Below are 72,089 nucleotides of genomic sequence, written 5' to 3' on the forward strand. Positions count from 1 at the left end.
GTGTAACGTCGAACAGCGTAAAACCAGAATTATTTATATTGGAATATACAATATAATAATAAGACTTTTTATCGCGGTAAGAAAGCCTTAGTCATCTTGCTTATCAACAAAATTTCATCGGTTTAAAAAAAAAATTTTTTTTCGGTAAAGCCCAATTTAAGGTTAAATTTAGCTCGATAAAAAAAATCATGAAATCATGTCTAATTTTTATTAAATTTTAATAATATATCATTACGCTGCATTCCACAGCACTATAATTTTAGTATAAAATAGATAGTGATATAGCCGAGGGACGGGACAAACATAATTTTTAACCGGGGTATATGTTCAGAGTTACCCGTTAAATGGCCATATATTCCTTTGCAAGTTTACCCCCTCTTAACTACTTATGGATATTATATTAGTTAAAAATTATTTATTTAAATTGACATACAATTTGTAATTTTTTCCTAGTCTTGAAAGTAATATTTTCCATATTCGGAGATAATAATTCATCGTCTATTGTTTCAGTACGTTCCTACTTTGATTTGTGCTATAGAAATAGAAAAAAATATGTACGTTATTCTAGTTTAATGAAAAAATATGCATTGAAAATTTCAATTTCAATACTGAAACCCTTAAAAGGATACAAACGATGACTTTGTGACACATTTTAACGAATTTCGGATGTATTATAGTTTTTGCTCAGAGGTTTGTATAAACCAACTTGGAATATGATCAATTAGGAAGGTGCCTTAGGACTTAACGAAACCGATACGCAATATTATCGAAAGAAATGTACATCTAGGTATCTCACCGCACACATACACAGTAGAAATAATCACTTACTCTAATAGAACGAAACAACCAGTGATAGTTATAGTATTTCGGAGCGAATGGCATTTTTGCAAAGCCGCTCATACACTTATTTACATTTAATAAGTGATTTTAATAAATATTGTATAACCGTGGTCGTATAGTCGTGGTGTCAATTACAATCGTAAGCAATGATATGTGACCGCAGCCGGAAAAACGTCCCTCTTTGTCGGTTGCCATAAGGACGCCATGACAGATTATTCGTATAAAGATACAAGGAAACCTTGTCCTTATGGCAAGCGACGTAGTGGGACGTTTTGCTGGCCGCGGTCACATGTTATAGACAAGTTATACGCTGTCCAAAATAGAAGCACTAATTGTGACGATTGTACATAATGTTCTGAGTCGTTGGACTTTAACTTGATGTGAAACTTGGTCAACCTTGCAGTTGGATGTTGAATTTTTCAAAGCCTTGCTGTCACTACATGACATGTTATGTTTTTTTTTAACCTTAACTCTTGTACAGTCAGCGTCAAATACTTTGTAGCAGTCAAAGTAGCCAAATAGTTCGGTACACCATACTAAATATATGGTGTACCGAACTATTTGGCTACTTTGGTTGCTACAAAGTATTTGACGCTGACTGTACCAAAAGGAAAATGAGAATTTCAAAATGTCTAAATAAATTTACAGTACATATGGTGCTACTTTACCGCACTAGTGCGCAAATTAGCATATTACGTTACGCGTTACTGTTTCAAACATTTAAATGAGTGTTTAATGCGGCGTAGTTAACACGGAGTGAACTAGATAGACTGTACTGTCAAAATTGTTTTAATAAATGTTCGATGGTCCAGATATCACTTAACGCATAGCTCCTACAGAGTCATCTATTTCATTGTCAAAATGCCTTATCATTTTAAATGCCGATTCTCTCCGAAACATAATAAGACTGGCCAACACTTAACGATACGCGTCCTAAACCTAACACGATTTTACAGGCATACAACGTTGACTATGCGATTGAGTATTGCCGATTATTGCACAAAACCTGCTCTTGACAGTTCCAACCAAATAAACATACTGTTCAGTCAACCGATTAATTGAAAATACACAAAATTGATAATATATGCGAGAGTGAGTGCCCGCTTAGGGTATTTTAAGTGCTAACAACATTTCAAATTTTATGATGAACGTGAACAGCTGTGGCGGCACCTGACGGCCAAATTAGTTATTTGACAGTTGCTAATGCTTAATTAACAGGTTGAAAAATCGGACCCTCAATAGTTCATACTTTCGCTAGGGGGGCGCTTACATCAGTTTGTTTCCCGACCACGTCTTAAGATTCATTTGGCTATTGATTACAGATCGTTATTTTAGGATTAGAAAGAACTCTGCATAAGCAGTACGAGAGGTAATTTTTGCAATATTGCTACTGGAGATTATTCTAATATTATACCACTTACAGTAAGAACACGATATAAAGTGCTCATACTTACCCCTGCAGTATAGTTCTAAACCTCAAACACGAGTGGATAATAACAATATACAAGGTGCCAACCTAAAACACGAGTAGTTAGCAGAAACAACTTCGTTTTCAGTGATGGTTTTATGAATAGAATTAAATTTTTATACAAATTAACATAATTAAAAAAAAACATAACGGTCAGGCTAAAAGTAAAAAACATTATGGTTCCTATGACCTCGTAAATTAATGGTTAAAATCCGCAACAGAGAGTTGTACAAAATATTTGTTGTTAGCACTTGCAAACCACAAACGAACACTGAAGAAAAAGCTTCGAGCTAAACCGTATAGGAAATAATTTCATAACACATCGCGAGGTGAGTTCCCGACCATCCGGCGTCTAGCTAGCATTGCAACAAATGAAATCTTAATGCTCTCATTGTTCAACGGGACCGCATCGAGCGTCAAAGCGGAAAGAATGGCTCACTTTTACAAAGTTACATTGTAGTAGCGTGCTTTATTTTGAAAAGACTAAGGCTACTTATGCCGCTCGCGTCGTACGATAATCCCAATGACAGTCTTCAAGACTCCGTTGGGTGAGGCTAATTTAACCCTTTTCCAGGCCGCAAGGTTTACCCATAAAATCCAAATATTTCTCGAAAGTCTAATTTGAACCTTAAATGCTAAAGTTGAAATTCAATTAGCGCGTACGTGGTCGATAAATCGTTCAACACCAAAGGGTTAAAAAAATCATTAAGAAAATTTGTTTTTACCGTATTTTGATTCCTTAAATATTACATTTCTAAATAACTTAAAAAAAAAATGTCAACATACATTTTACGTGCATATAAAAATGAATTGTCATAGGGGCCATCATTAGACGCGAGGTGCGTCGACACGGCATACGACGGCTCAGTGTAGCTCCCAGCGCAACACTTCTTTTACTAGTTCTCGGCGCCTGCACCCTTTGAGCCAAGTATTGCAATTATGGACCGTCTGTGCCCCGTATTTATGTAAATGTTACACTTGATTTATGATTCCGTATAACAATGTAATAGTGAGCCAGTTTATTTTGTTTTATAGAACCGTGTTTCAATAATGCCCGCATTCAAAGAGTAACTTCGATTCTTATTCTTTGGTGAAAACCGGGCCTATAAGTTAATTGATGAAATTATGTAAAACATGTGCGAAACGCTATCCAAATAAATAAAGGCTGGCGATGAGATTGGCTAACCACTTGACTATAAAAAAAATTATTTATACTAATAAATACGGTCCATGTGTAAAAGTTAATATTCTTATTACAAATAATTATTATTTATAAAATGATCAAACGCGGTTTAAAAATCTTATTATTCTGAGATTTAATTTTCATACAATTAAATAGTAATAATAAATACGTAAAATTAATTTTATGTAACACAAACATAAAATACATTATTTAAAAAGTATTTATAATACGTTCAGTTATCAGTCTCCGGGTTAACCATTTATTTAAAATACAGTTCAAAAGGGTGGTTATAACCTACTGTACCGATTCTCTTTTGAAGAGGAACGCAATGAAAATGGTCCGTGCTAACTTTGGAGGTGCTGACACACAAGGAATCATGGAATAGTGTGATCTACGTGATTGCTGCGTAATGTTTATATCTTTAGAATATCATTCAATACTAAGCATGTTGAGTTTTTCACTTTATTTATTTAAAATTTAGTTTCTAGTTTAAATTCTTTCCGTTTATCTACTTATCGAAGCAAAAGACTTTGTGAGATGCTATCCATGAAGGCAAAGCCCATTCTTCATTCATCGATAATAACTGATTAAATTAGTAGAAAAGATGAGGTCGAGCCTGTTCGTGGATGGCATATCTACAGCAGCTAAATTAATGGTTTTAAAACAAGTAAATATTAGGCCGGTACGTGATCTAAATGAAACCCGAGTTGTAGCACCTACATAACGATTTACTTTGGCTCTTTCGGAAATTGAAATACTTTGTTCAATACATAAAAATGTTTTAAAACTTATAATAATGTGGTTTGCCTCTAATAAATAAAATTTTGAGTGAATAGTCAATCACACCAGCCATATTAATAAATGTAGATAGACTGAATAACCGTGTGATGCGTATTTGTGATAACTATGCAATTTTGAAAAATATATGTAATACCTAATTTCAATATAATTAATTACACATATGACAAAATTAATGAGATTCCGTAAGAGGCACAAAGTAAAACAGTAACATTAACAAAAATATATAAGCTATGTACTATATTACGATTTACTTGTGCATCACACAATGCACAAAACTATTATAAATCTTAGAGTAACTTTAAGTTAATCATTGAGCTTTCCATTTATACAAATAAATAATTATAAAGAAGAAATATACAGACACTATAGTTAAAATTTTCTGTACAGAAATTCACGCTTGAGAAAGTGTCGCTATCACTATTTAACGCGCGTTCTTTTTTTTATATCACCTCACTTCACAGTGTTTATTGACAGTAAGCGACAGCGGCTGCGTGGCGGCCGATGTCGCGGGGGCGGGGGCGGGCGCAGGAGCGGGCGCGGGCGATGTAGCGTCGGCGGAGGTGGAAGCACCCTCCAAGTCCTTCATCACGTACCCAGAGCCCTGCGAGCTCCGCGCCAGTTTTAACCGAATAGGCGTCACTTTAGCGGTCCGTATTTTATTGCGCATACCGGAGGAAGCCTCCGAGGGTGGGTCGATCGCGAGCGGGTCGGGCGCGGTGGGATCGTACTCGAACGGGTCCACGGGCGGCTCGGGCGCCGCCGCTGCTGCCGCTGCTGCCCCGCCCGCGGCCGCTTCCTCCTCTTTAGTGCGCTTAATCTTTATTATCAACTTGGCACCACTTTCACTTTCACTGTTCACCACTTGTAACTTCTCCTTTTCCGATTTCTTATCCTTTTTGCGCTTCCTCTTCTCAGCCTTGCTGGGTTTCACCTTCTTGGTTTTCTCGTCCTCCTCGAAGTCAGCCATGACCATGCGGCGGTATTTCATGCTCTCGCGGCGCAGATCCTCGAAGCTGGGCGTGGCGGGGACGGAGGTGTGCAGTCGCTTTTTGGGCGGCCGGAACTGGAAGCCGACGGGCTCCTCCACCTGCTGGACTATGTTGGAGCCGATCTTTATTTTGATTTTAGGTGCGACCGGCGAGCTGGCGGGCCGCGGCGGTTTGGTGACGCGACCGCGCCGCTTGTGCGCCGGCGTGGAAGTCGCGGGGCCGGCCAGTGTCGATAACTTGGTGTCGTCGGAGGGATCCACGTCGTCGTTCATGCTCACTTCCAAGTGTCGCAGCTCCCTCGAGAGGCCGCTCGTGGTCTTTCGCTTCTTCTTTTCCACGGGCGCATCAGACTTGTAATCGTCCCGAGTGGGAATGCTGGTCATGGAAGCGACGGCTTTGGGAATGGTGATAACGGCGCGGGCGATGGGAGGCGGCGCGGCCGGTGGCGGGACGGCTGCCAGTGACACGCCCGCCGCCGGGTCGTCCATGTTCATGTCCTGCGTCCAGTACTGGCGAAGCAGCTCCTTCTTCCGCATGCGGCGTAGATTAGTAGAGCCGGTCATCATGGAGGACGGCCCACCGGCCGCCGCCATGCCAGCGCCGGGGTCGAGCACGGGCGGCGGCGGCTGCGGAGCCACCGGCGTAACTGAGCTGGAGTAGTTCGCGTCCAGGAACGGCCCTTTGATTTTCACTTTGAGTTGGTTCCTGGAGTCCGATAGCGACACTTTAGGCAAGTTAGGCGTATAGGTATCTTTCGCAGGCTGAGTTAGTTGAGCCGGCGCAGGAGAGCCGGGGCGCGGCTTACTGGCCATGAGTTCGGAGTGAAGCTGTTTCTCGAGGTCCTCGTCTATGTCGGGCAGCTGCTGGTCGGCGGTGCCGCTGGCGAAAGCCAACAGATGGCTGTGGTAGGCGTCTGCGACGGGCGGTGCGGCGCCCTCGAACGAGGGGTTGTAGGTGCGCATGTCGACGGGCCCGGGCAGTACAGGATGCACCTGCGAGAAGCCGGGCCCGCGCTCTGCGGACTTGAGGCCCGGCGAGCGCGGCGGGTCGGGCGGCTCGGGCGTCGGCGGTTTCGCGCCCTTATCTTCGGCGCTCGGAGTCTTCTTCACCGCCTGCGGACTCTGCACTTGTGGCGACTGCGACGCGTCCTTGTACGAAGCCTCGGACTTTCTGTCGTCTCTTACGTCGATTGATTTCCGCCTTTCTCGCAACGCTTTGAGATCTACGCCGTCATTCGCAATTTCTTCGTCGAAGTCGTACACTGTGCCGACAAGTTTGCTTTGTATAGAGTTGCCCGAGTAGTCATAACCAGGGGCACCATGGCCGCGGCTCTTTGACCGTCCTCGGCCTCTCTGACTTCGATTGCTCCTGTTGCTCGCTCGCTTATTACCTTTGGGTGCTTCACTCTGTTTAGGTGATATAGGGCTTTTTCCGGGAGACTTCCCTGAGAACTTGTTAGACCTCGGGGCTTTAGGTGGAATGGGAGACTTGGATTCTTGCGCATGCAGACTGAGCATGGTTTCGTTGCTATCGTTGGATAATTTAGTGGCAGCTTTGCTGGAGGTCTCGGTCGAGTCGGCACTAGGGCTCGTGACGACGTGTATAGTACTAGGACTCGTGGACCGCGGTTCGACGGGCTCAGCGTCGTCACGAGGCGAGTCAAGAGGTTTTGGCGTCGGTGGTGCAATCATAGCAGTAGTCAGCGCAATATTTTGCGACGAAGATGTGAACGCTGCACATAGCGTTGGGAACGCCGGTTTAGATAAAGGTTGCATGAGAGGAGTACTGGCGTAGGACAAGCCAGGAGGCGGGTAAAGACCGGGCCCAGGTGAGGGTAAAGTGAGTTGAGCAGAAGCACAAGCTCCGGCACCGAACAACGGCAAGGAACCCATGGAACTGAGGAATGGTGACGCGTCTTGTGGGTACGACGAATACTGATTCAACGGCATGGCAGGCTCTACGGGGCAACCGTACGCTGGCAAAGGCGGGTATCGCTCGAGCTCTGGCAGCATATGACTTGTGATGTGCGCATCGCAACTATTCACGTGTTTCAAGTCCTCTGGTTTCTGCGAGCAAATTGATCCTTCAGACGATGTGCTCGAAGCGGACGACCGCCGTGAGATTATTTTGTTCTCCCTCCATTTCTCTTGGCTCACATATGGCGATGAGATGGTAGCGCAGTCGGAATGAAGCTGCGAGTTGTTGTTGTCATAGTTATCATGAACGAGGGCCATAGTGTCATTGCTCGCAATAGAATGATCGACCACGGACAGTGATTGGGAATCATCGCTTTGCTTGGAAAGTGATACGTTGTCGCCCACCTCTGAAACGGATTGTATGTCGGACTGAACGGTCGCCGGCTCTTTCGAGTCTTCGTTGTACCGGTCGTATTTTCTATCGTTAGGCAGCTCGACTTCGTTGTGCTGCAAGGGCAAATTGCGCCATTTTTCATTGCTTGTCATGGGTATGGGCTGGCAGTCTTTGTTGTCATGTATGCTATTTCTGCGCGATAGCTCATCCGGGTGGGGCTCGTGGTTGACCGGTTGTAGGTCATTTGACGGCAGCTTGGGTTCGTGAATATCGATGGCCGCGTTTTTGTTAGGTGGCGGAGTTTCGGGACCTTTACGGGGGCTCCTGATATCGTCATCTCTGATTTCTTTGTCATCGTGAAGTGGCTGTTCGTCTTGAGTCTCAGCCTTCTTGCTGCTCAGTTGCATTCGCAGTCTATCGACCAGGTTCCGAGTTTCCTGAACGCCTTGCTCCTTCTCCTCCTTGAATATAAACTCTGGGTAAGTAAAAGGTTTGATCATCTCATCGTTGTTGAAGCCGTCGTCGATGGCCAACATTTCAAATTCGAACCGGTCGAGCTCGTTGTCTTTGCCTTGCGGAGAGAACATGGAACGGCAGGGGTTGACCGACGGTATCTTTGCACTCTTGGAAATCTCGACGCCCTGCACGTGGCTGGCATCTTGGGCTATAAACTTCTTTTCCTCCAGCGTGGATCGCTTCCTCATGTTCCGCGGTATCGGGTTATCCACATCTATTATAGGTTCTATGTTAAATGTTCGGGCGTCCATGGGTGTCTTTGGTGACTTGATCATCATGTTTTCGTTCAAGTTAGCTTGTATTTTTGCGATCATTTTTATGCTGTTTTTGTCAGCCGCATCAGAGTCGAGCAGCTTATCTTCAGTCATGTACTTGTCATGGCTGCCCAATTTCTCTACAGGCGGCGGGAGGGGGCTGGCAGGTTTATCTAACCAGTGTTTTTCATTCTCTGCGTACCTGTCATTGGCATGGAACTCATTTTCTGCCCTTGGGCTCTTTTTGTCAGCCGTTTTGACCTTTTCGGTAATTTCTGGTTTCTTGAGTGGGGAGTGACTACTAGCGGTGTGCGCTTCGGTTTCGGTTTCGTCGTCATGCCTGTTGAGTATCTTCTTTTTGGCCGACTCGCGCGGCGGTTCATGTACCGTTACATCTTTCGACACCTCTTTAACACTCATACGTCTGTTAGGAATACTCTTATGTTTCAACTCGGCGCTCTTCCTAGGACTGGGTTTGGATGAGATCGGGTCCGCAACTGGCGACTTGATCTTGTCTTTATCGTCGACGGAGACGCGAGTCCTGGGCTTGGGCGGAGAGCCCCTGATGGGTTTCGCTTCGACGACTGGTTCTTCTTTGATTTCGGGCTTCACCTCCTCGTCCGTTTTCCGCTCCGGAGTTGGAAGCTCACGGGGCTGGCTGCCCTCTTTGGGAGTTTTATTGGAGCCAGAGGCATATCCGTTGTCGTCTTTAGATGGTTTTCTCTGTCGGGCATCAGGCTTATTAGGCATATTTCCGCTTGAAGTAATGCTTCTGGTCCGAGCACGTGTGGCGGCCCGCGCGTTGCCGGCTCGGCTCGATTCCTCTCCTTGAGGAGCCGGTGATGGTACCCTGCACTCGGACCCCCGTTCGGAAGTTTTAAGCTTCTTGTCAGGGGCCTTGCGAGGGGACGCATCGGTGGAGAGGCTTTTTCCCTTTCGTCGTCGGCGGGGTCGCTTGGGAGAGGGGCTGCCGGAACCGGAGAATCGCGACCCTTGAGAGCTTTCAGAATCACTCGAGGCACTAGTTGAAGACAATGGTCTTGACACCTTGTCGAGAAAGGGCAAGTCCACGGTCGGTCTAGTACCCGGCGGTGAGAACATGGATGGCTGCCGGATGGCGGGTTTGATTTCTCGCGCTTTGGCCGTCGGTTTGAGACCAGGCTTCTCGGGTTCCTCTTCGGAGCTGGATGATGAAGAATAGCTACTGCTGCTCGAGTTTGATGAAGAACTGGAGCTTTCCTTTTGGGGAGTCTTCGAGCTTTTACCCTCTTCTTTCTTAGGAGTGAGCTTCGTGGAGTCAGACTTTTCGACCTCTTTTTTCTTATCAGTGTCGGATGTTTCGGCAACAGGCGCCTTCGTGCCCAGACCCTTGATATGCGCGGCTGCTTTCTTGGCAGCTTGCCTTTGAGGAACGTACGCTATAGTTTCTTTTTCAACGTCCTTCAAAGACTTCTTGCGCCCAACCTTGGCAGGAATATCTTTAGGTGGTTCTTTGCCCTTGGACTTGATGGGTATTTTTGGTTTAGGCGGTTTAGTATCGTCACCGCTGCTTGGTTTTTCAACAACTCCCTCTTCCTTTTTGCCACCGGTGGTGGAGCGCATATTCTCAGAAGCTTTCTTGGCAGCCTGTCTTTGTGGAACAATAAGATCAGAAGGATCCTTGCTTGCTTGTTTTGAGAATTTGATATTTTCCTTATTCTTAGCTTCATCATCAGAATCATTACTTTTGATTGGAGTAGTCTTCTTTTCCCCTTTGTTAGATGGCTTTCTGCCTCTTTTCTTTGGAGCTGGTTTCTCGGCGATTTTAGTAGGGCTCTTCTTTTCAGGTTGGCTTGGAATGAATTCTTTCATGGCCGCCTTCGTTCTAGGCAGGGGTTGTTGAGAGTCGTTGTCTGGTGACTTGTCTGGTTTGGACTTGTCAGCTTTGGCCTTATCGGATTTGAGATCTGTTTTGCTGGAGGATTCCTCACTGCTGTCAGAGTAAATGTTATCAGGAAACTTGCTGTTGTGTTGCCTGGTGGCCCGGATGGGCATGAGCTCGTCGCTGTCGGTGGCCGAAGCTCCCGACTTCACTGCCTCTGCCATTTCCTTTTCAAGGTGTTGGAGCGTTTTGCTACGTGACCGGTCTTTCTTTATCCTCGATTGAAGCGCTTCATCTTCGCTGCTGCTCTCAACCAGCGCTTTGGACTGTGGTACCTTTTTCTTCTTCCTTTCGATCTTCTTGGGTGATCTTTTACCCTTACCCTTGCCGGGCGACACCTTTTTCTTTGGTGATCCAGAGGCTTTTTTGTCGTCGTCCGTGCTCGAGCCGATCGCCCGTCCGCGGAATCGCGTTGAACGTGAGATTTCGGGAGCACTCTCTTCACTAGATAACCCGCTGTACATGCTGCCGCTTCGCCGTGACCCATTTACGTAATGTTTCTTGTACGGGTTGGATGATTTCGCGCCTTTAACCATGCCGTTGCGATCCTTCTTCTTTTCATCGCCGGACTCGGGTGGAGCGATACGAGCTAACATTTCTTCGAAATCGTTCTTGTGGTCGGGAGCATTGGGATGGGAATACAACCTATCGTAAATAGAGGGGCCGTGGTTGGCCTCGATAATAGCGGCTAAGTCAGGCCCGCTAATGGTCGGGTCCGCAGATAGAACCGCAACTTGTTTGTGGAAAGTCTGTTCGCGCATGCGGAAGAATGAGCGCGACAATTTCTCACGGCGGCTGACCATGTAGCAAAGGTTCCGCACGCGCTCGAGGTCCTGCCTGAGCTGCACGAACATCTTCATCTTGTCAAGGTCCGCCTGCTCCTGGCGATGCGTGAGGAGCTCGCTGTCGTCGGACTTGGGCGGCAGTAGCGGCCGGTTGCGGCCGGCGCGGCGCTTCATCTTCCAATAGTTATATATGTAGTTGATGGCGTCCTGGTCGACGTCGAGCAGATGCGTACTCACGTCCTTGACGCTGACGTGCTTGTCAAACTCGCCTTCTATCTCCTGTAGCCTCGCGGCACGCGCCTGATTTTTCTCCTCCGACGTCATATCCTTTCGCCGCTTGCGTTTCACCTCCTCCTCGTCTGACCCGGAGCCCGGACACTTCTCCTTCTTCGAATTAACACTATGCTTCTGACAGTATGAGCGCAGCTTCACACCGTCATCTGCGTTTTCGTCTTCTATTATTGCACGCATTTCTAGTCCATGTTTAAATGCACAAGTAACGTGATAAGCAGTCTTACAAGTCTTTACAGAGCACTGTATACACGCACCTTTCCGTTCGCGACATAGTACACACACGAGAGACCAGCGCGACGCCGGTATTGAGGAGATTTTTGTGATAGGTTCCATTTTTTCAGCACAACCTATAGACACTTCGGGGATCCAGAGGACGCAGCTGACGTGGGCCCACTTATGGCCGGTGGGCGTACACTTCATGGCGCCACCGAGGTTGGGGCAGAGCACGCACGTGGGTCGAACGCCGTCGCCACACGGCCGGCACAGCCACTGACCTGAAAATTCAGCATTTGGTTTGAATAAACGCGCCTCAATAACTAAGACGGCGGAATAAGCGGAACTTGACCGGATAGTTACCGTCGGGTATGACAGTGATGCCGTAGCAGGCCTGGTGGACGCAGATGTTGCAGGAGTCACAGAAGACCATCTCGTTGCCATCCTCGGAGTCAGGCGAGCGGCACACGTCGCAGATTACGTTCTCGTCGTACTCTATGCCTAGGCCCTCCTCTGACTTCATGATGGCTTGAATTTTATCCCACGTCCGCACCTGAGGAGAAAAAAATACATTAGTCATGAAAACTAGACCTCTATGTGATGATGCTGTTGTACATAAATAAAAAATAAAATAAAAATATAATTTAAAAACCAACTATTTACATCAAACATCATTTCGAAATCTTATACCAGTCTAACAACTCTACGAATATATATATATATATATATATATATATATATATATATATTTACAGCAACACTAACAGGGTGATTTAAGAAAGAACAACGACGAGACGGCTGCCCTAATACCGTTCCAAGCGGGCGTCCCTACACTACTACACACAAGGCACGCAGCGGCAGCGCATGAGAACTAAAGCCAGTAAAGTGCTAATAATCATAATCATTTATTTGTAAAGCTAATTTACATGTCACTAATAATAAAAAAAGTAAATACTTTCAATTGAGAGTAATCAAAGTAAATAGCACAATTATTAATTAGTCATTATGAACTCGTCATAATTGTAGAACGGGCGCTCAATAAGCCAACTTCTTAGGCGATGTTTAAAGCTGCTTACGCTTGGGGCCTCAGTTATATTTTTTGGTAGATAGTTATATACTGTGAGGCCCGTCACATGAGTCAGTCTAATAAGAATAATATGCAGATACTCGCGTCTAAGCGTTAAGTTGGATGGTTAATAATAACGGATGATTAATGTTATTCCCTTATTCATAAACGTGTACTAAAGTTACGATGCCGCTAATAATCGTTTGTTCCTTTTCATCATACCAATATGTCGGAAAGGGACAAACGATTATTAGCGGCATCGTAACTTAAGTACACGTTTATGAATAAGGGGGTTAATGTTTAAGTATTATTATGTAAGTACTAACATAGGGTGTAAGTTATTCTAGTTTACTAACAAAAATATGGAACACCTGGTTAAACGAATTTTATTTTGTTTTGAATATATGTCTTATTTTTTTTTATGAATGAAGCTCGCTATAAACCGTGTTTTTTTTTATTTCCGTTAATTTCAAGGGTTCATTCCTGAGCTTAAATTAAGTAACTTTCTCAAAGACACCGGTATTCCAATTAACTTCATTTCGGAGGTAACAATATTTTTTTTTCTTATAAGACCCTTACGAGCGTGTACACTTGCCTTAGGGCCTGTTTACATATTGATTAGTGTCTAGTACGAATTTATTCATTTGCAACTAAAGTTAAGTACTATCTCGGACGATCGATGTGTTTCTGCACACAGTTTTCAGTTGCTTGGTTGAATTAAATGTATGTAACGCTATATGTAACATTTTTTTTTATTACTTATGCCATTTAATTTCCTTAAACGTACTCACTTACCCATACCCCGAAGATAACAGAATTCAATAAAAACACGGTGTATACTCTTATTTGTATTAAGTTTTCTAGAATATTTTATTTATGATTTATGATTATCTACTTATCCATAGCCACGTTCTAACCAAGCTGTTTTTATTATAATTTTTATACATTATATGTTAGCACTATAAACACGATTTAAAAATGAAGCCTGTTGAATTAAATTGTCCAGAATTTTAGCAGAAAGCGCATTTTGGCTGGTTACTGTAATAGTTTTATTAAAGCGCAATGATAATTATAACAGTTTGAATAGGCACATTATTTTTCAACATTACTATTTTGATGTTTTTTTTTTTAAGTTTCCCTTATTCAGGCCTAGTACTATCTATCGACCACATACGCGCCAATAGAATTTAAACTTTAGTATTCCGATTTAAGGGTAAAATTAGATTGCACTTTCGGAAAATGAGACTTGCCTTGAAATGAATCATCGAAGCTGGATTCATTGGTTTTTTTTTTTTTGGGAAATCCTTGTAGATTATCGCGGCCTGGAAAAGGGTTAAATTTGACCCCAACTCAGATGATATTTAGTCTACATTAACTGTTATTCTAAACATCGAAATTCTAAATACGTTACTCGAGGTAACAATAATATACTTTAAAATTAAAATTTAATGGTTTTGTCACGTATTGGTACAGTTGCCTTCAGAATCCTTTAATTTCTTGATAACTGATGTCTAGATATTTGTGTTCACGTTAGCCGCTTCGATATCTCTGATGGCGACTGTAGATATAGTTAGCTCAACATGGTTCCGATGCGTCGTAGATTATTCTATTACGTGACAGAACTCAATACCTCTGAAGAAGTATGTTCGATGCATTCGATACTTATCGAGCTAATTGACTACCAGTATGAAAGATACTGTCAAATTTTAATATCAGTATGATTAAACATATATTAATATTAGAACAGGTAAGAAATTTAACTCTTAGATGCATGAAGTATCTCAAAAACACCCTGGTTAAAGTGACAATCAAATTCATTTTAAATTAAAAAATTATTTGTCATAAGATAATTTTTAAGAAAAAAAAACCGACTTCAATGAGGGAGACCGGTGAAAGAAAGATTATTGTTGATTTTGGATTTCATACAATGAAATTAAAAAGACTGGTAAAATACCCGCAATAGGGTATTCGACTATATTTAAAATAAATTATTTATAAGTTTGCTTAAAAGAGTTGAGACGTACCCTCTATTCCTCATGGAATCCATCGTCAAAACTCAAGCTTGACAAAAATGTACCTTGAAAACCTAACTGCTTCACAAACATGCGAAGAGAACAAATTACAAAACGTGAACTATGCGGCGTTGAAGAGTTCCATTCTGTTCATCATCAGCAGTTCCGCTTCATCAAATGTCACTTCTACAAATTTAAATGCTTGATTTGTTGATGAAAATACAAAAACCACTATATGTATGCTCTTCACATTTGAGGAGTTCCCTCGATTCCTCATGGATCCCATCATCAGAACTGAGTTCTGACAAAAACGGGACCAATCTGTAATATATAAAGTCAAGCAAAAAATAATTTTCAATATCGGTTCAGAAATATCGGAGTTATGACCAAACATTAAAAAAAAACATACACACCGAAGTGATAACCTCCTCCTTTTGACATCTTGAAGTCGGTTAAAAAAGTGGACTTCGAACATATATATGACACATTTTGTTAGCATTTTAACCTGAGAGTTATAACCTGTTATAATCTGAAAGTTTTCGATGGTTGTTTGACTTGAAATATTAAATTAATAATTAACATATATTTTAATTCGTTATTAATTAATATAAATGAAAAGGTTTATTAAGTATATAAACTGTTGGTAAAATCATGGTTGGCCACAAAAAGTGCGAGATTATGAAGAAATGAAGGTTAACGTTATTTCTTTTCTCTTGAACTCCACTTAATTTTAATTTCAAGAGAACTTAAACACTGGTTCTTGTTTCAATATCAATATTGATACTTCATGCATCTAAAGTGTTAAGAATAAATCGTGCCGCGAATTTGATGTACGGCCTCATATATTATGAGGTAATTCTGCTTGTCAAAAGGTGAGGTATAACAATTTGCATCATCGAGTTCACGTTTTATATCTCGGAGGCACGATTTATTGTTACTCTTCATACCTCTTCTGCTGTTAAACTCTAGAGGTCACGATAATTTATAAGTAATTTACCTGTGACGCCGGCTCCTCCTTAAACCGTGTAATAATTCCCCCATATTCACGGGGGCCACACATCTATTGTATATATATTGACCAATAGCAATAAAAATATCCAAATAGAGCGAAATATAGGAACTAAATTTAGTTATAAATTTATTATTACAAAATAGTAATCTGTTTGAATGGCAGTTTTGAATGTTGGCCTTGAATGAACAGGCACTAATTGCCAAATAATTGATTTGCAGAATACTTTAGAGTCCATCCGTATTAACATTTGTAACATGAGCAAAATCTAATAGCGTAATAAAACGACCGTTTATCATTAACATAACACTATAAAATTTTAAAAGTTTTTTTTATAAATATAAAATTTTCTCTAAACACATGCGCGACATTTGCCCAAACCGTTATCAACGCGTTTCGTTCATTATCTTTACAAAATATCCTCTTTACCGATATAAAATGTTTTTTTTTTTTTTTTTTTAAGATAATAAAAGCCGAAAATGTAAAAGAACGAAAATAGTTGGCGGGGGATGAGCGCACGCCCGCTCTCCGTGCACTGCAAACTGCGTATGATGGGAGACGCGACGCCCCTATAACTAGCTTCGCCACCCACCGATGACTAGCAGCTTATTCAGATTACTATAATATGATACCAATTTAGTTTGATATTTATCGCACTTGCACTAATATGTCTGAACTATGCACTAGATATAATAAAAATGGTATCCTATTCTACAAGTCCGAATGCGCCCTCTGGTGCCTCGCACGCGCAGTTTGAATCTCAATCAACCAATAGAGCCGCACCAAATGTATTTACTCTTTCACCGCAAATACCTCTGTATGCAACGAAAGAGACGCAATGAACGAACCACGCGAGGTTAAAACTTTTGCAGAACTTAAATAGTGCCCAACGTATAAGTAAAATTACAAAAATATGCAGCGTGGCCAGTTTACATATTATGCAATACTTTCAATATCATGTGACAGACCAACTTTGACAGGCCGGTCAGAGTTTGCACCTGTTTTACTGCAAAGAATACCCTGATACCTCTACGGACTACGGTGTAGCACAAGTAGCGTAGGTTACACACGATACATTTATTTATGTAAAATAGGATTTGTTCTTTTTCGGGGCCTATATAATAAATAATAATATAAATAAATATTATAGGACATTATTACACAAATTGACTAAGTCCCACAATAAACTCAATAAGGCTTATGTTGAGGGTATTTAGACAACGATATATATAATATATAAATATTTATAAATACTTAAATACATAGAAAACACCCATGACTCAGGAACAAATATCCATGCTCATCACACGAATAAATGCCCTTACCAGGATTTGAACCCGGAACCATCGGCTTCGTAGGCAGGGTCACTACCTACTAGGCCAGACCGGTCGTCTATACGGACCTATTAATGCAATAGAAAAATTAGAAATGAGACCGAGAGACATTATTTAAATCTTGACACGTTTCACAACCGTAAAACATGCAGTAAAGTGATATTTTAAATTAATCCTTTTTTTACAAGACAATAACATCAGTAACATAGCAATGTAGCAGCTTATTACTCACTACATTATCCAGGAAAAAAGAAAAATGCAGTCCCAACGGCCAACAAAATGGCCCCGGGGAGCTAATAAGATTATAAAATGTTTATGAAATTTTATCTTTGCCGTGCAGAGTATAACGAGAAGCGACTGGCTCTTTAATGTACTTTCCTTTAAAATGTAAAAGGCTTTCAACCTACACGGAGCATAGTTTAGTGCAAATTTGTGTTTTTTTTAATGAAGAATGTGACATGTTGAGCAAAAACCTAAGATAAACAACTAAACATCATAGATCGCAGTGCCCTATGCAACTCCGTATATCCATCGGTAGTTGTTTTTTTATTTAATTAAAGAATAAGAGACATGAAAAATACAAAAAGCGAAGCGCAACTGCATACTGCGTGAGAATGTAAACAACAAGGCATATAGGTATATTTTACGACAGCCTGTTTAAATATACCTTGGCTATTAATTTATTTAAAAGAATTTACGGAATAAGTGCCCGTGCTCGCTCGGTATTGACTGTACGTGCTAGTCAGAATATTACTCCGTAACCGTTCAAATGCTTAAGTCCTGCAATGAACATATTCAGTCGAAAATCATAGAAGTGAGGGTGGCGGACACTAAGTCGAATTATATGGGATGCGGAACAATAGGCACACAGAGTATTGCAAATTGGAAACCTGTTACGGGTATAGGTATTGATAAATTATAAGATGTTTTACAGTTTCTCACATAGGTATATTAAGATACTTAAACCCCATTTTTATCTTTCATATAATCTTTACTCTACTTGGTTGTTTTTTTACGTAAGAAATTTGCATTTTTTTTAAACCTGAAGCATTTGAGGCTTAATTTTTGGTGAAAGCACTACATATATATATATAGGTTAATAATCCAGTAAAAGGATTTTTTTTTCTCTAAGAGCAGTTTGGCCATGCTCACCCGGCTATACCCTTTGATCAATGGAAATAAAGTCGGAATTCCAATAACTCTAAAACGACATAAGCCGAAACACGAACAAGCGTTGTGAGTAAGGTATCTGACCCATGTAACCTAGTAGGGACTGGGCCTTACTTATGGAACAAAGCCCAATTTTTAAATATTAGATATTAGATCGTTTTCTAATAATTAGTAAATTTTGGTTTTTTTTATTTTCTAAATTAGTTCTATTTTGGGTAATTCCACGAGACTGTAACGTCAGTTACCAATTCTTTCGTGTGTTCTTACATTATTTAAGCAAATTTAAGTGTCTGTATGTCTGACGTAGCCCTACATGTAGATATCTGGAAACTTAAATTTGCTTAATTAATGTAAGAACGCACGAAGGAATTGGTAACTGACGTTAGTCTCGTGGATTTACCCTTTTGTGTTTAAAACTAAGGTGTGCCTTACATGGGTCCGGTACCATTACGGTGATATCGTTTTGATCTCGTTGTTCAGAAATAATAAAATAATAAACGTTTGCACTTTGAAATATCTCAAATCCGATTATAAAACCTTATAATACTTATTCGTTTGCCAACATTTGAAATATCAACATAGACGCGCAATTTCTATAATAATAAAAAACTTATTTACCGCATTTTAGTCTCTTATCCCTGCACAACGATTTTAAGATGAAAAAGGACGATGACCGCGTCTACATACAAACGTATTCCTCATTTTTAGGGTTCCGTACCCAAAGGGTCAAACGGAACCCTATTACTGAGACTCCGCTGTCCGTCCGTCCGTCTGTCACCAGGTAACTCATGAACTGTGATAGTTATTAGCCAGTAGAAATCTCTATAGATTATGTATTTCTGTTGCCGCTATACCAACAAATACTAAAAACATAATAAAATAAATATTTCTTTCCAATCTCGAGGTTCTCATCCAATCACCGAAGTTAAGCAACGTCGGTCGGGGTCACTACTTGGATGGGTGTCCTGTACGAGTCCGACTCGCACTTGGCCGATTTTCCAATATTGTTTCACGGAATTAGATGCAATCTAACCACAGCTATACCCGTTTGATTATTTTCGATTATTTAGCAGGCCTCGGAGTTTTCGCTGTGAAATATTCAAATTTTAATAAAAAAATAATAAATTTGAATTTGTAATCTTATAGCTCTAAAATACATTTAAACTGGAATGCCTAGTTAAACAGACTACAATTTAATATATTTTGCCCTGCGACGTATTGAAACGAATGAAGAAAAAATCGAAAAAGTCAAAACGAATGGGCATACCTATGGTTAATATTCAATAAATTGTGTAACTGTTGTTTGTTATACAAGGGGGCAAAGTTGTTGTTTAACCGCCCGTGCTAATATTGATACCCGAGTAAGCGAAAGATTTCAAAATTGAACCACGAGCGTAGCGATTGGTTCGAACAGTGGCATCTTGAGCGTTGCGAGGGTTTCAAGGCACGAGCGGTTGCGGTGCGGAAATTTTCAACGCACCTACGTGAGGAAAATACTAACTGTAAAATACCAAACAAAAACAAACCAAACCAATTCCAAATGAACGTTATTAAATATGTATCATTTAAAAGTGAATTCTACCAGCCAATATACGGAAACAACTAAAGCTTTGCATCAGATTACACATGTGAATAATATGCAACATTCTCATCAGTTTTCAAGAGAGCCGTTACCAGCTGGTTTGGCGAAAGAATATTTACAGTACATATGGTACTACTTTCCCGCACCCGTGCGGAAATAAGCACTTTCCGTGCATATGTTGAAACTTAAGAGCCATATGTACCGTAAAACGTAGTACGATACACGTGCGAATAGGTAATTCGCAACTTGTGTCGATTTAAAACACTCCCTTCGGTCGTGTTTTAATTTATCACCAGTCGTTGCGAATTTCCTATTTTCTGCACTTAAATCGTAAATAACTATTTCCATAATGTGCGGGAGGAATATGGGTACTACGTTTGTATGGAGAAGCCGTTGTCCACTGTCCTCTCAAGTTCATAATCACAAATGTTCACATTACCAAAACTTGAACGGTTCAAAAATAAAAATCTAGCTCTTTAATTAAAACACAATTTCCCAAAACTAAAGAATCCGCTCACGCTTTTTACCGGCTTTGTTCTTCTTTCATAAACGCAAAGTGCATCACAATGCGAAAAATCCGCGCAAAGATAACTTAAAAACCAAACATAACAGCCGGCTCTCAACCTGTTGCGACTGCAATCGCAAGGCACTGAAATCAAATAGCGCGTCGAAACTCCCCGAGCGGCCTGCGACCTACGGATTAGGAAATACGGGGACTGGCATCGATCGCCTCTACGCCTTTAGGTACGTAAGTCCGGATGCAACCAGCCAGGGATTTCCCAGAAATGCCTCGCTTTGATACCCAACGACCTATATTGTGTAAATCAATAAAAATCAAGGTTAAAATATATTGTTATATTTATTTTAATAGATTAAAGTGATAACGTAATTTTAATTTAATTCAAATAAAATCGACACTATTTAAGAAACGGTAGAACAAGAAAACAAAGGATCGTTTGCCATAAATTGGAAATAAATTCAGTTTTTTTTTTTATAACTAAGCGAACTTGTACGTTTAGCACGCAATAAAATATGCAATAAAATAAATACATTAATCGATTTGAGACGCTAAATTATCTTCGAGCGCGGCAAGTGTGAGACGAGACGCGTAGGCGATTGAGGCAGAAAATGCAGTTTCAGAAAATTTTCCTAGACCCTGTGGGCGACATACCTGTCGCGTCGACTAACAAAATGTGGCACATTGTAAATACACTAACAGCTCCAAGCTAAACAATAGACGGGACAGAAATTATTTTCATTTTAGAAGAAAGACAAGCAGTTAATGCCAATACAATATTTTTTTGGTTGTTTACATTTCCATTATATATATTATCCATTATCTAGATACACCTAAATAGACTAGTAGACAATACACGTCACTTATTGTTTTCAAATCTCAGTCATGTGTTAGGCTTAAGCCACAAAACCATAAGAGAAAACCCATTATTACCACCGTCACAGAGCGTGGGTGTTCTAGGAATGTTTATCGACTCCAGACACAGGTTTCTCATGTAAAGGTCACACAAGCGACCAACTGGCGCTACATTATATTTTAAATAACTTTGAAACTTATAAGGATTCTATTACAGGTGAATTTTTCTCTATATAAGAATATTCTTATACGTGCAAGCTGTAAAAGTGAACGGCAACTTACAGTGATATTAAAACTACGGCATTTAACCTCTTGAACGCCAGACGGCGAAGGAATATGCCGCGCCCCGGACGCCAGGCACACGCGATTATTTAAGCGAAACTGAACTTTATGGAGTTCCGCGAAATTTCCTATTCAATTGGCGAAGCTGTCGGCTGTAGCCGACGTTGGCGTCCTTGGCAAGACTTTCCGATGACGACCAGAGCCGACTGTGGCGCTCAATAGGTTAAAGCAGAGGCTGTGTACCGAATACTTTTTCACTGCGTTTGTGTATCCTTTTATTCCTGATTTGAGTGTTGAAATTAAATTAATTTATTACCATTTAGTGAACAATAAAGCTATGAATAGGATTTGCAGTAGTTCATACGTCCTTATTTCCTGAATGGTTTGTAAGATAATTTTACTAAGTTATTTTATTTGACTCCAATTTTTAAAACAATATAGAGTCCAGGAATATTTCTAGAATTGAAGTTTAAAAGCTTTTATTGCAGCCGCAGTGCTATAAGTGACGCTTCGCTGAAATCTGTGGTAAGTGATCGAGTAGTTCAACTTTAAAAAACAGGTAATTTCAAAAATAGCCGTACCGCCGCTCTCCACCTTTCACCCGTATTCTTCCTAAAATCGCACATCATCTGGCATCACCACTATCGTCAGTGGCAATCAAGATGAGTTGCATGAGCTTTAGCAAAGCCTATAGTTTAAGCGCATGTGTGTCAGAAGGATAACACATATTCGGAAGGACTTAAAAATGAATACGGCACTTTAATAACTAAGTAAATGCTTTTTGGATTTGTTAAAGATGGAAGGATTATTTTGTTAAAGAACATAGCATTCATCGCAGAACCAGAATATTGGAAAATCGCTATCGGAAAGGTCGTTTAAGTATTATTAGTACATTACTATAGAGGCGGGGAAACGAAGGGTTGCAGGTCAAGTAGATATAGATAGGGATACGCGGCAACCCCGTTTCTCGCCGAGATTTGTGTGCTTTTCTCAAACTTGCAAAGATATAATAATAAAAATATAATGATGATGATGGTTGTTTCATGTCCTTATGTGATAAGTTATTAGTGCGTGGAGTATTAAAGGAGAAAAAAAATTGATGATTTTTTACAATATTACATAATTTATATAATTCTAAAAGAAATTATAACTCCCTCAGTATTTACAAAGTCTTGCATTTTGCTATATCCAATTATAATCATTTGTTATACAGAAGAGCTTAAATAATTTTAAAAAATCTGGATTTTTTAATAAAGTGGCAGCAGAAAATTCTGTGAAACTATCGTTTTTGAACGGTGCGCCTCCAATTAGATTAGGCCCGCTTTACCTTTGTCTGTTAACTTTGAACGGCTTGTGCTGTCAAGAGCCGCACTGTGGACCGAATGCTTTTGAGATTGATCCCGTGTTTACCGTTTTAGATTTTCGGTATAGACGCGGTACAAAGGTTAATTAAAATGCTTTCTTTTCGAGTTATCCTTGTTATTTTGTGGACACAAATGGATGTTTACAAATAAATTATTCGGATTCTGTTTTTTTTTCGTTAGAATGGTTTTAAAATAGATCAGCGTTAGCGTTCATTAATCAAGGTGTATACACCGTGTTTTTATTGAAACTCCGTTAATTTCAAGGGTGCAAAGGGTGTATTCTAACTAAATCCATTTCGAACATAATTAATAATTTATTTCAGAGCATGTACACTTGCCTTAGAGCTTGATTACATATTGATTGGTGTTTAGTACGAGTTCATACATTTGCTACTAAACGCAAGTACAATCTCGAGCTAACGATGTGCGAAATCAGGATGTTACGGATGCCAATTTTTTTACATCGAATATTCGCAACATCCCTGTTCGAAATGAGATCAATATGTCATAGTTTTTCAATTGTTTGGTTCCGTTTAATATAATACCAGTGTTACAACAAAGCTATATGCAGCATTAAAATATTTTAAATAAAAATATGTAAAAATAAATACAAAAATTACGAAAATTTGTGCCATTTACTTTCCTAAAATGTAAACCACACACCAGTTTTATAGTTTTATAAAAACACCCTGTATACAAATAGTCACTTGCTTCCACGGACAAATAATTATTTCTGTAAAATGGTGAACGCTTTTTATATGTTACGACTTCGATAATAATTGACCGAGCGACAGCGAAGATCTCCGTTTCAGCTTAGGGACAAAAATCGTACGTCTGTCCGGCTGTTCTCCTCTACAAGTAGTATTTCGCAAACGATTCTCGGGAAATTTGGTGAGATTGTTCGATAGCTATATATACATATTTTTGCGTCAATACAGTTATAATGATTTTTTTATGGCGTAACCATGGGGCTCGTGAGAGCTACAGCTCACACAGGCCTAGTTTATAATCGTTCCATTATTAGTTGACTGAATAACCCATACTTATCAAGTAGGCCTTATATATTTAGTAGAGCTTCAGGTATATTCCGCGATTCGTCTGGGCATAAGCGGATAACCTTGCGACCTAGATGCACCGGCCAGACGTCCCGTTTTACCTATCTCCACCACTCGATTGCTTCCTAACAATTGCTGAATCTAAGCTAAGCTGGGTGACCACATTCTAATCTAGCGATCGAATTAAAAGTTCAATCATCGTAAAACTCAAGTAAATTTTTGATCTTGTGAATTTTTGGAACTCTCTTTTATTCCTATAAGACTTCAAAACCGTAACTATATTTGTACACGTAATAATAATATAACAGAAAGATACAGAAGGCGATGATCTTGGACACGGCGCGGATAGTCCGGCGGTTCCTCTGTCTGCGGCCCTGACCACCGGCAGCTTGGGCCCTGCCCCGCTGCTGGCGGCACCCTAGGTTAGGTTTTTTTATAATGTGTTTATATCTTTTGTATTGTTTTATAAGTGTTCTTATATTTTACTTTTATATACATATTGTAAAAATCCTAGCCTAAGAAAAGAAATAAATAAAGGAATAATAATATTCTTGTTTAAGTACGCGGGCTTTACGAGATCAAATCGTAACTTTGATCAATATATTCAGGTAAAACTATAAATCTTCTAAATAATTACTGAAGGTCATAGTGCTTGTTAATTATGTTGTATGCGGTCAAAAATAAACTATATTATTATGCATACAAAACAGCGGTAGAATAATAAACGACATTACGTTCCCAAAAGTTAAAGAAGGAAACCTAATCAATCTCTAGTCTAAGTCTAGTCTAAAGTATTAAATATCGATAAGGACAAAGTGCCAAAAAGATGTATGCACGACCTTATTGCCTACATGTGTGTACATATTTTTGCCACTCTGCCCGTATCGATATTTACTACCTTGACTGTACCGGTTAAGTTTCGAATGTCGCGTTAGTCACCATACAGACAGTGAACGTATTAACGTTTTAAAATTAATCCAAGCCAAGTTAGTTACACCACCAATTTCGACGAAACGAATCGGAATAAAATACCATTTTACTCTAATTTCAACCACCCAACAAGAAATAGTACAATTAAAGGCATACTGGAACCTGGCAACCTAGTTCGTAATGGATTAGTCAAATATTATTTGTGTATTTCCTTCTATCCCCCCTAACCTCCCACCCTTTGGACACACAATTATTCTGCCTCCCTACGAAAGGCGGGCAGTATTTGAAACCGACTGGAAATTGCAAAGGACGATCGTAATAGTCGGTTACCAAACACCGGGGTGCATCATGAAAAAGTTAATGGAGAGAAGTAGCATCTCTTGTCGTTTACATGACGTTAGCTAGAGTGAGCTGATGTTTGCTGGCGATTTTTTGTTAAAATGGTTACATGGTAGGTTACACCAGTTTAATCTAAGGCACTATGAAATCTTTAAGAAATATTTAGAGGAACTACACTATGAAGTACCCTAGTAACTTAACCCTTAACTGGTTCTACTTTTTTTTGCGCATAACTAAAATGTTGATTTTGCTTTTTACAGCAAAATATATTTTTTCAAATATTACAAAATAAGTTTTTAATTCAAACAGTAACTAACCCATTTACAGAAGCCTATAACAGTATATTTTAAATATTTATATTAAGGTTTACCAGTATAACTTTGTCTGAATCTAGAAGTATTAATTGTCTGAAGTGAAACTACTCATTTTACTTTGATCGCACGGACATGCCGACGACCGCAAATAACGAGATGGAAAATACATTATTAACGAGCGCATTCGATGTGAGCTCACGAAAGAGATCCGAGTCATGCGAACAGTCCGACTATGATATACGATTAATAATTAATTATATGAGAAACAAATACTAACACCCTTAAATGAGAGAAAAGAAATAAATAAATGACCATCGGTGTATACTAATAGTGGTGGTTTTACAAGGTGAAATTTTTAAATAGGGACTGAGGGCAGCTTAGACAGCTACCAAGCTGCTACGCAAAAATGGTCTTAGGAGACCTTCCCTAACTTTTTAATTAAGGATGACAGACATCTACAGATTTTGGAAAAAAAAATACAGAAATCATCATTTTTGCCTTTTTTTATAGCAATTGATTCCATTTCTATCAGTACGCGGTGAACTTTCTCGTGATATCAGAATGTACATTTACGGACTTATACGAGTAGGTATGCAAGCGTGCAAATGCACAAGTGTCCAACTACTTTGCTGACATTTTAGTAATTAGTTGAATTCGTGTGTTGTGCAGGGTGCGAAGTCTATGATAATCATCAAGTTTTCCTTTCAATTCAGTATCATAGTTTAATTTCGAAACCTCGTTTCAGATTGCATCCCATATATCGCATGCATACGATTTTCTTAGAGCCAAGCGAGAATGCATTCTCCCGGATATATATTTCATTTATAAATATCGTTGGTTATGTGAAGTATGAATCTTCTTTTGCGATAATTGCTTTGGAAACAATGTTGCCATTGGTCACTCCATATCACTTACGTATAGATTTCTAGCTTACTATAAATCCTCGATTTCATTGTCGTGCCACTCGCGTGAGCCGCCTACGCCAGGCGCGTGCCACGCGTATCAGGTTGGTTATCAAGCGCAGTGTGATAGAACAACTACAACTAACCTCCAATTCCTCGATGACCTTCTCGAGCTGATCCTCCGTGATGGGCCCGGCGCCGGCGCGCGCCCGCTCGGCGTTCAGCAGCTTGAGCCATGCGGTGTCGGTGGCGTCCAGGTCGTACGAGCACGCCGCCTCCGCACGTGCGAGCGCGGTGGTGATCGTGTGCTTGTCTGGCGCGTAAGTCGCGTCGCGGCTCAAGTGGATGTACTTGTCTTTAGGCCTGTGGACGGAGAAGTTACTTAGAAATGTTATACAGTCACCGAAAGGGCCTTTCAACGTTGATATTTTGCGCCATGAGTTGTTGTTGTTTTGTAACAAACCGATAGAAGCGGAGCGTGAATCTCGCAACCTAAACGCGTAAGCGCCATCAATTTTTACGGCACTTACGTCGTTTTGGTCGCGTGTACAGGTTGCGATTGCGACTAATTCATCGTTTGGTATGGCTAATCTATAGTAATAACATCTCGATGCCTTTTGCCAAATTCCAAAAGGTCTTCAAAAGGTCGTATTGAAACACTGGTGAAGTAAATGTTTATTTATAAGTTCATAACGGATATATGGAGAATGCTATAATTAAAAACAAAATACTGTTTCATAAACTCATGACCGCGTATTTATTTACCAACTGTTCTATAACATCAGAGCAGAGGTTTTGAGCAAATTTAATATTGCTGGTTATATGCGTTATGTACGCTGAGCAAATACCGCGGGACTGCGTTGACAGCAGTTACGTTTAAAGCCAGTTACTAGGAAGTAGGATGCTGCGTAAAATATTTACAGTACAGTCAGAAGCATAAGTTTCTCAGCGAATGTAGTGATCTAAAACTAACTGTACGCGCCCTAACAATTATATGGTGAGGCGATCTTTTTGTCCACTGCAGTCGCTTAGCTACTCCTGCGGTGCAAATCCAGCTAAAGGTATAGTATGAATTTTCTGAAATGATTTTTACGCCTAAGTCCCTAATCTGCTAGTCAAAAGCCATTGTTTCTTTTATGCGAGCGGTTAGTTCCCATGGTAGGCACTTGGCAAAGCAATAATTCGTTTAAATAGCATCTGTATCGTGATGATATTAACACATTCAGTGCCAGCGCGTGCTACGCGCTACGAGCGTAGCCGATAAAATGGGAAAATGCGTATGTAGCGAAAAGCGACTACGGACTGTCCGTCTGGCGGGTTGCTGGCAGTGAATGCGGTAAGGTTCTATGTAACAACTCATACAAGTTTTGGTACTGTAGGACGATCGACCATCTCAATGCAGACGAGCGCTCATATTATTAGTATTCCATAGTTTTGAACTTTAATACTATCACGAGACAGTTGCTTTTTAAAGGACATTGTTGCTTTGCCTCGTGCCTAATACAGGAGCTGGCCGCGCGCATAAAAGAAACAATGGTGTTTGTTTAACAGATTAGGGTCTGAGGTCAAAAAATCATTTCAGAAAATTCGTACTATACTAACTAAACTCAAAAAGCACCAGTATAAAATATGTAGCATAAATTCATGACGAAACTTTTAACGCTAATTATTTGCCCGGGATCTCTTTGTCTGTAGAAATAATCTATTACAAAGAAGTGACTATAAATGGACATAATAAAAACTCTAACAGGGCGAAGAAAAGAAAAATCTTACTGTAAAAAGAGGGAGTGAATGACGTTGAATACATGCATTCGTTAGATTCTCAAGTTTCAAGTGCAATAATTGAGAAAATACGCAATAACAATGTTGCGCCGTCTCGAGAAACGCAATGCAAATCGGAAAAATCCTGGAACCTAACGATACTTGTACTAACAGCGAAACTCTTGACTGACCGAGAGCTTTAGTAGACCTAAGTCCTTGAAATAAGGTTTAAGAATTAACGTTGACGTTATGGACTATGACATAGTTAGCAATAGATAGTAATGGATAAAGTGGCCATATATATCGAAACACATCCTTATTCCCATAGTAACTAAGCTGTGTTGTGATATATTTGGTTACTTTGGCAGTCACTATCTATTTGATGCTGACTGTACGCATTGTATGCGATAACTTTATTTTCCCTTTTAATACGTTATTTGGAGTAAGAGACAGTCAAATTACAGTAATTTGGAAGAAATGCTTTTTGGTAAATGTTTATGACAAGGAGACAACCATGAAAATAGTAACGTCTAAAAATATGGATACAGGCAAAGTGCCAAAATATTTATGTATACACGACCATATTGTCCATATATTAAGGTAGTGTAAGTGTATACATGTTTTTGGCACTTTGTCCGTATAGATATTTTGAGACGTGACTGTACCATAGCCCATTCCATAAGGCGGTAATCTCGACGAGAAAATATACATCAAATATAATTCCTAAATCTGAATACCAGTATAAATTAGTAGTTTCGATGTTTAATCTCGACTATCGCACAAATAAGATGAATAAATAATAAAAGCGAGTTTCAAACATAGAGGCTATATTGAAATCCAGTTTCTAGGACAAATAAACAGTGTAATCCTGAACAGAGGGCGTGCCCCCCTTTACACACGGGAATGGGTAAAGGAGGGGTTGGCGAGATGCAATAACAAACCGTGTGATCTGATGTGAAACGTTCGAGTCTCGGAATAAAGAGCTGAACCTCTAATCAAGATATCTGAAAAGGTGGGAATGATATAGCGAAGATTGCGATATGTGTGATTTGTTACAAAAGCTCTAATTAGTTACTTAGTATATGTATTTTAAGACTTTTTTTTCCTAGAATACATTCCCTTGCCCTTGATCATAGTTCTTAGTGATACGGCTTAGTGACAGGGTAATAAGAAAGACACTACAAGTTGTTATACAGGGTGTTTGGTACCTAGACGGTAAGGTTTTAAAAGGCTGAAATAGCTGTTTTGTATTTTTAATTAAAATTTAAGAATTATATGTCTTTGTTGAGTAACTTCAATAACACTATGACAAAAATTTTGCCTATAATTTTGAATGGAAAGTTATAAATTCTGGCTGGGCTAACGTTTCCAAAACATGAAATGAAAAAATACTAGGGGCTAATGAATACCAAAAATTAAATATAAGCCCCTTTAAAAAAATTGTATAAGACCCTACTGTGTACAGCTAAAGAGCGCAGCACCTAGTTGGCGTATGCACCGTAAGGATGTGTTGCAATATATTTGAGCTGTCGTTATATATTTGCTGTTAACTCTTTGAACGTTATGACATAACATACAGACAGAAAGGTATGCATCAGATTTCATTTTACTGCCCCCTATGTCTTCAAGTGGATTGACTGTTCTGGCATCTGATTGCGTTGTGTAAGTTTAGAGAAAGCTTGAAATTTAGTTTATCTTATCCGAGCTTAGACGTTTGTCTTGCATTCGTGTTCTTGGTATTCGATTAGTTAGCATAAATTGTTGCAAGTAGTAGCCCTTAGAGGTGGGTTCTGGGGTTCGTTGAACAATCCACAACTGTATTACAAGCTAAAGTTTCGTTTGTAATAAAATAAAATATTAATTAGCACATAATATAATTTGTAAAATGAATGGCCCTGCTAAAGCGCAAATCACGAACCGCTCACGCTTTGCACGTGCAGCGTATCGTAAAACAAAAACAACGGTAGCAGTTTGCGATATTTTCGCAAACGGTTAGCGGATGATTCGTTAACGCGCCACATTATCGCGCATACGCGCCAGAGGCTTAGCCAAGATGACAATCGTTTATCGACAAACGCCAATCCAAAAGTACAAATGTATCGGGACGTAAAACTCACGTCGTCATTTCTCACGTCTAACGTGTGCGGAACGTGATCTTGAACCTTGCCGGAATGCACGAAGGTTGATATGACTGTAGCCACGCACGTCAGTGGACGTCTTTGGCGACCTAAGTTTTATTTCGATTGGAGGTTCCTATAAATTGTCACTAGGCCAGGCACCCGTGGATTCTTATGACGCGCAAAAAGCGCGGTACTCACAATTTAAACTCCTGGAAGTCCGGCGGCTTCGGGTTCTCGGTGATCCGGACCTTAGGCGCCGGCAGCGAGTCCGGATTGACGGGAACCTGGACGCCCCGCTCCCAGTCCTGCTTCCACGTGTCCGTGATCACCCAGTACTCTGAGGCAGTGAGCGGCTCAGAGTCCGGCAGCTTCATTGCGCTGATCAAATCCTTCCTGTAAAGCGTAAGGGTGAGATTAACATTGGGGAGATATGTAGACGGAACGGTACCTAACACCCTAAAATCTCACTGTAAGCATGAACATCAAAAGAAGAAGAAGCGAATCAGCTCGGAGTATATTTATCTTTTGGGTCAGATAGAGCATCCGCCTAATACTGTTAACGTGCACGGAAGATTACATTGCTACAGTCACAGGACACTTCAATCTGTCTCATTAGAAGGCAGATAGTTTAAATTTTTTCAATGAAATCTCTGACTAATCAAGGAAAATCCAAATAATTCGTATTTTAACGCCAGATTTTTGCAACTGCGAGCATAACCAGCCAGACGTTATGGACCTCAATCAAAACAACGGCGTGTCACGTATTTATTTTGGTAAAGCCTCGACTGCACGTTTCGATGGCCTAATTCTATTCATTAGTCTGGCTGATGAACCGGATTCTACGGATACTATTTACGCACACGGGCCGCTAAAGTGGACTATTGTTTTATGTTGCATCGTTAGTTGCTATTGTATTGTACTGCTGGTGTAACTAACCTGGGACAACACATGCACTGCACGCCCAAAATGCATCTTTATCCCCACATACAAATGAGGTATTAAGAATTGAATATTTCGTTGATTTCAATATGGGACTATTAGCAAATTAGTTTTACCATTCAAACGCTTGATCTAGTCATTATTTATTAAGCATCCGTGCAGTGCCACCTAGTTCACATATCAGAACCTCGGAACATAGTTCAACTGCGTACCTACAGTCAAGTGTAAAAATATGGGTGTACACATCTTACTCAAAAATATGTCCCATAGCATCTTATTCCAGTGTAATAAGAGCGTAGTATCATATTTATGAGATGATTCTTTCGATACATATTTTTGCACTTGACTGTACAAGTGCTGTTTGTTGCTACGTCCCTACGAAAGCTTCATAAATTGCATTTCCTATTCAGAAAAGCGGTATTGCATTGAAAAGTACTGTCCGCAAGAATGCATTGAAAAGTGCTATCCGCACGAACAGTGAGTTACAATGGGCTTAACGTAAAGCGTGAGAATTAGTGTTCATCACGTACGTTAAACTGATTTCACTGTGGTTGCTGACGTATTTGTGGAGTTATTTTATAGCAGGAATCATACACAGCAGCGTTCATGTGATGCGGTCGCCTTATAGCATCGTAACATTCATAACAACATATACTACCCTCAAATTCATATAAAATATTTTATTCGTAGTTTCATATAAGTACTCCAGAGTATTTCTCATAGACACTCCAAGGAAACAGAAGTATACAGCATCACACACTTATGACACTTAAGCGCTAGTAGCGAAAAGCGCCTACGAATATAGAACCCGCCTAGCGTGGCTATGGCGGTGAATATGTTAACTATAAGCCTTGGTAATACTTAAACCGTTGCCTTAAGGTTTACGAACGGTCAAGTTAGTTATGACTAGAATGCATGTTGACGTTTTTCATGGTTTATTATTAGCATCTAACCGCTACTTCGTCAGTGTGGAATGATGATTAATAAAAAAATCCTACGTCTTTCCTCGGGCCTTAAACTATCTCCATACAAAATATAACCTACATCGGTTCAGCGGATTAGGCGTGAAGAGGTAACAGGCAGAGAGGCAAAGTTACTTTTACATTCATAATATTAGTAGGGATAAATATTCAACCTAATTGAGAACCTACAACCCTATTCCCATAGACTAATCTTTTTTTAAAGACCGTAAAATATCTGAGATTCGATTTACAGTCAGACATACTGATCATATTCAATAGAAACCATAATGATAGTAACAAGTGACGTCACGGACTGGTATTGTAGTTGTAGCCGTACTGAATGCTTGTAAAACCAATAATATTGTATTTAAAATCGTAAAATATTTCCGTATCCTTACATGTGATTCTGAAAGTCTAGTGAAAAGGGGCTAGTTTGCTTAAATAGGTACATATAGTTCGTGTCTTCCACGTTGACGCGCAAATTTATCAAATGTTACCTTTAAAACCATGACAATACGAGTTAAGGCACCCATCGTCGTGAATGACACGACCTATAGTCTGACAAGGGTTGCTCATCTTGTATTTTTATGCTAGTACTCTAAATTTAAATTCCAAACCCAAGTCAAAATTTAAGTTAGATCGGGCCAAGCTAACTCTGCTTGGTATTTGCAATGACAAAGTGTGGCAGTATCATCATTACATTAACGTCAAATTTCGGACTCTCTTACTTTGTGCTGTCCCTTTACCAGGCTGACAGTTCAAAAATGACAATCGAATGTCAGTCTTACTCCTCGAAAATAGAACACATGTTTGAAGAGCCGCATGTGGGGAAATATATATCCCTTCGCCTGGTAAAGGGTTAAATCGGTGCAAAGTTAGCTTATACGGACTCTAGCCCGACTTTATAGTTCGTGTCATCCACGATGACGCACAGATTTGTCAATTCTAACCTTTAACCCATTGAACGCTTTATGTCATAAACACAAACATCACTCAAACGCCAAGCTCCCGGGCGCAAGGGAGTTAATGTAAACCTTACTTGAAAGTGTGAAGGTTACTTTGACAGCGTCCGCCATAACACCTATACACCGTGTTTTTTTTGATTTGCTTTAATTTCAAGGGTGCATTCCTGAGCTTAAATGAAGTAACTTTCTCAAAGACACCGGTATTCTAATTAACTCCATTTCGGAGATAATCAATATTTTATTTTTATCTTATAAAGCCCTTACGAGTGTGTACACTTACCTTAGGGCCCGTTCACATATTGATTAGTGTTTAGTACGGGTTAATACATTTGCTACTAAACGTAAGTACTATCTCGGACGATCGATGTTCGAAATGACATTGACATGTCACAGTTTTCAATTGTTTGATTGAGATAAATGTAATGCCCGTGCAACAACAAAGCTATATGCGACATTTAATTACTTTTTATAACAAAAAAATGTAAAAAAAATATTTAAAAAAAATATTTTTAAGCTATTGCATAGCTTCTATCGCGGGCCTTGAGCGCGGGGACCGAATCCAGAAATTCCGTAACGAAAAAACCTCACGCTCCCCACTTCGTCTAACGTCGTTTCAGTTCGGCAGTCTTCGACACGGCGTTGTGTGCGTGCGATTAGACGTATTGTACTACTCAGAGACTTGTCATACGCTTCGCTTGACAGACAGATGAAGTGTGCGAAAGGGAAGCCATCACGTATATGAACAAGCCACGAGTGTGAAAGAGGCAGACTACATATGATAAAACGTAACCATTTTTTGAATTCGAAGGCGGCCGAGGCGGCCAAAATCATATTGCCGTATTTTTTAACGTTAAAAATATACGAGAATCAAAATCAAAAATAAATATTAAGTAAGTAATTTAGTGAAGATGGTGTCATGTTGTGTGCCGGATTGTTGTGTTTCAGGGCCAAAAAACCCAGGGAAATACTCATTTCACAGGTAATTATGATAATCGTAGCGAAATTTTCGTAACGATATTATATCAAATTAACAGCATAAAAAGTGTAAAAAGCCAATTTATACAGTTCATTATAAGTTTTTCTTCAATTGTGTGTTAATATTTCATGATATTAGTCAATAATTTAGAATATTTTGTGTAAAAACCTAAACTGTTACTTTACGCTAGGGCTTGACAAAATGTTCATATGACTGTATCGATAACTTGTCGGTATATTAGTAGGTATGGAATTAGTTGTTCACAAGACATCATTAAGATATTAAACTTTATAACCGACGTAAAATAATAACGATTGTTATAATACCTTTTTTGAAGATGCACATGTTCAGCGATAAATTTAAACTTCACTTTCCAACACATTACTTACATTTTAACCACTTTTCCACGGCTTTGCCGCTAACACAAGGAAACACAAGACAGCGTATACACACCCAACACAACTTGTCAGGCGGAAAAGGCGCGAATTTCAAATTTTCTTTGGTAAGTCAACTATTTGCGCCTACTGTTAACACTTAGCATGTGTTTGTGTTAACGACATTGCACATGTTACACCACTCACACCCGCATACGACAGAAACCTGCTTTATCAACGCGAGTCACCTGCTTTACCGACAGCGCCGGGTTCCATAATGCTTGATCGGACTACGTTAGTAATTTAGTCAAGTAAAAACGAAAAAATGTAAAAAGAGCGTACCTGGGTCGCCTAGCAGGACGTCCTATCGGACGCCCTAGGTATCGCTGGAGCGACATGGTGGAGGCGGATCTGCGCGAGCTTCGAGTCGACAATTGGCGAGAGGTCGCACAGGACCGAGAAAAGTGGCGCTGTCTTGTGTCGGAGGCCAAGTCTCATTTTGGGTCGCTGAGCCAACGGAGTAAGTAGTAAGTAAGTAAACGTCCCAGAACACCAAACCAGGTGAGAAAAATAAAAAATCGCAATGAGTGGCGATACGATTTTAAGTCGACACGAGTTTCGAATTAACTATTCGCAAATGTATTACAATACATATGGCCCTTAAAATGTTCGATATAGTTACGTAATGTGCTAATTATCGCACTAGTGCGGTAAAGTAGCTCCATATGTACTGTAAAATAAGTAACAATATATATTTGACCATTGTGACACATGTGTACCTATATATTTGACCATTTTGATGCTGACTGAAACGACTGTAACTGTAGCCTCGGTTATCACTATCAGTATTGTTATTTACTATGCGTCCGCTGTAAAAGAAAATTAAAGGTACTAAAGGCGCTAATAAGGTCTAATAGTAGTAATAATACTCATACCTATTACATTTTTTATAAAAACAAACACATTTGAAAAAGTAGTCGATAAAGCAGTTAAACATCAATAGATTATTAATATGTTGTAACATGACATCACTATTTTTGTTCGCACATGGACAATTTACGCACACACTTGCATTTCATTTTTGGTCACACTTTTGAAGTTTGACAGTCGTTCTATACTATCCTATTTCTATGGTACTACTCTACGAAACTCGCACGAATCGAGACGAGCTGCTCCGAAATCGGACAAATACATAAGCAGCTGTTTATAGTAATCTGTATGTATCATTGATGTACGTAATAGGGGTAGATGAGGTACCAGGCGGTCGATCGTGAGCCACAAAATATAGGTTCCGGGACCTATATTGAATTAGTCGTATGGGTGACGCTGAAGTGTCAACATTGTCATCAAATTCGATAAAATATTGCCAAAGAATGCCGTGTTGCGCCTTTTTCCAGTGCTTCAATAGCTCCAAGCACAAAAACAAAGCTCACGGTATCACTTTTCATTCGTAAGTACTATTATAACATTTGAAAACATATTTTTTCTAAATAAAATTAAAAATTTCCTTATTATTGAGTGAGCGCGACAGCTAAATAATGCATTACCCATGTGAGAAACACGTTTATCCGAGTGTCAAGTAGGCATGCCCGCTTCATGCAGTGCATGCATGCCCGAGTCAGCAATTTTTTTTATAAATAATGCAACTTTTTAAATCATGTGCTCCTATTCCTTGAAACTATAGAATGTAACCGGTTTTTATTTTAATATACGAATAACCGGTTGTTAACCAAAAATCCAGTTTTTCTGATAGTATTGTTAAAACAATATCTTGCATTAACTTGAAACCCAAATATCGGGAATAGTCCATCAAAAATTACTAAATAGTACCTACTTGTACAACAATAGGAAAACTATGGACAACATTTTTAACGAGAGCTCGGATTTACAATTTTAATGTGCGAGTTATAGTGTAGTTTTAAGATGTATTTATGTATGTTGAAAACTGTGTAAAAAATATTTAGAACAGATATTAGATCAATCAAATTTAACCTTTTATCATAAACAAAAGAAATAAATAATAATCATCTCTATTTGTCAAGTAAAATGTATGATGACTGGTCTGGCCTAGTGGGCAGTGACCCTGCCTATAAAGCCGATGGTCCCGTCCCGGGTTCAAAGTTCTAATGATGGAATCCATGAAGAATTGAGGGAACACTTAAAATCTTATAGGTACACATATAGTGATTTTTGTATTGTTTGTCTACAAATTAAGCATTTTCATCCAAAAACTGGCAATTAGTGTAGTGGAACTGCTGATGATAAACAGAACGAAACTCCCTAACTACGTATTTACCGTTTGAGTATTTGTATTAATTTGTCCTCTTTGTAGAGCAACTAAGGAGATGAAAATGAAAACGATGAAAATCAGAACGAATACTTTAAATTGAACATTCTAATGTAAGGGCACGCTGCCGTCTCAAATCGAGAAAAGTGGGACATTGCTAATTTCGCCTTCGATAGGGAATGATTTAAAAAAATATAACTTCAAAATCAGTATTAACGTTAAAAAAATGAAAACTATAATGTTTAGAGAAAAAACTTTCACTTATTTCTATTTTAAAACGAGCTGCAGCTGTGGAAATGCCTAGCGATTGAATTGTGAAAATTAAAAATGATGCTCGGTTTCGTTTTTTATGAAAAATTTTTTTCTCCATACATTATAATTTTCCTTTTTATACCGCCCTCTCCGCATATTTTTTTTAATTGTATAGATAAACTATCGGTTTTACATATAAAATACATACAGTTTTACATATTTTATTTAATGTGTTAGCGAAAAAAAATTGTTTTCCATAAAATAAATAAAGTGCCTATTTATTTTAATTTCGTATATTTTTTATAAATATTTGTTTCCTGACGCTACCTAATAAAGACCGCCGCGCCGTTGAAGGCGCTTATTCCCATGACTTACAACTTGTCCAATATAAGTGAATCCGTATACGTATCGTAACTATGAATAAACAAGGTTCACACTTTTATATTGGTTATCTTGAGTCGTGCGCTCGGTGAACGATTGGAATATATAAATACCAGGAGTAACTACGAATTACCAGTGATTACATTATCTCTTGTCAAGCGTACTTGTCTTTTCCGAAAAACCATCAGAAGTGAAACCTCGAGATCCCTATCAACTGAGATCATATCGTTATACTGGTTTACTGGTGGTTGGTTATGGTGGTATTAATATCAAAGAAAAAGAAATACTGCATAAATAAAATAAATAAATAAATATAATTGCATAAGTTGATACAAAATGCTATGCAATAGCTTTACCGCGGCAGTCCCCGAGTGCCACACGTCTTTTTTTTTTGGAAAATTAACTATGTCATGTAGTTTCCTTAAACGTACTTACCAATACCCCGAAGTTAACGGAATTCAATAAAAACACGGTGTAGTTGACCTTGGCACTGTGGGCACGACTTAGATGTTCTTGGCGATCTTGGCTTCGCCAAATGCATTTATTTCGATACGTGCGTTGACTATTTATAAACAGCTGCATTCTTGTAACAGAAAAATCAATGAAATTTCCAGAATTGGCGCTGGCATGCCGCCGCGTTTACCGGGCAGGCAGGCAAGTCAAAAATAGGCACAATATATGTGTAAATAATCATATTATTGGACGTATTCCTATTCAAGGCGACATATTCAAATGGTACAGGCATAAGCCGGCTCCCCACCACGACCGGTTTCCCATGTAGCAACGGACTCAAAGGATAATCTAAGTAAAAATCATGACTCCAAGTTAGACACGTGAAGTAGACGGGCCATGTTTTGTATGACGCGCCTTGTAACTATTAATTATCATCATCTTTTGAGAACCTAAGTTACCACAAAATTTACGGCGCCGTACAGTAATATATTTAATCAGGTATCAAATTCTACTATCAACAACTGGCGGCTGTAATACCTACTAGGAGGCCGTTATAAATAATTTTAACTGTCAAAAAGGTAAAAGAAACTTTAGTTCCAGTCAAGATTTTTAAAATCTTAAGTTTAATAGTAGAGCTGGTTATTATTTAAGTTTCAATTGCTATTGTCTATCAATGTTTGTCATCTTGACTATAGGGGTCCTATATTTGATTTGTGGATAGCATAAAGTTCGACCATCAAGAACCTGTAGTATTTCTTGTCAGAGAAATGAGTTACCTAAAAAAAAATGAACACTATGCAATAATATAAATACGTTTTCGAATTTATACTTGTTAGTATACCTATAGACCATGGTCAATTTATGGTAAGTTTAAACATACCCCTAGTTGCCCCTGAGCACAGTAAAGGCAATACTTCCTAAAACTATAAAACGGACCAAAAGAATAAAATTTTAAGTTCGGTTTTCAACGCGAAAAACAAAAAACTAGGAAACCGGCATGTACCTGTACCCCTAGTGTAAATATTTTCGACAGCGAAACGTGACGAACGCGTTTGCGTTAAGTGTCTCTTTGTATAGGATTTTGAGTTTCCAAAACGTCCCGCTTGGCGCGCTCTTTCTAAATCCAATACAAAATGAGACTAAACGCAAACGCGTACGTCACGTTTCAAAATCGAATTTATTTACACTAGGGGTACTGTACCCCTAGTGTAAATAATTTCGATTTCGAAACGTGACGTACGCGTTTTCGTTAAGTCTCATTTTGTACGGGTTTTTGAACAGCGCGCCAAGCGGGACGTTTTGGAAAGTCAAAAATCTCATACAAAATGACACTTAACGCAAACGCGTACGTCACGTTTCGCTGTCGAAAATATTTACACTAGGGGTACTGGATTACTATGAAAACCGTTGTCGTAAACACTCACGCTACCACAAACATAAACACAATGCTATGCTAAAGGGATGATTGACCATTATTATCTTATTTAAAAAAGGATTATGACCCTTCACCCATTACGATAATTCGAACTTTGCAGTTAAAGGAATAATGTTGAGATTACATTACGATTTTTATTTTTGAAGTTAGTGTCCATCCATCGTGGAGTAACCGAGCTACCCATATATCGAAGTTCGACTACTCCACAAGATGTCGCAACTAGCATCTATGCTCTATCTCTTTTGCACATTTTTGCTATTTTCGTCACTCAGCAAAAAACCCGAAAAAGTTGACCTGTTCGTAAACGTTCTGCAATTTCATGTTAAATAGACATCGACCTTATCCTGTTTACATAAAGTTCAATTTTGTATTGAGCAGTAAAAATAAAAGTTGCAGAAATCCAATTATGTAAAAAATATTGATAAATTAATGAAAGACTTACTGATGGTACGAAATGCCTCCGTGGGTGATTTTTGTGATTTGACTGCATTCCAAAACAGAGCAATACGGCATTATTGGGATTTAAAACGGGTTAGTTAGCGGGTTAAGCGTTGTAGTGAACGCCTAACTTTCGTGTGGTAAAACTAAGTACAGCCAATCTTAACGCTGCCACACGCATCACACGTACGTTCAATGTCAACGTCGTAAAGTAATGAAATAGTTCATTGGGAAATTTCTTTTGAAAGCTCACCAGACTAAACGCCGCGAGTTATAGCGCAGGGAAGACAATCGTCGGGATTCTTCTTATTTAATATTAGATTCTACTAAACCGGGTATCGTAATCGTAGAACATTGGAAGGATAGTGGACGACCGCTTCTCCATACAATCGTGAGCCTCATATTCCTCTCTAGATCTTGACATGATGAAAAATATTTGTACTATTTGATGTATATTGCTATGCCTTCGTTTGACTTTTTTCCGATTTAAAAATTATTATAAAAGATAGGTGCAAAAAAACAAATTCCATACAAATTGTTGAATGCTTCTTTTCTCGCGTTTGTATGGAGTAGCGGCCACGTGCCGTCGTCCACTTTCGTCGTAACGTAGAGGTGTTAGTGTCAACTTAAAGTTTTCGATTTAGGTCACGTGATGGCAGGCACTCCATCGCGCACGGCGGCTCGGCCTCTACACGTCTCCAACTACGGGCTACGGCGTAGCGCTACGAGATTGCAATTACCATTCAATTCTCACTTTGCTACGCAAATCGTTATTATCGTATATACCCACACTTCGCTGTTGTGTTTGTACTAATACGAGTATGACTAATAGGGTGGCACAGGACTCATCTAATGTTTAGAGTTCCCAGCAAGCTCGGTTTTCCATACAAACGTAGTTACACTCTCATTTTAGAACGACTAGCTAGATTCCTCTGAAACTTTGTACTTAAAATAGGATAAGGTATACCTGCCTGTAATTAGTTTATGTAGCTACAGATACCATAGATAAAAAAATTTGCTGTATTTCGTTTCGTTTATGGAACTATATAAATGTGTGCAGTTTCATTTCAATCCAACACGTAGTTTTAAAATGAGAACGTAACTCCGTTTTTATGGGAAGGTGAAATCCGGCCGAGCCTGCTGCGGACTTTTAAGCATTTGAGCGGCCCTTCGAAGGCTACCATCATCGAATCGATCCTAAGAGAAGAGAAAATAATGTAATGGATTGGTAATCTTTAAACGTGTGTTATGGAGGAAGGTTGCATATGAAATGCATCTAGGTCACTGTCATTCTATTTGTGAACTTGAAATATGCAAGTAAATATGAATTTTTTAGAGCTTGCACGTGAAATCAATAACTTGGTAATTTATAGAGATGTCACGAATATTCGGCAACTATTTGGTATTCTTTTGGTACACTTTGCCGAATATCGGTTTCGGACAAATACTGCCTACTATTTGGCTGAATACCGAATATCTATTAACCCACCTAAAATAAAATAATTACACATTAAAAATAACCGTTGACCATTACATTTAATAATTAAAATGTTGGTACCTGTTCTTTCAAAGTTGTTATATACGAAGAGCCCTTATTTAGAATTTAATGTTTAGCAAACGTTGTGCTTAGTTCATAATAAATGCGACTCAACATGTTTGCAAGTTATGCCGAATATTCGGCGCTTCGGCCGAGGGGCCGAATATTCGGTATTCATCCAAAACAATTATTCGGAGCATCTCTAGTGATTTGAGAACGTAAAAAACAAGAAGGAATTTTATTTGAACGTTAAAACTGCAAGCAATTGTCAACTTTAACACATTCACCGCTGACACATTCACGGTCATAGCGCTACGTCGTAGCCAATAACATGGGTTTCCCGGTCTGTAGCGGAAATTCTTCGTAGAGGCAAAACGACTACGTGTCGTGTTTAGCGCTGAATGGGTTAAGTTAAGCGTAAATTTTTTGAATTGACATTGTAAAATTAACGTAGGTTGACACATTATTGCTTAACAGCATCAATTTATAATGTAATTAACACATCAACAGATAAGACAAAGAAGAACAATAACTTGTTAATAACCCGTTAATTTAATCAAAAAATATGTGTCCAATTATATTTATGATCTGCTTAATGATATATTGAAATTAGGTCGATTTGAACAATTATAACGTTACAATAATAAAATTAAATCATTAAAGAAATGACATTAAGACTTTTAAAAAACCTATTATAAAAGTTCTATATAGAACTAGTGTTGGTAGGAAGGTAGGAACTCGAGTCTTTTGAGTCTAAATTGAAGAACTCGACTTGTTTTTACGAGACTCGGAGCTTAAAAAACTTCCGAGTTCTTTAAGTCCCGAGTCGAGTCCCTTATTGAGTCTTTTTTAAGCGCTCAAAAGAACTCGAGTCTCCGAATAAAGACTCAGTCAACAATTTTATAGGTTTTACCTAAACAACAGTAAAGGAAATAGGCGTTATTGTATAATTTACGTTATGTATATCCATGAATTTTACATAAAGACAAGGCATTTCGAAGTTATTAGTAAAAAACTTACAAGTTCTCCGAAAAGGACTCAAGTCTCAACAAAAGACTCGAGTCTCTAATAAGTTGAAAAGAACTCGAGTTTCGTCTTAATTATAAGACTCTGAGAAACTGAGTCGAGTCTTAAAGTAGAGGACTCGAAGGACTCGTCTTAACCAACACTATATAGAACTTTATTTTAAGATGTGCTATAATAGTTTTTGATACGCCTTCCAAAATCAATCAGAAAAGGCGACGCGTACCTACATGTACGAAGCTAAACTGCTCAACTATAAATATTATAAAATATCAAACATATTTAAAGATAAATATTTCTATAACCTTTTCAGTACGGAATAGACCCCAGCCAAGTTTCACCCCAAAAGTTCACGACACCAGTGACACCGAAAGTAACGTGAGAATACAAACTTTCCCCATAAACATCAAGAATACATACTGCTTCATAGCGGCGTGGTAAGATCTTCGAATACATGATTCAAATCACAAGCAACGACCACATTCAGCGGAGCTGAAAAGTTGATAAACACTAGTGATTAAATTGTGAAAATAACAGGTGGGTGATAAGGGGGTGCGCAGCGCATCCGGGCCGGGGGGAGCGGCGGGGACCTCATAGCTGGTCACAGGAAATGCACAAAGGCCGTGCAGCAGGCGAAATGAATTGCAATTGCTTTAACGGGGACCCTAGTTCGATATGGCCGGGATTTTGTATTATTGACGTCACCAATGTTATGATTTGCACGTACACAAGTGCGTAACGCGTCCGTAGTGGTGCACCGGCGCGGGAAAGCGATTTAGCAGTGCCCCGTACAATCGGTACCAGAAATAGCTATGCGAATTGCGAAACCCAACCCAAAATTTACACGCGATTTTCTAAAAAGTACCTAAAACAGAAACTGCTAATCTAATCTATGTATGTATGTATTTTGTATGTACAAACAACCAGTTAAAAATGAGTGATTGTTGGATAAATGTCTTATTAGATCTCCCAGATGATTACTGATGGTTAGTGAGTTTTGGTTGTCATCTGACGATATATTTAGTAAATTCATTATTTACAGGCAAAATACAAAGATTGAGTAAGATGTGTAAAATCTAAAACAATTTCGTGCTTCGAATTTGACCGGTAAACGAGATGGCGCTTTACAGCTCTATGGAAGGTGGAATCTCCATGTACCAAATGTGTCATCAAAAAACCTTAAATCGGTGGGGCGGGGCTACAATACCTAGAATACTTGAAAAAAAAATCAAATCTTAGACAGCGCACTTCACTCCGTCAATAACGCCTAGGTTCTTAGCTACTCTAGAGGGATTTGGAACTATTATTTATAGCAGACAGCTGGACACTTTTGCAACAGTTCTACCATAAGAGATTTCACTCCTTTTAATTCCACGCTCCATATACAGCTCCATACATCTTCGGTAACTCCGATTGTCAAAAGATGACGTTTGACAATTCAGTGACCGCAAAATATATGGCAATATCTGTTTTGGATGTCAAACTAAGGGGGCGCGTTTTTTTCTCTTTGGTCACAGGTGATCAACGTGCATATTATATTTAGCCAATAAACTCACCCAGGAGATCGTGTGGGATATGCTATAGATAACCAATTCGATTACACGGAGGATCTAATAAGACATTTAAGTGAGCCGCACAGATGACTTAAGCGCATATCGTAGTAGATACAACTCTATTGTGAAGGACTTAAAGTGTATGTTCGATTGTTCAGATATTGGAGCACATTGCCAAGTGAACGGTCGGATTTAGCACTTTTTCCCTAAATTGGTGTTGATTCTACGAAAAAACATATTTTTTTAAATAACTGTGCAAAGCATCCAAGGGTTGATGTATAGAATTGAACTTTTACTAATGATAATTATTAATTAGACAAGGAAAATTTAAAATAAACTAATAGCCCAAAAAGAAATACTTCTACAGATAAACAAAATGTATTTATATTAAAATTATTGGAAAAGAAAATGCTATTAGAAATAACTCCATGCGCAAAAATTTATTAAATTATTCCTTAACTACCACGCTTGAAACGTTGATAACAGAAAAAGCTTTTTCCAGGGCTAATACTTAATTAAGAGGATCGAGCGAGATATGCGTGGGTTTCAGAAAATAAAGAAAGAAATAAAGAAACTTGCACTAAAACTAGGCAACTGTTAATATACCTGTTATAAGTAACAGTACAAAATTACACTAGAAGAAGTTTAAATACACTCGGCCAAAATTATACTTAAAACCAAACCCCTATCCTATACAAGCTGACCACGAGGAACCCGAGAGATTTTAACCACCCATTTCTGCGGCCAAAAGAAGGAAAAAATGTTATATGACTATAGGTCAATTTCACAACAAAAATTTTACGTATTTGTACATAAAATGTAAACGCTATTTGCAAAACTGTAAAAAAAATTAGAACTTTTGTTTTGTAACATCTATTTTTTGCAAATTGTTACTTGTCACTTTTTGACATCTATCAATTTTGCACTAAGATGTTTTTTTTAAGTGGCTTTAACTTTAACAGGCAAATTCCAAAAAAGTGTATAGGACATTTTAGTCTTTAAATATGATTAGGAATATACTGTTAAAATCTCTCGCAATGCTAACGGGCACCGTGTATAATATAATCTATCTAAGAACCATCGTTGATTTAGTCACATTTTTCGTGACTTTTGGCGCTCGACTGTGACAATGAGCGTGTCTTATGATTTGGCCGCACTTGGCCTGTTTTGTTTTTATTTTATAATGCAAGGACAAAATTGTGACTTTTGCAATAAAAATGTGACTTTTAATTGAAAGTATTAACGTATTTATGAAATTAGCCTGCATACACTTTGCAGAAAAATACAAAATATGAAATTGGTCATCATCATCATCTGTCATACTGTCCTGGCCGGTTTCGACCACGGCGACTGGTTAGTACTGATTATTGAGCGACGTTCGCTAGCTCTCAGGTGGCTGACAACACCGATTTTAGCAGCAAATGTACGGCCACATTCACTGCAGGTCAGCACCCCTCCGACAAAATAACGCACGAATAACCTCTACCCTAAAAGGTTTCCAACTAGCTCCGATCTAGGATCCGGCCCGCGAGCCCTTACTTATTGCCCGTGGCGGCCCGTGGAAGGGATTAAGCAGTTCTAAAAGGCCAAACAATTCGACCAACGAATAGGGAGCAGAAAACTTCAGAAAAGCAGTAGGGTTGGTGATGGGGCACATTAGGATCAAAAGTTTGCAGTCCTTGCCCTAAACGTAAATATACTTTACAATACACTTCAGTACAATATACTTCACTTCGTTCAGTAGATGAATTTGTGCCTAATGCATGTAAATCAACAAATCCGTGTAAAAGGTGCTGCTACAAAAAGTATCATGATTGCAGTATTCCATCATCCAAACTGAACTGAACCTTAATGCAAAGACATAAGGTGCACCAGAGTGCTTCATCTTAAAAAAGCGGCCAAGTGCGAGTCGGACTCGCGCATGAAGGGTTCCGTACAATTTAAGACGTATTAAAAAAAAATCTTCTTATTAGATCTTGTTCAACATTTTACCACTTTGGATTTGGACACACATTTTACCACTTTGGAAGTGTCTCTCGCGCAAAGTATTCAGTTTAGAAAAAAATGATATTAGGAACCTAAATATCATTTTTGAAGACCTATCCATAGATACCCCACACGTATATGTTTGATGAAAAAAAATTTTTTAAAATTTTATGACGTATTAAAAAAAAACTACTCACTAGATCTCGTTCAAACCAATTTTCGGTGGAAGTTTGCATGGTAATGTATATCATATATTTTTTTTAGATTTTTCATTCTGTTATTTTAGAAGTTACAGGGGGGGGGGACACACTTTTTTTCACTTTGGAAGGTTCTCTCGCGCAAACTATTCAGTTTAGAAAAAAATGATATTAGAAACCTTAATATCATTTTTGAAGACCTATCCATAGATACCCCACACGTATGGGTATGATGAAAAAAAATTTTTTTTTTTTAATTTCATGACGTATTAAAAAAAAACTACTTACTAGATCTCGTTCAAACCAATTTTCGGTGGAAGTTTACATGGCAATGTATATCATATATTTTTTTTAGATTTTTCATTCTGTTATTTTAGAAGTTACAGGGGGGGGGACACACTTTTTTTCATTTTGGAAGGTTCTCTCGCGCAAACTATTCAGTTTAGAAAAAAATGGTATTAGAAACCTTAATATCATTTTTGAAGACCTATCCATAGATACCCCACACGTATGGGTATGATGAAACATTTTTTTTTTTTAATTTCATGACGTATTAAAAAAAAACTACTTACTAGATCTCGTTCAAACCAATTTTCGGTGGAAGTTTACATGGCAATGTATATCATATATTTTTTTTAGATTTTTCATTCTGTTATTTTAGAAGTTACGGGGGGGGGACACACATTTTACCACTTTGGAAGTGTCCCTCGCGCAAACTATTCATTTTAGAAAAAAATGATATTAGAAACCTCAATATCATTTTTGAAGACCTATCCATAGATACCCCACACGTATGGGTTTGATGAAAAAAGATTTTTTGAGTTTCAGTTCTAAGTATGGGGAACCCCCAAAATTTATTGTTTTTTTTCTATTTTTGTGTGAAAATCTTAATGCGGTTCATAGAATACATCCACTTACCAAGTTTGAACAGTACAGCTCTTATAGTTTCGGAAAAAAGTGGCTGTGACAGAATCGGACAGACAGACGGACATGACGAATCTATAAGGGTTCCGTTTTTTGCCATTTGGCAACGGAACCCTAAAAAGGTATATGTACTTGTTAGAAAGTGACGGCTACGTTAACAGCCGATCAAAGCGCCACCATATTACGCCCGCAAGACAACCGTTTACCATTAGGTTTGAAGGAAAAAGGACGGCAAACCTTGGCCTAGGGCAAGTTCACACTGTAATCAAGTCGCATATTGTTATAGTCTGATCATGGGAAAAGACGCTGCTAAAATGTACTAAAGATATGCTATGCATAGACAAATTTACGTTAGTTATACAAACTTTAAAAAACTACGAATGCATTCGTTTTGTACGCTGTGGCAAATAAAAATTGGTTCGATATAAGCACTTTAAGACAAGGCATGAGTAATTTTCCGATAGCAATTTTCATGTTAAAATAATTTTAATTTGTTAAAATCGCTAGTTGGATAACGAAAGCCCACATGCTTAATAAATTCCCACTTAAATTAAAGCTCGTATTTCAGTATCGATGCAGTACTGAGATACGAGCTTTCTAAAAGTAACAGATTCCCTAGTTTCATTTGTTAACTGGTAAAACGAAGATTTCCTTACTTGAATTTATTTGCCAACTTATGAGCTTGTACCATAGCTGCAGGTATACTTTCAGTAGATAAAACACTTGAGTAAATATACCGTGTAATTTATGTATGGGATAACATATCCAGCAAGGATTTAAGGGTAAAGACGTTTATATAACTCAAACTGCTGTAGACTTGTGCATCACAGTGGTCCATTAGAGGTGTCAAGTGGACCATTTACCTATCAACCGTACGAGTTGTTGTACTAGGGAGCGCTATGCAGGAACCACAGACATATACCCATGTAAACCTCTCAAACATTATTGGGTAGGTCATGCTGCCTAGCAGTGTTGGCAGGTAGACCAATACGTTAACACTTAAATGTAGGTAGTCGGACCAAGCTAACTCTGCGTGGCATTTGCAATAACAAAATGTGACACTAATGTCAAAAATCTATGAAAATATGACGTTTAAACTGACACTCTGGGGGAGTTTGTTCTTTTCAACTCGGTGCAAAGTTAGCTTAGACACACGGAGTCTGTGGTAGCCGCTTTCGAATAAAATATGCCGTCACTGGCTTGTTGGGTGGACTACATTCGGATAGATGAAGATAACATTTCAAAATAGCAGTATTCCAATTTATTACTTGTACCTAACAATGTAAAGTCGATTTTAACCTATTTCTAATAGGCGGGTCCACTTACAGATGGCAATAAAATAATCTGGTACCATCAAGCTGATTTGATGATCGAGACAGGCGATGGATAGTGGAACTCCTCGGTGGCTACCTACTAGACCGCTCTAGATTACATTCATGATTTGTTTTGACGAGTCCAATTATTTGGGGGCATAATTAAGGGGGCACGTAAACTCTGCATTAATTGGGTTTTAAAAATGAAATCGTTATTGATTTCGAACAAATTATGCCCATCACTAAGATAACCGTGTAAAGCCAGTGCCAGAGGACCGTCGCCAATACGCACTCTTACATTTTATACAATTTGCGCTACACGAGGGATCTATATAAATGCTAAATCTGTGGCAGAAACGATCGTAATACACTGTCAGTCAATGATGCATTGAGAATAACAAAGTATTACTGCGTTTTTGCGTAACTTGGTAGAGAAAGATATGGTTTTACATGTGAGTATAGGTATGTCTCGTAAGTGTAACGTTTGTCGCTAAGCATTTATACTGAAAGACTTAAAGTCATAAAAAGGTCGCGGGAAAGGACATAGAAAAGTTTTACCACGGAAATGATCCTACACTGAAAAAAATAGATAGCCGAACTGGTTTTGTAACTTTACTAAATAACTAAACTACGGTTATAAGAAAATAAACTTTGCATAAATTTACAAACTTATTTTGTAGTGTATACCCAGTACCTGAACACTGATAGCCAAACACGGTTTTGTAACATATAACACATAGTTCGCAAGTCCCAATTTTTGTGTAAACAGTAACCAAAATTTTGTTACAGTTATGCAAACATTTCTTTCAGTGTACGCAGACTAAGTCAGACGTAGCAACTTAATATTTGACCAGCTAGTACCACATTGTTATTATGCCGAGACAGTGGCGATCTCGGCCATCTATTGACGATGTTTATAAACTTCTATCAAATCTTGATAAAGACAGATATGTTTGTTACAAAAAAATAAATATAGCAGAGGTTTGCTCAGTTTTAAAAATAAGGGGATAACTGTATGACCTGAGTGGAAGTGCGAGCGAGGCGTACAGCAGATCGGCTCGTGTTACGTATATTGAAACCCCGTAGTGCCCGGGATATTTTCATATTTATATAAAATTGCACTTTAAATTAAATAATGTAGCTATACTTACACTTATTTATTAACTTAGTACAGGTAACCACTAAGAAATTTAACTGCCCCGCATGCAAAATTCTATACTATTGGAGGCGGGGGTGTTACGTTTCTCTGTAGCTAAATTAACTTTAATTATAGCTGGAGAATAAATAAGTCCGCTTCGTTACGCATATCAGCAAATGCAAAGAACTAAGATTATTTATTATTTAATAACTAAAATCAACGCAATAAATTCGCATGAGCCAGCATACTATAAATTCTATAATAAATTCGATGTTAACTAATAGTGAAATAGTATGAATCTTTATTTGAACTGTATGTGACTTTAGTGCATATAGTCAATATTACATATTTGTAAAAAAAATAGCTTTGCTTCATGTTAAAAACCATCGCCTTGCAGCATATTTAATAGTATATATAACAGTAATCAACATTTCCATATTTTTTAATATGTTAAAACACTTTAAACTCACTACATTAAACTCTTCCGACGCTTTTTAAGTTAATATTTAAAAAGAAATGTTGTTTACCTCCAAAATATGTTTGCAGACATAAATGAATACTATATTGTTTCAAAAGAGTGACAGAGAGATACACATGTATACATACATATTTTCACATTATCATTACAAACTGTATGACAAAAATGTAACATATATTTCGCATATAGATAATGATTAAGGGCTCATTTAGACGGTGCGAGAACTCGCACGCGAGTTTCATTACGTTGCGGTATTTGATCGGTACGCCGAATTGGATGTAACTAAAATTGCATGAGAGTTCGCGCGCCGTCTAAATGAGCCCTAATTCGAGTCTCAAACATATTTCGTACGACGCAAGATGTATGTAGAAACAACGCAACATCCGTTTATGTAGCAATACAATAAAATTAATATTATAGCGTGCTAAATTTATTATACATAAATAGGCGACAGTAGGTCATAAAAATACGCAAACCTAACTCAATGGGACAAGGTACATATTGGCATACATGGAATATCACAGAGTCAGTCAAAGTATGACATATTTTACTTTACAAGCTTTTATTTAACTTGCCCTGTTAGTGTGGGTGAATCTTGGAAGCTAATTTTTTTCCCTCTTCCCGATTTCCGATCGAGCTGGAATTTTGCATACATATGTAAATCGGATGACAATGCAATATTATAATGACATAAAACTGATCGGATGATAAAGAGAAACTTACAATAATAGACACCAGTCACAAATAACTAACGAAAAATGCGCAATATGGATCCAGTACTGAGATACGAGATTTCTTCTGTTTTAGGTCATAAATAGAAATGTATTAAAGAAAAAACTGCATAATAAAATTAGCACGCTATATACAACCTTTAGGCATACACGCAAGTAAACACATTATAATCCATCCAACTAGATTTCAGTACAACGATAACTTAATAACCAAACATTGGAGTCAAACTTCGAGCGGTGAAATTATTAACAACCATACAAGTCAATTTGTACTTCGTAAACATGTACGAATCCTTGCAAAATGCAGTGAACTAAAGTTGTGCACGTATTTAATGCCAACTTCAGGGGTACAAGTGTAGACTGAATGGACCTGGCTAACGGTTAATTAAGATGCTAGGTGAAATGTGCAGCCCATAGAGTATCACGTAGTTCTGAATTTGGTGACCTGATTCGGAAAGTTATAATTTAAGTGTACCATCGCTCTTCTGTTATGCCCGGTTCACATGTATTTCAGTGGCCTTCCAGTCCAGTGACAGAATCCAGCGCTGGAATGCTACTGGAATAATGTGAACCGGCACTGGAATATAATCATTCCAGTAAGCATTCCATTCCAGTCCAGTGACTGGAATGATGGTCTACTTTTGATTTCAGCTCGCCCAAGCCAGCGAAACTGGAATAATGTAGACCGTTAATCCAGTGCGGGATTAAACGTTAAATAGTAAAAAAGTATTGATTTCTTTGGTAACATAAATTCACTGGATTATGAAAAGGACTAAAATTAATGTAAACGATCCAGTTCAGTGCTTGGTTTTGTATAAAACTCGGCGGGTTAGAAGATCTCCTCATCCTGGGCATAATAAATGCGATACCAAAACTAGTCCCGACAAAAAAAAAATTGTTGAGTTACGACAAAAGAAAAGAAAAGATTATAAAGATTTTCTATGATTGAAATTACGCTTATATTATACAAAATAGGGAACCATATCTATGCACTATTTTTTTTTTAATCTGCCCAAAAAATTAAAATCGGCCTATACGGCTACCACCACTTTGACACTGACATATTCGCTAGCGTGTGCGTAACTTACTTTCTATGCATCTCGCTCGTACTCGCATATTAGTGCGAATGAGCGAGCGAGCGAGCGAGTTACTCAGACGTTAGCAAATTTTGTTAGTTTGACACTACTAAGGCAGTCGTGGAAAGGCTACTTTTAAATAATAACCCGTAAACCTCAGACATGACGAGCCCGCTAGTAACTCGGAACCCCTTGGAATCTCAACTGCAGTGTTAACAAATCGTCAACACTCAAAGATATGTTTCCATTATTCGCCTTATTACAAAGGAGTAAGGTGCAACAGTGTTAACATATATTTGACGTCTGTACAGTCACGGACTTTTATTGCTGAGCCTTTTAGGGTTTTCTTTATATTGGACATTTCATACCATTACTATTGACAGCCAAATTAGCTTTAACTTGTAAAGTACAAAAGCTAGAGTCTTATGCAATGACAAAGTGAGGTAATGCCATCATTATTCTCAAATTTCTATGAAAATAAAGATGTTTATAATGACAGTCCCATACTTTATTCTGTTCAATTCGATGCAAAGTTAGCTTAGATGAACTATAGTGTAGGTTTTTTCAGACATATCATGGTCAAATTTACTAAATGAATAAAACTTGCAGAAAGGATTTTAGCGATTCTGACATCCTCTTAATAGATGTCTTAAGTTTGTTTAGGCTTTTTCTATGCAACTAATTTCAGTCATAAATAGTAACAAAAAGTTCTTGTCCAACATCATTTGGGCCACAGTGGCGCCACAGTAGCGCCGCCCTGGCGGCTATTGGACACAGTAGTTCTTCAATACAAACACCAGTTCACATTACTTCTATTGCTAGGGTTGTCATCATTTTTAGATTTGCATGTTATGCTCATGAATTAATCAATTCAAATTTGCCTTCCTCATTTGATAATATCAAGAAAGAATCAGAAATGTAATTGAATACACAAATAGACTTAAACAGATGCTAATAGAAGTGGCTCTGTGAGCTGTAATTCTCGCATTAAGTTTAAAAAAATGTAAAAGTGAAGAACACTAATCCCCTTATTCATAAACGTCTACTAAAGTTGACAAGCCGCTAATAATCGTCCCTTTCCGACGTATTGGTATGATGGAAAGGGACAAATGATTATTAGCGGCTTGTCAACTTTAGTAGACGTTTATGAATAGGGTTAGTCCGTTGAGTCGTTGTCACAGTGAACTCACCATGATCTTAAGCGCAATAGACGCTATTGGCGCTTAAGTTCTTTATTCCAATTTCCGCAATTTAAAAAAAAATCAAAAACTGGATCGACAAACAAAATCTATTTCATCATAGAATCTGGTCACAAAATTTCAAGAGAATCGGTTAAGAATTGCGACCTGTAGAGGAGAATATCTGTACATATGAAAGCAAAATGCCAGAGTCATAACACAAACATTTCCTAACGCTATTGTGTCTTCACTGAATCGATTTGGATGAAATTTGGTATGCAGATAGTTGAATGCCCAGGTAATGATATAGGATAATTATATCAATCATCATCATTCCACGCAGAGGTTATATACCGAATTGTCCGAATCGTAATGGCTATTTCACGACTGTGGTGCCACCTGGTGACTTTCTAGCTATAAATATTTGATCCAAGATACCCTGTATTTACATTTAAATTACTACTAGCTTCTGCCCTTGACTTTATTTGCATCATAAAACTACCCTAGGACTTCCCCGGGCCTCAAACTATCTTCCTACCTAATTTCATATAAATCGGGTCAGCAGTTTAAGCGGTAAGAAGTAGCATACAAACAGCGTTATTTTCGCATTTATAATATAAGTAGGGATAAATGACCAAGATAAATGTCCAAGATATTTCAATCACTGATATATCAACGCGGTTTAAAACCACCTCAGATAGTGTGAATTTTTCTGTTTCATAAAACTGCACTATTGTGTATTCAAAATAATTATGTATAAAAATATGGTGAACATCCTTGTATTATAGACAGTAGATTGAATTTTACCTTGCCTTTGTAATGTTTAATTCGTCAATACGAACTGTCAATACGACTGTGGCGCCACCTGGCGGCAATGGGCCGCATTACTTATTCAACAGGTGCCAGAGATCAAATAGTATAATAATTAGGGCACACGAAAGTTCTTATTTTTCCCGCGGGGTGCGCTGTCATCACTTATTTCAACCACCACGCCCTTTACATATAAGCAATACCTGTAATTGTCAAAATATTCTAATTAGATTTGTCTCGCAACAGATCGCAAATATGATGGATTAATGATCCCAGTTTATTTGACAAGTATAAATAATGGAGTGCAATGTCACGTTCTAGAGTCTAGTTTCCAAACTAGGTCATATCTATGCAGGTCTAAGATAAAATGTCAGACTTAGATAATACAGCCAATTAACACCTGACACTGAAATGTGACTGATAGATAGCTCTAGTTAGCTAGCTTATATACCATTGTTAACTTGTAAATCTTTGTCAGTTGACAATCAGAACCCACAAGCGAATCTGGTAATCTTAGAAACCTCGTATCTCAGTACTGGACGCTATTGAGATACGACAACTTGACAGTTGTTCTCAAGCAATTTTAAGAACAACTTATTGCATCTTGTACTGGCTATACAAAGAAGCTTAGTATCTGTTTCGTTGTATACATATGTTGTAGTCATTTGTACTGGTTATGTATTTAACAAAGAGGATTACTAGCCAATAATATATATGTATATATATATATATATATATATTTTTTTTTTTTTTTTAACTTAACACATGATTATCAGGCACAATGTTAATAGCATTATTGATCAGTACTATATATGCATATTAACCAGGTTCCTAATCCATAGAAACAGTAGGGAACTAGAAGTCATAAGTGGCAAAGATGTAACTTTCATGGGCTTAACCTTTTTGCCACCATTGACTTGATATAAAGTCAGTACATTTCGTGCCCCCACACGCCACAACTTCATATCAAGTCATGGTTTTGGTCAGGTTTGTGACACGTGCAATTTTTGACGTGGCGTTGATGACACTATTACTTGATTGACGTGGCGGCGAAAAGGTTAATCTTTCATACCATTTCACATTTCTCAACTCTCAAGTAACTAACGTATCCCATATAGGGATCGGAAAACCCCTTCATTAGATTAACCTTTTGGTAGGGTAACCCTAACACAGTGTTAGCCTTTTGCTTAAGTTGTGTCCAGGTTGCATAGGGTTAGCTTTAATATTCACCACTTACCATTTAATATTGTTACCCTTTTCCCGTCTATTTCTCGTGCAATATCTTGGCTACAGTATTTTAAATAACTTGATTGTGTTGTGTGTCTAAAGACGCTTAATAAGGTTTCCCTATTAAGGTATTTTGAATTATGATAAGCGCTTACCGAAAATGACCCTTCAGATCCAGTAAGTAACAAGCAAAGCTAGTACTATGGGTGCTAGGCTACGATATACATACTTATATAGATACATGCATACTTAGATAAATAGATAACTCCATAACTCTGGAACAAATATTTGTCATAAACACAAATAAATGCCCTTGCCCGGGGCCTCCTGCTTCGTAGGCAGGCTCCACGGACTAGGCTAGGGGGCTGTTAATTAATTTGTTCTCATATTTCATTTTTACAATGTTAAGAAGCACTTCACCTATCTTTGACTGAACAATCGTAGTACATTGTCATGTTAGACCATGGTAAGTTGGCAGCGATTTTGTTAGCCCAGGATGTGCAAGTGTTATTTAATCATCATAATCTCATAGAAGATTGATATTTGAAATAACACTTGCACCACCTGGGCTATCAAAAGTGCTGCCAACTTTGCTTGGTCTAACCCTAGCAGCACCACTGTTAATTAATTGACTAATCTTTGCCATATGAGTTACAAATTGATTGAGACTGATTGATAGTATTTTTAGTTGTAGTGACTTCATGTAATCTTTGGTATGTTGAAATATAGTTGGATGGCATACTGGTATTGTAACAGTAACTGATTAATGCAGAACAATTGATGGTATTTTTGGTTGTAATCACTCCATGTAATAATGTTAGGTTTTTTGAAAAATTGTTGGATGGCATAAGATGAGATTGTAACTGATTAATGCAAATCTAATTTTATTAATTTAGGAATTTTCTAATATTTAAGATTAACCAAACTGTGGTGTATGTTCGAATTTAGTAGCATAGCAAAATAACTTAATTTAAAGCAAAGCAGTTGAACTCTATTTCTATTGCAGTTAACAGGTTTTCTGGAAACAATATAAATTTTAAGACAAATATTAAGAAAGAGGCAATGCATTATATTTTCATGTAATTTCAGTAACAAACATTCCCATTGGAATGGGAGTATATATATATATATATATATAAATTATAAAACTAAACTTATCGGTTATTTTGTTTTAAAATCAAATGCAACAAAACTAATGCAACTGTGTTGTTTTTAATAATGATTTAAATTTTATTGGAGGTAATTTTGTACTAATACTAGTACCGTGGGATGTTAGAGGTTAAACCTGGCATTATGGGCCAAATGATATTTGAATGAAAGTAATCTATGAATGTGTTTTGTTGTATTTTGAGCAAATATGCGGGCTGCATTTAGAAAATTTCAAGTCATGGAAAACAAAATCTGATGGAAGCAAGTTTTCTTATACTCACAATGGATCACCGTTTGGCAGTTAATAAGAACTTAGTATACTCGGTAAAAGGATATTTTCATAAGTTGAATAGTTTAATGTTTCTGCAAAAGTTTATTTGTTCATATAAATGGATTACTTTTTAAAATAATATAAGGGTTATTCTCTGAGATATGTTTGCAGTTGCATCTAATTTTCGGGACTCTTTTTATAATTATGTATGTATGGCACTGATTAGACTCCATACATATTCTTTGTGAACGTGAAGATTTTTTAATGTGTGATGTCAGAATATTCCATTTTATGAAAAAAAAATGGCAAGTACATTGTCAGCATGAGATAACAAAATTATTTTATGAACAAGGGTAAATTATTTACCCTTGATTATCATAGTTTTCACTTGACCCACTTAGAACAGAATTATGTTAGTGATATTAAAATTCAATAAAATCAGCTCCCCCATAGTGAATAATACCTCCCCATACTATAAACTTGATTTTCAACCAAATTTTTTTTTGGTATAGATACCTTTTTGTTTTACATATATTACCAACAATAAATATGTTGCCTTTGCCCACTAGATGACTAACATACAGAACAGGGGTATGTATAAATATCAAATATAATAGCTCAAGTTTGCTTAATAGGAATTTTAGGCAGTTTTGTCTTTAAGGGGATTAATTCAGGTTAATAAGTATAATTGAAAGCACAAACCTGAATAGTTCGGCAGGTGCCTCTGAGGCACTTCTATTGTATATGGATGACATCTTGAGGTCACTGACAGGCCGGAGCTGCCAGAGAGCGTCCTCGGGCTCCGTCCTGCGGCGCTTCGATGCGCCGGCCTCCTCCCCGCGCGGCCCTGAAGCGCGCTTGGTGCCTCTCAACGACATCTTGCTTGAGGCATTCACAAGCTACATGTTCACGAGCCACTTGTTGCTTTACACTTGGAGCGAGGCAGTAGCATTGTATAGAAAGTCACAGCATTCTCTACATGATGGCATTTTAGTTCGACACAACACAACAACAGCAGGTGCCACCTGAAATGAAACACACCACTTTCACACATTTGTAACACAAATTGACACGAAACGAGCCAATTTTATCACTGCCAAGGGAAAAATATCCCCATATTAATACTACTTATGCCCTGCAATGACAACTTTGACAGGTCACTTGCACAATGTATCTAACAACAAAACAATGCCACTATGAATTGACGATTTCCTAAGATTTCCGATCATGAAATCACTGTTTAACACCCGCTGACACGTTAAAAAAGCACCCCGTGGTTATTTGTTAGATAAAAAGCTTACACGATATAACGAAACTATTACAATACCAATTATGACGAGCCGTGTAAAGACATCGAAAGTACAGGGGGGGGGGCGATTTCGGGCGAATGTGTTCAGCGTGTTATGCATTAAAACTGAACCGCAGGTCGCATTTCTCGTGTAAATTGTGTGAAAACGGCCAAGAGTTGTATTTGACGTTTCACATTGCACTAAGATGTATGGCGGGGCCGCGGTGGTCGCTGCTGAGCCTCGGTAAACACTGGACGCGGATGTCCACCGACCGAGCTCTCTACTCATGCGCACTAAGGTCCGACATGTCAAACACACTCACATAACGCAACAACAAATTCCATATTCTCCATTCTAAACTTTTAAGCGTAAATATTTATCCCACGGCCAGTCTCCATTAGATAGTCTACATAACAAAATTGACAACATAGATAGCAGCACTGTTTTGTACCCTGATTGACGTGACTGGTCCTACGCATCATATTGTTCGTCATGATTCCATATGAATATCTATGATGCATGGTCCGAATCGATCGTACATATCTTGCTGTAAACTTAATATCTTATAATAACTTGCAATTCTACGTACATTTTCTGTAATAGTCATTTGGCGCCATTGATCCAAAAACCTCTTTGGTCACGTGACTATGTACGAATCACCAACGCAAGCCAAGTAAAATGGCCAAAACGCACATCGAGTTCATCTAATGTCATTGGTTTTGAAAGGAACTTGACGCATAACTTATACATTGAGACAAGATTTTCACTACGTTACAACGGAAAACAAACAAAACACGAGCACATATTCAATAAACATGGGGTTTGTCAGCAAATAGCACAAATTTTAGCGAGAGTATATTACAACATGAACTTAGAGCAGGAGATATCAATAAGAAGTTACGGAAATTGGCCACTAGTTGGCGCTAATGTGCTTAAAAAATAGTTGCCAGCAAAAAGAAAGCAGCGTTTAGTCTCTAAACCATTTTACCGTACGTTTTCAATATTCCAAAAAATAATTTAAATTTATATTCTTTTAAAGCCGAAAAAGTTTTTGTAATTGAATTACTTACCATCAAAAACCATTGGATCCATTATTGAAAATGTATTTCGGTATGGCAATGATTGCTCCACTTTGCTTCAATATACGTAAAAACAACGGTTTATTAAAGCGCGTCATTCATGATCCTACAAGAGTGGAAAAAAACAACATTTACTTACACGTCATCTATGTAAACTTCTAAAAATATGTAAACTATAGAGAACATATATATTTATAAGGCTATATAATGATTATTCTTACTCATTGAATAAAAATTCTAATCATTAGGTATGTATTCGACAACATTTCACATCATAACATGAAAATATAAAATGATAGAACTTTAAACATTAACCGCTATTCTGCACGTGCGGTTAAGGGGTTTAATGACTTCAATACAAGATGTCGAATACCCAAAATTTCCCGTGCTACAACTTCGTCTGGTATACAAAATGTTGTTTTAATAAAACAAAACATTACGATAACTATAAAGTTCTAGTAGGGAAATGATTATAAAAAATATTGACACAGAATGACTGATTTAAAAACAAAACATATGAAATTCTTGCCAACCAAAACGAACACATTAGTGTAGTATCTATGAAGGTTTTAACTTATAACACTTTCACAAATTATTGTCACACTTCTATTTTATACTACATTCAAAACAAAGTTACGACATTATTGAATTTTAAAATTGCAATGAACAATTACGTGAATTACGAATACGGATATTTTGCGGAAGGAGATTCTGTGAGACAGGAACTTTTTAGTTTCAAAATATCCGTTTTTATGTTAAATATTCACATATATTAATCAAGGACAAATGCAAAAAAAAAAAATCTGTGACAGCAAATAATAATATCTGTGACAGCAAATAATAATAAAATATTTGTGACAGCAGCCTCTAAGCAAAACAGTAAAGGTTAAAGTTGGCTCGATAGAAAAAAATCACGGAAACATTTTTCATTTTCATTTAATTTCAATTATATATTCTTACCCTGCATGTACAATATATAACTCCATATATATATATATAAAACTCAGATGCTCTGTAGCAAAAAGAAAACTTTTTAAAATCTAGCACTCTTATTTTTAATTAAGGAAACCGTAGGTCTAGCTTTAAAATGCAATAGTTAATATTACGGCATATTGTAAACGACCGTTTGTTTCTCAATAAAAGAAAAAAAAACAATAGCAGCTATAATTTTAGTGTAAAGTAGCTAGTAATGTAGCCGAGAGATTTGACTAGTAAAATTTTAATAAGAAGTATACTTTCAGAGTTATTGAGGTAAACCGTTAAATGCCACAGAATCGCCAAATCTTCCGCCGCAACTTTAGCACAGCGCGCCATATCTTTTGTTACCTTCTAATTTCCTGGCTTTACGCCCCCTCTTAAAGAAGGGATGTTTGGCGAATGGTACTAAAAGTCAAAGAAATCAGAGTACAATTACCATTTTTGTAGGATGCTTAATACATGCTAATAGTGGAAGCGCTTCACACGCCGCAGTTACTGACGACAGGGATGTAGCAATAAAGATAGTTTATTATTCAAGTGGATAACAATGCGCTTATGAACGTTAAAAAAAAAACTACACTGGTTCTAACCCTACACTTTGATAGCGCCGTATTGATTGATTATCGTAATATAGACAAGTCAATCAAGTAGATTGGATTATACTCGTATAATATAGAATAATATGACGACTGGTCGTGGTGGTAGCCTAGTGGGTAGTGACAGTGACCTGAGGGCCTACCGCGAACCACGTTCGACGTGTTGCCTCCCTGTCCCACTTACGTACAAATTTACAAGTGCAACAGAGAGGCAACACGTCGAACGTGGTTCGCGGTAGGCCCTCTGCCTATGAAGCCGATGGTGGATGAAGAGTTGAAGACTAATATTTATTCTTGACTTATAGGTGTTTTCTTTGTATATAAGTATTTATTTATATTTATACGTATATATATAGTCGCCTAGTACCCATAGTACAAGCTTTGCTTAGTTTGGGGCTAGGTCGATTTGTGTAATATTGTTCCCAAATATTTATTTATTATTATAAAACGCACAAAAAAATTAAAATGGTCCAGCCGCTTAATTAGGAAGTCATACTATTTTATAGCCCAATGCCATCATCATCTTTCAAGTTGCGGTTGTTGCGAATCCAAACTCTCCAGAGACTTATTCAAATACCTACACAGAATCAATAATAAGTAAATACACAAATTTTTAATTTGAAACATTCTTGTTCCTACGTATTTTTATAAGTTTGAAATAAGATTACTATAGCTATTTTATAACAGACGAATAGTTATAATTAAGATTGTCATCGTCAAAAAATCACTAGCATGAAAAGATTAAAACTACAAGACTAGCGATTTAAAGAACCAGCGAGAAAATGTCTGTTCGTGAATGCGCGACTTTCACACCCGCCGCCCGATCGATGACGTCATGCGTCTGTGTACAAATCCTTAAGCAGGTGTGCGTAATCCTAACGCACACATATAAATAATTAACGTTATCCGTTGAATCACCGTGAAAGTATAGTGCCGCAAAGTTATTCATGCGGGTGGCTAAAAGAGGAACTAATGGTTTCTGTACCAACTTCATGGCAAGTTGTAGGTGTTGGCGCCATTTTGACGGAATGGAGAACTTTGTCAAAGAATAATCTACAGACTGACCATACACAGGTCATACATCTACATATTGTGCTTTTATCTATATTTGGCACAATGAGTATACTATATTAATATAATTTTGCATGTATGTTTTAAATGTATAATTAAAATATTTAGAAATAGCTGCTTTAAATTAGATACAAAACTATCAGCTAGATTGTGTTATTATTATTTATATTAAGTTTATTCTTCCCTGTGGACCCTTCGATACTGTAAGGTACCCAGGCATAGAGAAATAAACTAGGTATATTTTTTTCCTTACCTCATTAGAAAAAAATGTAAAATTAAATTACAAATATAATATAAAGAAATATACGACAATATTTAGGTTATTGACGTGACATGATGATCTACATTTTATTTTTGCTGCAAGCCGTGCTGCCTATCGTTCATTTTCACCGTTCATTATAATACCATGGGCTCGACTCGACAACCATACAATACAATACACTACACTACGCAGAATAGGTACAGACTACGGGCGGTAATACCTACGAATAAAATATGCCACAACAACATATTATTATCTAGTGTTCCACCGTTCTAATTCTAGTTCCTAAGTAAGTAGTGTTTTATTTCGTTATATTTTAAACCAAACAAATTCAATTCTATTTTGTAACTCCATTGATTCAAATTTGACTGCCAAATTTTTCTTGTAGTTACAGTAGGTCGCTAGCGCTATAGTGTTAAGTAGGCAGTGGCGCACCCGGTGCGGAAATTGTCGGTGTCACCCCAAAATTCAATTAAAATTGTAAAATATATATAAAAAAAAAATTATGTTTAATATCCATTGCTCAGAATTTACTCCATTGCTTTTATTTTAGATTCCATGAACTTTCATTAGTCCTATAATATCGGACCGATCCACCCGGGCAGTTTGAGTTGAAACAAATAAGTAGGTTTTATATTATTATATGTTAAAAAACTTATACGAGTATTATATTGAGTAGGAATTGGGGTTAGGTATACAGCCTGGCGGGTGTTGCCTCCCGAATGTCCGGGTCATCATTGTCACGTGAAAGAAATATAAAATATTAAAATTCCACATTAACACTTATCATTTTTAAAAAAAACCTTCACAAAGGTCCTGAATTCAAAAAAAACCTACGAGGCACCAACATGTTATTTTTACATTCAAGGTGCCCACGATGAACCCGAGAGATTTAATTTTAACCACGCATTTCTGAGGCCATAAGAAAGAAAACATGGTAAAAGGGTTTAAGGTCAAGGGATTAATTTTGCAAAAAAATGTGCTTTTATTCGTGAGTATAATATATGTCACACTGATTGCAGAGGTGGTAAATAAACGTGTGTAGCACTATACCCTGCCGGATGGCGTACAAAAACTTGAATTATTACCTTAAATACTAACATGCGAAATAAATTTACATATTTATAAAAAAACCTAGTTATTATTCATATTAAAAGTCATGTTAAATCAGAAGCATTAAAATTCAGAAATAGAGTAAAAACAATTAACAATTTAAAAATGTCAAAAGTTTATGCTTAAACTGATTTAAGGGTAAACATTCTAAAATAGACAGGCAATTTTTTATAAATCTTACTAGCTAAGCAGAATATGATCAGGAATATACTGTCTAAATCACTCGGATTCCTCGTGAACACGATGTATACCCTTAATGGCGGTTATGCAATCTACCACAGTTTTACGAATTTTTATAGGGGGCACTACCGATGTTCACGGTCGGGTGTCACCCCTAAATGGGTGACACCCGGGGCGGACCGCCCCCGCCGCCCCCCCTTAGCTACGCCAATGTAAGTAGGTAGGTATAGATCAGGTCATTCACGACAACGCGTGCTTTGATTTGTATTATCAAATTATTAAAGGTTAGATTTGACAAATCTACGAGTTATCGTGGATGACACGAATAAAAAAAATCGGCTAAGTGCTAGTCGGACTCGCACAGGAAGGGTTCCGTACCATTATCTATAAAAGCGGTCACCCATCCAATTACTGACCCCGCCCGACGTTGCTTAACTTCGGTGATTGGATGAGAACCTCGAGATTGGAAAGAAATATTTATTTTATTCTGTTTTTAGTATTTGTTGTTATAGCGGCAACAGAAATACATAATATGTAAAAATTTCAACTGGCTAACTATCACAGTTCATGAGATACAGCCTGGTTACAGACGGACGGACGGACGGACGGAAGGACAGCGGAGTCTCACTAATAGGGTCCCGTTTGACCCTTTGGGTACAGAACCCTAAAAAAGGTCATTTTTATTTTAGTGTTTTCTGAGACACAATCAATGATTTACTTCAATACTTTTACGAGACTAAATAAGTGGTATATAAATCGTTACTTGTCTTTTGAATCCTCTTAGAGAGCTCACTAGATGGCACTAACAAATAATTTCTATGCCTTATATACTCTGATTAAGTATACAATATAAATAGACCACAGTCAGGCAAGTCAAATTTTACTCTCAGGTAGGAAAAGTACTCCCACGGTAAAAATACCATACCCTGCATCTCCAGAGTACATTAACGTTAACGCCCATATGTTTAATTATAATGTTTTTAAATTCAATAAAACCAGCCAAGAGCATGTCGGGCCACGCTCAGTGTAGGGTTCCGTAGTTACTCTTCCGTCACAATAAGCTAAACTGGAGCTTAAAGTATAGTAAATTGTTAACCAAGGGATGAAACGGTACCTTTCACCCGAGTTAAACAAATAGGCAAATTTGCATAATCAGTACCTAATTAAAGTAAGTCTTTTTACTATGAAGGGAAAACTTTTTGCGATAACTCAAAAACAGGTAAACTGATCATGTCCGCTATAGTTTTCATTTAATGTCTTTCTTAAGCTCTACTTCCACGATTTTTTTCATATTTTTTGGACCTATGGTTCAAAAGTTAGAGGGGGGGGGGGACATTTTTTTTTTCGGAGCGATTATCTCCGAATATATACACTTTATCAAAAAATGTTTCTGAAAAACCCCAATTAGTTTTGAAAGACCTTTCCAACGATACCCCACACTCTAGGGTTGCAGCGAAAAAAAAATTCACCCCCACTTTACGTGTAGGGGAGGTACCCTAAAAAAAATTAAATTTTTAGATTTTATTGTACTACTTTGTCGGCTAGCACTAACGACCACGGAGCAAAGCCTCGGACAGACAGACAGACAGACGGACATGGCGAAACTATAAGGGTTCCGTTTTATGCCATTTGGCTACGGAACCCTAAAAAGGAAAGAATTATTTTCACGACACTTTTTCCATCTATGAATTTTTTTTCCACAGATAAACATAAGTCGCGTTCAAAACGGTTTTGTTTAAAAAAAAATAGTTTACTTCATAAAATATAATAATAATATTATAAGATAGAGTTAAAGTAGACGTAGACTATCTTGAGCACTACCGCTAAATGGGGTAATTGACTAGTCAAATAAAGTCTGTCAAGTCATTTCCGTCAGTAGAAAAAAGCGGCAAGTTTAAAAAATGTAGCCGCTAAGGTTAATGTCCTTTAGAAAATTGGATAATCGCGCCTTTTTCTAATAACAAAGTTGTTCGACCGGCTATAGTTAATTTTTTCGAACTGTTAAAACGATTAGACTCTATGGAATTTTCATGAAGTACAGAAGAAGTGAATTATTTTATCGTTTTATCCCTATGGTAAAAGGTGACGTTGGATAAGTCTTTCAAAACGGATGGGGGTCTTCAACAACTACTTATTGATACAGTGTTATATTCGGAAATAGAGTCAGACCAAGATAAGTTGGCAGCGATTTTGACAGCCTAGACAGTAGTGTTATTTTAAACGCCAAACTTCTATGAAATTATGGATTTTACTTAACACTTGCACAGGCTGCGCTCCCAAAATTGTTGCCAACTTAGCTTAGTCTGACCTAATCGCTCCAAAAGAAAAAAATATGTATCTATCCAAAATAAGGATTCGCATCGATGAATATATTTTTATAGAGTTTTCACGACGGATCTGAAATGTATGAGAAGATCCGTGGATCCGGATCAAAATCCGAATAATTTCATAAATTTCGGATCCGGATTTGCATATCCTACTTTTTAGGGTTCCGTAGCCAAATGGCAAAAAACGGAACCCTTATAGATTCGTCATGTCCGTCTGTCTGTCCGATTATGTCACCGCCACTTTTTTCCGAAACTATAAGAGCTATACTGTTCAAACTTGGTAAGTAGATGTATTCTATGAATCGCATTAGGATTTTTACACAAAAATAGAAAAAAAAACAATAAATTTTGGGGGTTCCCCATACTTACAACTGAAACTCAAAAAATCTTTTTTCATCAAACCCATACGTGTGGGGTATCTATGGATAGGTCTTTAAAAATGATATTGAGGTTTCTAATATCATTTTTTTCTAAACTGAATAGTTTGCGCGAGAGACACTTCCAAAGTGGTAAAATGTGTGTCCCCCCCCCCTCCCCCGTAACTTCTAAAATAACAGAATGAAAAATCTAAAAAAATATATGATATACATTGCCATGCAAACTACCACCGAAAATTGGTTTGAACGAGATCTAGTAAGCAGTTTTTTTTAATACGTCATAAATATACGGAACCCTTCATGGGCTAGTCCGACTCGCACTTGGCCGCTTTTTTACTATAGAGTAATAGAATCATTAACACCCCGTTTTGCTTGAAGTATACTTGAGCTAAGCTTTTCCTACATCTTGACCTTACTTTTTCTACATTTTAATTTCTAAGTTTTCCTGGTTTACCAACTGTTCAATTGATATTCTGGTAAATTAAATAATATATTTAATCTAAGGAACCATGCGTCACAATGATTTGTCCCGTTGTATTTGTACATTACGATACAAGAGCGAAAAATAGGAAGTTACGAATTACCTATTCGCACATGTATCGTACAACGTTTTACCGTAGGTACAGTCAAGTGTAAAAATATGGTTGATAGCTCTTAATTCGCTGACGTATGAGCTATAGGACACATTTTTAAGCAACTTGTGTGCACTTCATATTTGTACACTTGACTGTACATACTTACTTATGGCCCTTTAAATTTTCGTCATAGTCACGTATTGTGCTAATTAACTACTAATCTGTGCAAATTATATATCGTCAACTTATACTAAAGCTTTGTCTGTATTACTAGGACAAAAGGTATATGGAAGGGCTTGAGTAGTACCTACATACTCGTACGTAGTAATTAATGTTAAAGTTAAAGAAAAATATAAAAACAATACTATTACTCAGTTTATCTCCATATTTACAAAACAAAAAGAGTGTTTTAGTAAATGCTATGCAAAATTAGGTTGGTATAGATTTCGTCATATCTGATAAGGCCACTACAAGCCTGTTTATCTAAGGTTCTTTCCCCTTTCGTATATCTTCAAATATTTAAGTAGTGATCAGTGCGAAAGAATTTAAATCTATATTGTATTAACCCTTCGTATATCTAAGTACTGATCAGCGCGAACGATTTTAAATCTATATTGTATTAACCCTTCGTATGTCTAAACACTAATCAGTGCGTACGAATTTAAACCTATTATATAACAATGAATTTCAAGCCATGCGTATTGATCAGTGCTTAGACACACGCGTCATATTGCGGAATTTCATTGGAACGAAATTAATTTTTCATACTAAACTGAACATGAGACAATGCCCTCATGACAATGATCATATATTTCTGGTCGGACTTTTACATATTAATTAGTGTTTAGGATCAGTACCCCTAGTGTAAATAAATTCGATTTTGAAACGTGACGTACGCGTTTGCGTTTAATCTCATTTTGTATAGGATTTTGAGTTTCCAAAACGTCCCGCTTGGCGCGCTCTTTCTAAATCCAATACAAAATGAGACTAAACGCAAACGCGTACGTCACGTTTCGAAAACGAATTTATTTACACTAGGGGTACAGTTTATACATTTTATATATATATATATATATATATACAAGTAATGTCATAGTTTTTAATTGTTTGGTAGATTTAAATATAATTTCCGTACGTGCGTGAAAACTTTTTGCGGAAGATAAAAACAAAAAAATAAAATAAAATGCCGTTCGGTTTCCTTAAACGTAGGTACTTGCAATAGGGTTGTTTCCACTACAAATGTAAGGGCAGAATTGTATCCCAATAAATTCTTTAGGATTATAAGAACATGTTAAACTACTTTTAGGGGACCTGTAATGACCATATTTTTGTAAATATTGAATTTAAAATATCTTTTGGCACACGTCACGTGACCAAACTCGAAACGTCTTTGAAGATCCTGATGACGTCACAACTCTCGAATTGACACTGTTGACAGTTAGACGATAAACAACAAATGACAAAATGTCAGTTGGCAGTTCGTATCTTCTACGTGTGTATGTAGTTCTGTGTCAAACCGTAAACTGTGACGTCACACAATTTTCAAAGAGCGTTATGGGCGCGAAAGCAGCTGTCAAAATATATTATGTTAATTTAACATATTTAAAGCCGTTTTTAGTATAAAAGTTGAATTTTAGGGCAACTTTTAGTTAATATAGAACATACAATTCATACAACACAACACAACACAACATACAAGCGTTTCAAAAAATTGAATTGAACCAACCCTATTAGCCATACTTCAAAGTTAATGGAGTTTAAAAAAAACAAAGTCTGTTAGCATATTCTGTTACATACATTAAGTGGCTTATATGATGATGATTGATTCTTGAGAATCGAGCCTAAACAGTATTAATTTTAATAGGAAAGGGATGGTAAACGAACTGCTTGTCCGAACGAAAGTCCTAGCTGCCAGCTATACAGACAATGTTAATATCAGGGGAGTCCCTTAAACGTAACCTATGGATGTCATGTCCGAATATGTGCACATTTGGTGCCACCACCTACAAAGACCCCCTTATACCAATCTTAAAAATAGTCTGATCTGTATTTAGTAGAGAATGCTGCCGATACTGACTTTGTATGAATTGTATGGCGAGCACCGGGAATTCCCGGTTCCGGTACTTTATTTGTATAGAAAACCAGTACCGGGTGCACTCCCTAGTATTTTGTCCCTTTGGTATAATTACACTCTTTACACGTTATTGCAAAATTCAGAAATAGGGTAAAGGCACCTATTACCGTGGTAGTTAAGGAACTTTTCAAAAGAGATCCAAAAATTAAGGGTATCAATGCTGTCTAAACGCCAGGTTTTTTTTTTTCATCAGAGCATTTAATGAACTTTCCGTTTCACACGTTTTTGGATTCATTTTGGGTTATTATATGTATTAAAATATTTTTTGAAGCCAAAATGACCAAATCTTCTATTACCGTGGCAAGGGACAGGCTGTGATTCTATTATCGCGAATTGAGCTTTCATTACCGAGGGTACAATTGGCATGATTTTTCTGCACTCGTTAACAGAAACCAAACTCAAAATTCGAAACCTAATACCGAGTGTTAAAACAATAATAACGACGTGGGTTCTGTATATTATTTTTGTGTCATTAAGTTTAATAATGACACAAAAATAAAAAATAAAACTATAGGAGTATGTTTAAAAATAAGAGATATATTCGAAGAGATTATAATTACACTTTGGCACAATCAAATACTATTAAATAGTTAACTTACCAAGTACCCACGAGTACCTGTATAACAAGTTATAAGTTGAATGTTTTACATGTAAAACAACAAAAATTATTGTTAGTAAAGTTTTACTAAGGACGTATATGACTAATCTACTATTCGGTAGAGTAATTTGTGAATTAACTAAATTTTTAACATATAAAATTATAATAGTGTTTTCATTTTCTAAATTTACAATTTGACATTCTACATTTATATTGTAATTAAATCCTAATTCCCATTTTGTTACTTTTCGTGTTTTTGTTTTAATTTTAATATTAGTTGCATGTTTGTTGTTTTTGTTCATGTAGTTTTAAGTAGTTTTATAATAATTATAATTCAAAATTCAAACACAATGTAAATATTGTTTATGAATAAATAAATAATAATAATAAAATAATAATAATAATAAGTTTTATCCACAACAGGCGTCATCCCAAAACACCTTCACCATAGTTTAAAATTACTAGATCTAAAATCATATATCTACACTATTCTACAAAAAGCCGCTATATTAAATACATGCCGAATTGTGAGAAAATTTATGCAACTTGACACAGAAAATAATACCCCGGAAACAACTTAAATTTAACAACCCCCGCTGCATTTACTTGGTAAATAACCCGTAAATGTAGCTGATTACCAGCCTAGAGCTGAGAAAACCAACCCTTTCGATAATAATAATAATAGGCCTGCCTGTTATTAAATAAAGTAATTTTTAAATGCTATAAAGATTGATAAGAGTTTGTCTTAATGACATAATTAGCTGCACAAAAAAAACAAGTAAGTAACATTTTCTCATAAGGCACAGCGTAAATTATAGTCGAAATTTTATAAGCTGGACGTTTACCACCTGAGTGAAAGTTTACCACAGTGAAATGGTAAACGTCCACATTATAAAATTTCGACTATATATAATTTTTAATTCTAATATTTTTGATAAGGTAATTAAGTTAAATAAAGTCTCTCACATATTATGTATTATAATTTACCCGTTTATAACTAACAAATCACAGTACTTTTCTTATTGCTGATTCTTATAGCTAAAAAAAAATCATGTCTGAGATTTTGGACTACTGTATAAATAAAATTATATAAAAAAAATCTAATCGGAATTGTCCGGCAGTTGGGTACCCTTCCTTGTCTGTCAGAGTAATAACTGAATCAGAAAACAGAAGAATTTAAATTTGATAATGATAACTGAAGTCTAAATTTTATCAACGAAATCTGTACTTGCGGTACCCTAAATGCGATATTTCAATACAATACCAAATAGTCACTCGGTAATAGATAACTCTTTAAGAGCCTATTACCGACCCATTCGATATTTCTCTGGGTCGGTAATAGATTTCTATACATTCTATTACCGAGGGTAATCTGATCATACCATCGGTAATAGGCTTAATTTGGAGTTTAATTAAACCTAATTCCGACCCATAAAAAGAATAAAACACAGATGTTTTTTCAAATCAAATCAAACACGTATATTACAAGCTTCTTGTAAAGACAAAATCACATAACTGGCAAGTAAATTTTAGGTTTTAACTCAAAATAAAAAAAAATTGACAGATTAAGGGTTCCCATAGAAACAAGGAAATCGGTGCTGAAGTTTTTGTTAAAAATTAAGGGTTAGTTAAATACTTTCCATACCACGGAAATAGCTCTTTAATAGCGTGAATAGATCAAGATTGGAATAAATAAAAGAAATTATAAAATTGATAATTTGTACCAAAACTAAAGAGTAAATAACAAAACTAGCACTTTTTCTATTAACGTGGCATACCACGGAATTACTTACCACAGAAGTAATTGGCGCCTATCACCGCTGTATTTTATTTTCAATTTTAAACGTATTTCCCGGTCAAAAACTAAGTTAAAAGTAATTCAAAATCGTGTAGAAAACAATACACAACCTCTTAAAAGGCATTGCACTAGTTTATTTGCCATAACTATTACGTAAAACACTAAGTAAGATTGGAGTGCACTTACCTGTGGAGTCACGCGTCTGTATGGAACAACCGGTTCTTGCGCCGCCGTCGCACAAACTGACGAATCGCGAGTTTTTTGTTACACTCACACAAATGCACACTAATGGGCACGATAGACCAATGAATGAGCTTGTTTTGTGTATGCTTTATTTCTTAGAGAATAGATCTGTTTGCTTGCAAAATGCGTATTTGTAAACACCGCGGTGTTTGACGTCGATTTTGATACCCGCGTTAATAGGCGCCGTTACCCTAAGACGATTTTAGAACTAGCCTTCTTAATTAAGTTATGATTTATGACTAGACTTTAACTTTTTACTTTATTAAGTTTTTAGTTTAGCTTACAACGATGATATATTTCTAGAAATTAATTCAATAATTTGGATGACTGGAGTGAGCTTATCTAAGGTAGAGCATTAAAGTCAATGAACACAACGGTGGATATTTCTCCGCCTAGATCAATTCCCGAAGCCCTTGAGCTTGGGGTCTAGATAGCTCAACAGCCTAAGCTTAGGAACACCATATTACGCCTCGTATTGTTGTCGCCGCTCTGGTGACCGCAGCCATAACCTATCATAAGTATTACCTTAAGCCTTGTTGTGAAGCTGCTCTTGTATCTTGTCGTTCCACTATATTTCCTTATTGTGCATCGGCTTCGATGGTGTACCCTTTAATCACATCAAGTTGTTACCTTGTTAAAGGCTGCTTAGGTAATAATAGGTATAGCCCCCCAGAATTATTAAAATGGTTCGTAGACGCAAGCTAACATGTCCTATAAGATGTAATGAATTTTTACGTTTTTTTTTATCACAAGTTAAAAGTAACACGGTAGTCTTGACTTGTGGCTTTATGTTTAAAGCACAAACGTTTGCGCAAATTAATCGCACCTGCGTGTTGCTATCGTGCGGTCGCCGGCGTCGCCAGCCAGTAGTTGTAATAATGTTCGCCTCTACGAGGGCCAAACAAAGTGTTTAGAATAGAAAAAGCTGAACCAATTAGGCCGTCACTCTTTTTTATTTTAATGCGTACAAATTTTCATAAGGATAAAACTACCCTGAAGCGCACACAGCTCATTCGTCCAATGCCTTTTTTGTATGGCGTTTAGGTCTTCGGAGGTTAAGGAAGTTTTGTATGATATTCATACCCATCCCATACCCATCGGGATTAAGTGTTTTTACACATAAATATATGCAAGATTTTTTTAACAGTGTCATGTGAATACTTAAGCGTGTCAGAAACTACCTATACTTATACAATTTTTGGTCACTGTTTTCTTATTAACTGCACAACA

At 37.5% G+C, this 72,089-nt stretch overlaps 1 protein-coding gene across 1 annotated transcript; it reads right to left on the reverse strand.

The window, feature by feature from the left end:
* Positions 1-1,446: 1,446 nt before the first annotated feature.
* LOC133523662 (PHD finger protein rhinoceros) lies at positions 1,447-59,531 on the reverse strand. The gene is made up of 6 exons (XM_061859374.1): positions 58,118-59,531; positions 56,942-57,264; positions 30,385-30,579; positions 26,452-26,668; positions 11,938-12,127; positions 1,447-11,855 (listed from the first exon to the last, which is right to left on the reverse strand). Exons 2-6 carry the CDS (start codon positions 57,115-57,117, stop codon positions 4,738-4,740), a joined length of 7,896 nt encoding a protein of 2,631 aa, XP_061715358.1. The 5' UTR covers positions 57,118-57,264; positions 58,118-59,531; the 3' UTR covers positions 1,447-4,737.
* Positions 59,532-72,089: the final 12,558 nt, after the last annotated feature.

Source organism: Cydia pomonella, chromosome 1 (genome assembly GCF_033807575.1).
Source record: "Cydia pomonella isolate Wapato2018A chromosome 1, ilCydPomo1, whole genome shotgun sequence".
Lineage (NCBI taxonomy): Eukaryota > Metazoa > Arthropoda > Insecta > Lepidoptera > Tortricidae > Cydia > Cydia pomonella.

Bases quoted from the DNA above. Each gene is read 5' to 3' on its own strand.
- LOC133523662 (XM_061859374.1), bottom strand. From the start codon at position 57,117: ATGTCGTTGAGAGGCACCAAGCGCGCTTCAGGGCCGCGCGGGGAGGAG. The intron at 26,669-30,384 runs GTGAGTACCGCG...CTCCGTCCACAG, and splicing joins GACTTCCAGGAGTTTAAATT to GCCTAAAGACAAGTACATCC. The intron at 12,128-26,451 runs GTTAGTTGTAGT...TTTTCTCCTCAG, and splicing joins AGGTCATCGAGGAATTGGAG to GTGCGGACGTGGGATAAAAT.